Source organism: Lotus japonicus, chromosome 1 (genome assembly GCF_012489685.1).
Source record: "Lotus japonicus ecotype B-129 chromosome 1, LjGifu_v1.2".
NCBI classification, from domain to species: Eukaryota; Viridiplantae; Streptophyta; class Magnoliopsida; order Fabales; family Fabaceae; genus Lotus; species Lotus japonicus.
The window spans coordinates 67,859,070-67,931,158 of NC_080041.1; the positions used below are offsets into that span (position 1 = coordinate 67,859,070).

At 40.0% G+C, this 72,089-nt stretch overlaps 1 protein-coding gene, 1 non-coding gene and 1 pseudogene across 3 annotated transcripts; 1 reads left to right on the top strand and 2 right to left on the bottom strand.

Annotated features, from left to right (window-relative positions):
* Positions 1-5,918: 5,918 nt before the first annotated feature.
* Positions 5,919-17,948, bottom strand: LOC130741683 (mannan endo-1,4-beta-mannosidase 2-like; annotated as a pseudogene). Its single transcript, XR_009020571.1, has 8 exons — positions 15,937-17,948; positions 15,769-15,850; positions 15,279-15,378; positions 14,821-14,901; positions 14,055-14,232; positions 12,841-12,900; positions 6,789-7,000; positions 5,919-6,523 (listed from the first exon to the last, which is right to left on the bottom strand). The product of XR_009020571.1 is annotated as a mannan endo-1,4-beta-mannosidase 2-like (transcript).
* Positions 17,949-28,416: 10,468 nt separating this feature from the next.
* LOC130734743 (small nucleolar RNA R71) lies at positions 28,417-28,523 on the top strand. Its single transcript, XR_009018089.1, has one exon. It is a non-coding gene; the product is annotated as a small nucleolar RNA R71 (small nucleolar RNA).
* Positions 28,524-39,427: 10,904 nt separating this feature from the next.
* LOC130741714 (protein MKS1-like) lies at positions 39,428-40,648 on the bottom strand. Its single transcript, XM_057594419.1, has one exon. It carries the CDS (start codon positions 40,351-40,353, stop codon positions 39,637-39,639), a length of 717 nt encoding a protein of 238 aa, XP_057450402.1. The 5' UTR covers positions 40,354-40,648; the 3' UTR covers positions 39,428-39,636.
* Positions 40,649-72,089: the final 31,441 nt, after the last annotated feature.

Below are 72,089 nucleotides of genomic sequence, written 5' to 3' on the forward strand. Positions count from 1 at the left end.
TTGCGACAAAATCCTCTAAACCAGCGGCCTGAAGAGTCTCTGCATACTCCTCCGCAGCTGGCACGGTTCAAGGGGCCGCTCACCGATCCATCCACGTTGAACTTACTCCAGGCCTGCGGTGGGGGGTCCCAACCAATGAGCGTAGAGGTGTACGAGGGGGAGACAGGGAGAATCAAACCAGTGAGCCCGTTGCCGGTGTGAGTGGGAGAGGAAAGATAATTGGTCATGGCCAGGACACTGGTGGTGTTGAACGGTTGGTTCTGAAAAACAGAGTCATTCCTGTTCTTCCAGATACTCCAGAGAAGGTTCCCAAAGAACTTAGCCCAAGTGGAGCCAAGAGAGGAGGAGGAGGAATTGGGGGTAGAATTAGCCCAAATCCATTCCTCGAGGTCCTCTTGGAAGAAACATGAGTTACTGTTCCTGAAATTGAGCCAGAGGGGCTTGATAATTCTGCAATCCCGAAATAGGTGGAGCCTCGGTTCAGGTAGATCGTTGCAGAGGGGGCAGGTGGGGGAGCCTGCGGCGTGGTGGAGCCATCGTCTGTGATTAATGGAGATACCATTCCTGAGGATCTTCCAGAGAAAGCAGCGAACCCGGTAAGGTCCATTTCCTTTCCACAGGAGGTTCCAATTGCCGGGGCGATGGTGACCTCCAGGGGGCTCAACTAGGTAAGAGTAAGCGGAGCTTGTTGAGAAGGTACCATCAAAATTTTGTATAGAAGTTTGTCAATGATACACGTGGTAGACAAACATATACATAAATTTATGTCACAATTAAAATTTTATTTATCATAAGTTATGGTAGATTAAATATGGTAGATTAAATGAGAAAAAAAGGATGAGGCTTGATCATTGACTTTATGGAGAAGTAATGGTCCATATTGAGTAAGGCATTTAATAAGTTTTTATTTTGTTTCAGTTTTTTTTCTTTTTCCCTTTGGTTATGAATTTTTGGAACCACACTCTTGGTGAGTCTTTGGCCGTCACCACTCCTAAGTCAAAATTACAAGAGCAATTTACTATATAAAATTAATCATTGAGTTCCTTCATGAACATTGAGATGGGGTATAGTACTTAAGATGCAAGGAACGTGATGCGATATTTCTAGAGAGAAGTGAGAGTGTAACCGCTTAGAGAGAGAAAGTAACTGAATTTCAAGCTTGTTATTGCATAAATGAGCTAAGAGTCCCTTACAATTGGTATCCCTCCCCTATTTATAGTTGGGGGAGTTGGGCCTAGCGCCTCTAAATCATCTTAATGAGCCAGTTGGGCCTCTGGGACAAGGGCCCAAGTCCCTAATGTAATTCCCGCCTTAAGTCAGCGCCCCTGGGCGAGGGACCCGGGGGTCTCGCCAGTCCACAAGTCCACAAGACACCGAGCTCGAAGCATGAGAGCTAAGTGTGTCTTTAAACAAAAAAGGTAAGGCGATGGGCATAAGTAGCTAGCTAATGCCAAACATAAGGCGCGGGAATGAAGAACAATTGTCAACATGGCTTGGTAATTTTAAAGCTTTAAAAATTTAAAATTCTGAGCGCCTCGTCACGTTTCCCCGGCGACTTGAGTCCACAAGCGAGCTTGTGACGATGAGGCTGGATTTGCTCGCCCCGTCGTGGCCCACGCACGTGTCCCATACCTTGAGACCCCGATGCGCTCAGGGTCTACGCCACGTGGCGGCCTAGGTCTGCAGAATCTCAACTGCTCCCCTGAAACGTCTCCTCGAATCCTCGAAAGCCTGTCAGTTTTAGATACTGGACCAATCATCTTTAACCGTTCGCAATTCCCACGTACTGAATCATTTCCACTTCCCGAAATCCTGCAACTACAATCATTCCTCCGCTGTTATGGGGCACGATCTCCCACCAATGTTCCGCATTTTTCCCAACAACTGCCCTTAACCATTACCCATTGCCTATAAAGACGTTGCTTCCCCTACCTCCTAATCCTTTCACGACACACGCGTCTTCCTCAGCAAGTCTCTGCTTTCATAACTTCCCACGCGCTGCCCTTCCTTCCGGCGGACCTCCATAACGTTTAAAATAACCCTGACTCCTTATACCCATTTCATGATGTCGCCGAAACGCCGTACCAGAAACTCTAATCGTGACGTCACCGTTGCCACCCCTTTACAGTGTGTTCCTCCCGCTGATATGCCTTCCCCCGGGGGAGCTCCACTTGAGGAAAAGGACATTGTTGCAGACGAGCTGAATTGCAATAGGGAACAAATTCAAAACACTTATGATGAATTTGTGAAATTGTTAACTATAGAACAAAAAAGGAGTATATGATCAAGTTCTGGAATTAATTTTCAATGGTAATGAAGGATTCTTTTTTCTATATGGCTTTGGGGGGACAGGAAGTATACCCTACCTATGATATGTGTGTGTTAGAAGTTGACCCTTGCTTGTTTGCTTGTTTGTTGTTTGGGGCGCTTAACGCCTAGACAACAAGCATGCGTGTGATTACTCAGGAGGAGACCCTACACCTGCTCGACATGGATGACGATGCAACTTGGGATATTGATCACGATCGGAGACGTTATATTTATACCGACCGTGTCCGGAGATGGAGGCGCACACGTCAGAGGAGATCCCTCATCCTCACTTGCTATCACATGATTCTCAGGATGCCATATCCTCCACCTCGACTTGTACTACCCGTCGTAGCTGACATCGATTGGATCACCGATGAGGCTCCCATCCAGGATTCGCCCGCCTCAGTAGGGAACTACCTGGTTCACGCTACGAGGGAGGCTCTTGCGGCGCGAGGACTATGAGTCAAGTATTGGGTGTGATAAGTGTGTATGTACTGTGGGTCAGATCGAGTGTTTTGTTCCTAGGGCTCGAAGCCAACTTAAAGCCATCATTGTATGTCGATGAGCTTAAGCAAGGTTGAGAGCATTAGTTTCCCTTCTTTTGAAATTATTATGTAATAAAAAGCTTTTCCGTTTAATAAAATGAGGTTTATTCATCATTTACTTTACTGTTGTTTAAAAGTTTTTGTTCTTGCCAAAATTTACACACATTTTTTGAAAAAAGTTACTAAAGTGACCCTCGAGAAATCGGGAACGTTACATTAACAATGGCCAGATACATAAATATTGGAAGATACACAAGACAATACTGACTTGAGATTAAAAAAAAAAACATCATGGTCAATTAAGGGCTAGATGACGTCCTTATTTTGCTACGAAGGTTATAAATAATTGTATTGTACATATTCAATTGTCAATGATAGTTAAACATCGAATTTTTTAACGAAAAAAAAATTTCTTAACACTTTTTAAAAAACTCTTGTCCGGCATATATCATGACAAATTAATAGAACCAGCAACATTTTTATTAATTTCAAGATGTAAGTATTTTTTGGTACATCGAAAAGATAAATTACACCACCAGAGATTGATCCCTGAACCTTCTCCTCCCAACCCATCTATCCCCCAGCTCTTACCAATTGAACTATTCCACAAGGACTTCAATATGTAAGTATTATCATGTAAAACATTCTTCCTCGTGGAAGTTTTTTATTATGTAATTAGAACACACACAAAATATATATATATATTTTCTAATCTTTGTAGAAATATTTTCACTCTCGAATTTTATATTTTTATTAATTTTAACTTAAAAGTACTTTTTTTTTGTAAAATGTTACTCCCCATTGGAGTTGTCTATTCTGTAATTAAAATATAAAACAATACATACTAATACTAATGTATATTAAAAATTTGTCGGTCGTAGATCATATTTTATACTTTTATATATTTTTTATCCTAAAAGGATATATATTATTTAAAACTATTGAAATTTATTAAAATTTAATTTTTATTAATTTTTACTTGAAAGAATTTTGATGTAAATGTTCATTCCCGTGAGAGCTTTTTACATTGTAATTTAAAAATAAATAAATGTAGAACATATATGTCAAAATTTTCTAATATTAAAAATAGTAATGTTAAATAAATGTGGAACATATATATAGAGTACACACATCTCACGCTCTCCTCCATACTGTGAGTCTACAACACCAAATAAATCAGCATAGCACCAATTGTCCCAAATGAGCACACCAATACGCGAATAGCCATTATTCCTGAATTCTATCACATTGCTGAGCACCAAATATCACCATATCCGCATCAGAACCAAACACAAATATCAAGTAGTAAATGACTTTAATTATCATATATAGACCTTAATTTCTTTAACAAGCCAAAGTTGTATTGAATAGAAATTAAAGTAGTGTGAACCTGTGGTGTGACGTTGCTTCCATAAATTTTAGTTGTGTCAATAATTGTATATACGTGCCATTCTTTTTTATTAAAGCTCTATTTGCATCTCTAATAGATAATTCATTGACTCATTTCGGCAAATGATAGCATAATGGAGAAATTGATAATGACAGGAGTTCTTAGTCTACTTGGCAAGTTTAAAAGATTCAACTAATGGCCAAGTACATTGATAAATAGGCTTTCTTTGTTATCAAGTCTAGTACACATTATGGAGTGAAGACACTCCCGTTTTTTAAAGTACTCTTATCACTACTGTTAAAAACAAAGTGATAGAAAGTGTGAGAAAATGAGAGAAACATATACAAAGGCATCTTCGTAATTCATTTATTTAATAGTGTGTGTACAATGACTCAGTGAAAGTGAATGGACTTCTATTTCTAAGTACTAAACTTTCTAAAGACCCAAAACCCACCAACTAAACGTCAGAAAGAATTAGCCCGTATCAGCAATGCTTCATAAGTAAGGATTGAAAAGTAAAAAAAAAAGGGAAAGTGTGATGGAGAGAATCATGTGCAAAGTTTACGAGATGAAAGTGAAAATGCTAAGAATAGGATACAAAAGAGAGGGATGAGATTAATGAGGTTGACGAAGTCATTTTAATTTGTTTCTTGCAATTGCAAGAGAATGTGCTTATTTGTAATTCACTATTTTGTCAAAAGAGAGGAAAATAAGAAGTAAGCTAAATCAGTAATTAAACGTATACATGAAGTAAGCTGCTTGGGTTTTTTTTTTGGTAAGCAAATTTAATTGTATATATAGACCCAAGATGTACAAGAGAACCAAACGAAAACGAAGCAAAACGAAGGTGAGGTCGTACCTGATGTCTGCAACTACTTGACTTTGTCCCTTGATGACCCTTTGTAGTTTGAAATTTTGACCAGTACGCTTATCGTGATCTCTGACCGCAAATTCTACAATCTGCCTCACGTAGGGGTCGTTGATATTCTTAATGGGGACCAACCGCCAGACATCGCTACTGCAGAGGCTATCAGAACAAGGAGGAGCAAAGCAACATACTCTAATTTCATGGAAAACGTGACAGAGCTCATAGCTGGGCAAAAGGGGAAGAATTAGAAAATCGTGACGTGAGACAGGAGGAGAAGGTCCTTAGAAGCCAGAGGATTATTTTCAAGAATGGTGAGAAGGATGCAGGGAGGGTACTAGAACTTGCTCAATTAAGAGCTTGGAATTGGTTGAGGGCCAAATCAAGTAAGTTCCGCTTCTCCATGTATGAGTGGCAAGTCAACCCAAGCTTCTCTTGGCTGCTTGTGAGTAAATTTAGCAGACTGGTTGCTAGCTCAAGTTGTAAGAGTTAGAAAACGTAAGGGTTAGATGAGATGAACGGTGAAGAGTTTAGGGTTTGTAGAGGAGGAACTAATTTACTAAATATTACTAACAACTAACATTTTCCTAAAAAAAAAATTAAACATGGATTATGTGCATTTCCCAGTAATCAAGGTTTGTTTGACAATTGATATTTCCTGGCAATAAGGTGCACTGAAGTTCAGTGACACATTCACGTATAGAAGTGGATGATCAACAAAATTTGTAATGATTTGTTCATTTTCTGCATATAATTAGTTGGGCCAGTTGGATTTGATTATTTCAATTTGCTTATCAGTATGATGATATAGTTTAAATAATACTTTATTTATAAGAAATCTCTTGTACATGGTTACCACACTAGTGTATTAGTATGTACTCAACTTTAAAGTAATTATTTCACTGCAACATTGTACAAAAATCCATGGTGTAACTCGGTAACTCCATAAACCAAGGAAGCATCTTTTATCTAAATTTCTATTATATTATAATATTTGTTTTCCATTGCCTTCTTAACAAACGTGTTTGAATTTTACATCCTGTTGAGGCCATCCCTTAACTTTGGCCAATCTGCATGACTGTTGAAGTAACAGTGAATAAGTTGATGAATTTTCCCCTGGCACCATCCCATATTCATCAGAAAACTCATTGATTCCATCAACCAAGAATTGCCAAATCAGAGTACCTGCTCCAGATTTGTTTCTTTTGGCAGATTTGTAAATTATGTCTAGAATAGTTTTGTGTGTCTGCTCTCGGTCAGACGCGGAAAAGTTGTGGACTCTTTGTGACAATCCATATTCAGAGAACAAGACAGGTTTATTCAATACTTTATCACCATTTTCAATGTGGGAAAGCATCCACTCGGAGACAAATTTGAAATTTCAGTTGATCTTCAAATTCTTGCTTGTAAGACCTATTCAAATAATAATCATCAGAAAATTTTGGATCTGTGCTTCCAAATGCAGATCATAAGACATGTAAAATGGAATTATAATATAAATCTCAAGATTTCTTGCTGCACTAGTTGATCGGTGAAGACAAACATAAAAAACTAATCAGAAGAAAACTATGGAACTTCCTTCTGCAGATTGTGTTCTGTGGCACTTCTCAAATTTAGTTCTTGTTTCTTATGATTATGAGCAAATCTAAAACAGATAAAGTATTCATGCAATGCTTACCATTGGTCACCATAGATATGAACAGAGGTGAAATCAATATTTGAGATTTTGGAATTCCGAATAAAATCAGACCCAACTTGGGATGCCCAATATCCAGGGTTGACAGTCGAACTTTTCGGGTCATGAGGACCATAGACACCTTCAAGCCCAACAGTCACCAGATGGTTCTTGTCAATCAATTTGACAAAAGCTGACATTTCTTCTATCCACTCCTGCAATTCTATGGCAATTGAGTAAAGTGTATACTCAGATATCTAAATAAAATGTGAACAATAACTGCTCTTATTTCCCCCTATCTTTCCTATGAATTTACATTAAAAAAAAAGCAATTTTAATTGAGTTGAAAGGTTTCAACATTGTACTTATTTTTATCTATATATTTTTCAACATGGAGTCAAAAAATGTTGTGAGAAACAATTGCTAAAATTAGATATTGAATCCTTCAAATCAAAACCAGCTACACACTAGTGAAAAATGTGCAGCATTCTGTGGTTTAGAGCAAATAGACAGAACAAATTCGTTTGAGATCATGATTTCCAAGACAGAAATTTGAACTTTTCAATCTCCTCATGAATGCTAATTTCTATAACCCGTAGCCAAAAAGGAAGCAGCAAATGATTAATCTAGTTTTTTAAATTGTTATTGATATTGCTAACATATTTTTTCATGAACATTTGAAGTAGTGAAGTTAAAGCAGGCAAAGGAGTTACTTGTAGAGTGTCACCAGAAGGATCAGACATGCACCGAGGTTTCATTAATCAATTCCCAACCAAAAATGGTGGGGTCTGATAGAAACCCAAATCCTATGATGGGCCTTGGCGGGCCCAAGGCTTGGAAAGTCTACACGAGGAGGAAGGGAAAAGATGCTGCATAATGCTGAGCTGTAGTTAGTTAGTATAAGGGGAATATTGGAATGTTTTGGAGGGGACTGATGATTGTTATCTTTCTGTTAGAGGAGAGAGAGTAAGATCTCTTTTGGGGAGAGAGCCATTAGTGCTCCTCTTTGGGATTGTTAGAGTTTTCTAGCAATATTTCTATCTTTCATTCTGTAATCGTTTTCTGTCATCAATACAATCATTTCCAGCAATATTTCATCTTATTATTCTTGCAATCCATTCTGTTACCGCATCAATTGGTCCGACCTACCGGATCATTCCATTCCACGAGAACCAGTGTTGGTAGATGCCACCGAAGATGACTGATCGTATGGAAGCTCTGGAAAACCAAATGGGTACAGTGACCACGACGCTTCAAGAACTTGCTCTTCAACTGCAACAACAGAGTCTGTTGTTGACTGAACTGAGCAAGCAGATGGGAAAGAGAGTGGTTCACGAGGGTGAAGCATCATCTGGGGATTCCAGTCCCGGAGAATCGCGCCTCGCCGGGAAGAAGGTGAAGCTGCCAGTGTTTGAAGGAGATGATCCAGTTGCTTGGATCACTCGAGCTGAGATTTATTTTGATGTACAGGGCACACCTGATGAGTTGAAGGTGAAACTGGCTCGCTTGAGCATGGAAGGATCGACGATCCATTGGTTCAATCTGTTGATGGAGACGAAAGACGAGCTATCCTGGGAAAAACTGAAACGAGCTTTGATTGCGCGTTATGGAGGCCGGCGCTTGGAGAATCCCTTTGAGGAACTATCGACGCTGAGGCAGAACGGTAGCGTTGAGGAGTTTGTGGAGGCTTTCGAGCTGTTATCCTCACAAGTGGGGAGGTTACCAGAGGATCAATACCTGGGCTATTTTATGAGTGGACTCAAGCCACCGATTCGACGACGGGTGCGAACACTGAATCCGAGTACTCGTATGGAGATGATGCAGATCGCGAAGGATGTGGAGGAAGAGTTGAGGGAAGAAGAAGAAGAAGATGATGGTAAACGGGTTGTTAGGAAAAACGGGTTGGAGCGATCGGGTCAAATGAATTGGGCCGGCCCAACCGCCAATAGAAGCGGGTTTTCAAGTAGAGACACAACCCGATTCGTGAAATCAAGTGGGTCAAGTCTGAATCGATCTTCTAGCTCGTATGGGTCGAACGCGCAACCAGCTTCGTCGTTGTCGTCGACGGCGAGGAAAACTGACGGCGACCATCGCACCGGCAACTCTGATCGGTGGAGAGGGGTCAGAAGCTTTCAAGCGGATGAGATAGAGAATCGGAGAGCGAAGGGACTATGCTTTAAGTGTGGGGGAAAATATCATCCCACGCTGCACAAGTGTCCTGAGCGAGCACTGCGAGTATTAATTCTGGGTGAAGGAGAAACCATGGGTGAGGATGGTGAGATAGTGATGCTGGAAGGAGAACTTGAAGAGAGTGAAGAAGAAGAACCAGTGGAATGCAAGCTCATGGGTGTTCTGGGTTGTATGGGGGAGTACCAAACCATGAAACTCGCAGCGCAAGTCGATGGTGTGGCTTTACTTATCTTCATTGACTGTGGAGCGAGTCACAATTTTATTTCCCCCAAGATTACCAAGGCTCTGGGACTAGAGATTACCCCTATCTCCTCAAGGGGAATCAAGTTGGGGGATGGCCACAGGGTGACTACTACAGGATTTTGTAGAGGAATTAAGGCTCAGTTAGGGAAGATTGAGATAGTCATTGATGCCTTGGTCTTAGACTTAGGGGGTTTGGACTTGGTGTTGGGAATTTCCTGGCTCAGTACACTAGGGAAAGTGGTGATGGATTGGAAACTTCTGACAATGCAATTTGTCCATGGGGAAGAGATGGTGACCCTGCAAGGAATGAAGGGAAATGATAGCAACCAAAGTAACCTTCACTCCTTCCTAAAGGATACTCAAGGCAGAGAGAATTTGGAGGGGTGGTGGCCTCAATTACAATCAGCAGAAATCACCAGGAAAGTGGCTGATATACCACTGCAACTCAGGGCAGTAATTGAAGAGTTCCCAGAAGTTTTCAGGAAGAAGATTCAATTACCTCCTGAAAGAAGCAAGGTCCACCAAATTACTCTGAGTCCAGAACATGGTCCAATCAATGTGAGGCCATATAGATACCCACATCATCAGAAAGAGGAGATAAAAAAACAAGTGGCAGAGCTAATGGAAGCAGGGGTCATCAGGCCTAGTATGAGCGCATTTTCCAGCCCTGTCATCTTGGTGAAGAAAAAAGACAATACTTGGAGGATGTGTGTGGACTACAGAGCATTGAACAAAGCTACGGTACCAGATAAGTATCCAATCCCTATAGTAGATGAATTATTAGATGAGTTAAATGGTGCAAGCATGTTCTCAAAACTTGATTTAAAATCAGGTTATCATCAGATTAGGGTACATGAAGATGACATTCCTAAAACTGCTTTTAGAACTCACAATGGTCATTATGAGTATTTGGTCATGCCATTTGGCTTAATGAATGCTCCAGCTACTTTTCAAGCTATCATGAATGACATTTTCAGACCTTACCTTAGAAAGTTTGTGTTAGTTTTCTTTGATGACATTTTGATTTATAGTAGAAATCTGTTAGAACACAAGGAGCATTTGCATCTAGTCTAAACTGTGCTGCTGGGAAATTGTTTTGTTGCCAATCAAGCCAAATGCAAATTTGGCTGTGCACAGATAGACTATCTTGGGGACATTATCTCAGGGAAGGGAGTAGCAGTGGATCCTGAGAAGGTCCAATGCATTATAGATTGGCCTGAGCCTAAAAATGTCAAAGGGGTGAGAGGTTTTTTGGGTCTCACTGGATACTACAGAAAATTCATTAAGGACTATGGAAAAATTGCAAAACCTCTAACTGAGCTCACCAAGAAAGACAATTTTTCTTGGAATCCAGAAGCACTAAAAGCTTTCCAACAGCTCAAGCAGGTTATGACAAGTTCCCCAGTCTTGGCTCTGCCCAATTTTGCCAAGCCCTTTGAAGTAGAGTGTGATGCAGCAGGGAGAGGGATAGGGGCTGTGTTAATGCAGCAAAGGCAACCAATTGCTTCTTTCAGCAAAGCTCTATCGAATGGCAACCTTGCAAAGTCTGTTTATTAAAAAGAACTTATGGCCCTGGTTTTATGCATCCAGCATTGGAGGCATTACTTGTTAGGAAGAGCATTCACTGTCTACACTGACCACAAGAGCTTGAAACACTTCCTTCAACAGAAAGTCTCTTCTCCAGACCAGCAATGTTGGTTAGCCAAGCTCTTAGGCTATCAATTTGAGGTAAAGTATAAGCCAGGGCTGGAGAATAAGGCTGCAGATGCCTTGTCCAGGTGCTATGATGAGGGTGAATTCCACACTCTGGTGTCTTTTCCTTTGTGGAAAGATAGGAAGAAAATTCAGGAGGAGATTGCTAGTGATCCCTACATTCAGAACCTCACTCAGGAAGTCCTGAAATCTCCACAATCTAAGCCAGGGTTTACTGTCCAACAGGGAATTCTATTATACCAAGACAGATTGGTCTTAGCACCTACATCCCCATCAATTCCTTGGCTGTTACAGGAATTCCATGCTTCTCTTTCAGGGGGACACTCGGGGTTTTTGAGGACCTATAGGAGGTTAGCTGACTCTTTATATTGGCCAGGAATGCAGAAAAGGGTTAGGGATTTTGTCAGGGAATGTGATGTGTGCCAACGACAAAAATACAGTGCAGTGTCACCAGGGGGTTTGCTACAGCCTCTACCTATTCCCAATGCGGTGTGGGAAGACTTATCTTTAGATTTCATCACTGGTTTACCAAAATCAAAAGGGTATGAAGCTGTCTTAGTGGTAGTAGACAGGTTATCTAAATACAGCCATTTTATTCTGTTGAAACATCCTTATTCTGCAAAATCCATTGCTGAGGTTTTTGCCAAAGAGATTGTAAGGCTACATGGGATTCCTAACTCAGTTATCAGTGACAGAGACCCTATATTTGTGAGTCACTTATGGTCGGAGTTGTTCAAACTGCAGGGGACTAGATTGAAGATGAGTTCTTCTTATCATCCAGAAACTGATGGCCAAACAGAGGTCATTAATAGGTGTCTTGAGAGCTATTTGAGATGCTTTGCTTCTGATCATCCCAAAACCTGGTCCCATTGGGTTCCTTGGGCTGAATTCTGGTACAACTCCACTTTCCACAGTTCCATTGGACAAACACCTTTTGAGGTAGTATATGGTAGGAAGGCCCCTCCTGTGGTTAAGTTCCTCACCAATGAAACCAAAGTGGCTGCTGTTGCTGTAGAGTTGAGTGAGAGGGATGAAGCACTAAGGCAGCTCAGGGCACATTTGAAGAGAGCTCAGGAACAAATGGCTAGCTATGCAAATAAGAAGAGAAGGGATTTGAGTTTCATGGTAGGAGAATGGGTATTTCTCAAGCTCAGGCCCCATAGACAACACTCTGTGATTAAGAGAATTAATCAAAAGCTTGCTGCCAGGTTCTATGGTCCTTTTCAGATAGAAGCCAAAGTGGGTGCTGTGGCCTATAGACTGAAGCTCCCAGCAGAGTCAAAGATCCATCCAGTTTTTCATGTGTCAGTGCTTAAAAAAGCCATTGGTAACTATCAAGTCCAAGGGGAACTACCTACAGATCTGGGCATAGAGGAATCTGATGATGTATACCCTGAATCAATCCTTGGGATCAGGACTGTTAGGCATGGAGACAGAGAGGTTCAGCAAAGCTTGATCAAATGGAAGCACAAATCTCTAGAAGAAGTCACTTGGGAAGATAATGAGACTCTTGCAGGCCAATTCCCTGAGTTCTGCCTTGAGGACAAGGCTGTTCTTAAGGGGGAAGGAGTTGATAGAAACCCAAATCCTATGATGGGCCTTGGCGGGCCCAAGGCTTGGAAAGTCTACACGAGGAGGAAGGGAAAAGATGCTGCATAATGCTGAGCTGTAGTTAGTTAGTATAAGGGGAATATTGGAATGTTTTGGAGGGGACTGATGATTGTTATCTTTCTGTTAGAGGAGAGAGAGTAAGATCTCTTTTGGGGAGAGAGCCATTAGTGCTCCTCTTTGGGATTGTTAGAGTTTTCTAGCAATATTTCTATCTTTCATTCTGTAATCGTTTTCTGTCATCAATACAATCATTTCCAGCAATATTTCATCTTATTATTCTTGCAATCCATTCTGTTACCGCATCAGGGTCCTTTCTATATTCAATTCCAGTGATAGTATTTTTCCTTGTCAAGATAGTCTGCACAAAAATTCAGGTAAAACTATTAATTTATCTAAGAACATCTTGGTTTGCAAACATTTTAGCTAAAATTGAATGGACAGTACAGATATGCGTTAGACATACAACTTAGCATGTAAATGAAGATGTAATTTTGACCCACATATTAAGTCATGAATCATAGGCGAGCAGAAAGCAGTGAGACCAAAAAATAAAAAGGATACAAGGCAGGAAAAAGGAAAGAAAGTTCTGCATTAGTCATATCATTATTTGCTTCCCACAAAGGTTGTACTGCTGCAGTGATGATTCAGTCCCAAATTTACTCCTTCATAGGGTGGGAAAACTAGATGGTTAATTACTAAATGGTGGAACATTTTGTCAGTAAGATGCCATTGCCAGCCTCAAGTTCCAAATGCTTGTCAACATGATTTAATTTTCCGGGGGCGAGGGGTGGGGGTGGTGGAATAAAGTGATTAAAATGCATCTCAAATTTTAAATAAAATGGTCTGGCCAGCAGAAACAAATATGCAAACTACTTGTCATGCTGTATACAACTCGTAAGATAAATCATAGAAAAGTTAGGCGCTTATAAAAAAGAAAAGAAAAGTTAGGCCTACAAAGTTTAGGAATCGTAAGGAACATAGCAGTCCAAAAGTATCATCACTAAACTTGCTAGGTGGAAATTTAAGGTATTTGCTTCTGCTAAAAGATGTCAATGGAAAGAATATGGCCTACTTACCAACTCTTGCCCTTAATAACTTTCTATCGAATATAAATTTATAAAATCCGACTATTAATTCATATGATATTAATATGGTAATCATTTGCGCAAAATTTCAAATAAATCAATAATTCAAAGGTATGGAATCTTATAGTCAACATTTCCTCATATTTTAAGAAGTATATTATATATTAAAATAGAGTTGTCTAATAAAGTATGAACTGATTTTAATTTTTTTTACAATTTTGCACATTTGATCCACTTAATAAGAAGTTTTAATTCAACAAATAGATCTGTCGAATTCATATTTCCTAGAAAGTTGTGTGGTATGTATGTTGGTCCATGTGTGTGTAAAATGAAAACAATGTTGAATAGCACATGACAATGCTTCTGTGACCATAGATGGGGGTATAGGGCAAAGAGAAAGAGGGGAAAGAAAGAAAGATAGTCATACCTTGATGTAATTCTTGAAATAACTACGGATTGATGGATCAAAGAAGAAAGAATCATCAGACGAGCTTAGCCCATTTGACATACTGAGGCTTCCCACCTAATCCTTCCAAGTTATTTACTAAGCTAAGGAGTAGCCTAATTCCTTGTTGCCCTGCTTCTGCTATGACATAATCCAAGGCCTGCCACCAGTCACCAACAAATCTCAGCATGCTTTCCATACATCAAAAAATAGTCCTAAGCAGTAGACAACTTACTCATTTCATGAGCAAAAAGAAATATCAATACAACAAAAACATTTTTCATTCAATCCAGACATAATGGAAAGACAGATTCATCAAGACAACCGGAATAAACTTTTAAAAGACTATTGAAAAGTGCCGCATGAGAATTTACAAAAATAAACCACTCATTGCTTCTATTAGAAACCTTTTTAACAAGTCACTATAAAACTGATTTTTGTGAGAAGTCAGAAACACGAAGCCATTTTAGGGCAACTGTACAACTCATAGATTGATTAAGGACGGTGAAAGGGGAAATAGGAATAACACAAGACCGATGTTTTGCTTGTTGAATCATCTAGCTAATGAACACAATATGGTCTAGCTAATGAACACAATATGATCAAATCTGACCTAGTTCATTTCAGTTAAATACTATATAAATACTATTGATTTATTACCTAGAAAGAAGGAAGAGAACAATTGAGATAAAAATGGTTGTTTATCCTTTTTCATGGAATCATCAACCTGGGATTACTTTTTACTTACCACTTTTGTCCTGAATCACTCAAAGAAGTTGCAATTCCAGCAGCACGAAGCAGGCCAGAAGTTTTGAGACTTTCAACAACACTACCCATAGGTTTAGTTAGTGGTGTTTGTTTGATATCAGAGACAAATATATACCCATTCAATAAAATATCTCCAAAAGGTCAAATAAATTTGAGTTAGTGGTGTTTGTTTGATATCAAGAAGGAAAAGTGAAACTGACAAAAGTGTTAAAAGCATTCTCTATGTGCAATCAACAGAAATCCCTTCCTTATATCAGGAAGAGTAAAATAGCTCCATCCACAAAGGAACAAAATTGGAAGCAAATACATATTCATTCTGCAGCAGGGTTTTCAAAACTTGAACCTCCTAGAAGTATCAAAGAGACAGTCAGAAAAACTGCAGAAGGTTATGATAGTTTTCCATATTGATAAATTTACACAAGTAGCACTTGAAAATACCTCAGATGTGTTATCCCTGAGCTAGTAATCAAGACATTGAGTCATGTTTGAGTTCCAGAAGACAGAGTTCATTGTCTTCTTTCTAAGATCATTTCCTTGACTGTCCACAAACTAACTAACAAATCAGTACTACTAACAGCAAACAATAAGGTAATTAAAAATGACTCAATGTCAAACCATTTGAGCATCTCCAATATATTGACCTGAAACCAGTAATATTGAATTATTAACTTTGCTTACACAAAGAAAATTACAAAATACAAACACACCCACATTGAAAAATGGCTTTTTTAAGCTAGAAAATGGCTTTCTTATCATAAACACAAACATCCCACCAATTAGTTTACAGTTGTAACAATTCACAAGATAACAGGATTAGAAGCAAACCATGAATAATGAAAGCAGTAGCCCACATAATCAGGGACTCAGTATAGAGGGAAAAAAATGGAGAAAAACCTTAATTGGATGAGAAAAGGGGGAAATTGAGTACCTGAATGAAATCTTCCAGTGAGGTTCATCAGAGCATTGGGGGCATGATCTTCCTCTTTTTACTGAACATATACATTTCCAACCTGAGGAAAAAGCAACAAACATCACAAAAATTAGGGTTACATAAGCCAAATTGACACAAATATTCAAGCTCTGGATCTGGCCATACTTGCTGAGCTCCTGAAAGAGATCTTCATAAAAATTGTTGAAGTGGTCCTGGAGCTTGTCGGGGTCGAGAGGCTGAGGCTGGTGCTGAGGGTTGAGTGAGAACAGCAAGCAATGACAGTGTAACATCAATAGTAAGTTTCAGATATCGACTATATAAAAAATTTCTTTCTTGAAAGAAGAGTCCAATAGCCTTGTAAGTTGTAAGTACATATTCATATTTATGAACAATCATGTGGTCAAAATTGAAGTATATATATCCAGCATGGTAGAAAGAGGAAAAGTTGGATTAATGTCCTAAAATCTGATCCCATATCAGTTCATGCATTTATTTAAGATCTCATCAAGATATAATCTTCCAAATAGGTATATACAAATCTAGCAGGAAATAAGTGTTATCTAGTGAACACAGCTTGGGCTATACTAGCGCTTGTTGAAGGGCTTCATCAATTCCCTCTGACTTAGATACCACATCAACATTCCACATTAGAGTATATTTAAATTGAATCAATTTATAAAAGAGAATGGAGAAAACACCCCAAGAAAAAGGTGATGCTTCCTATAAACCTCTGAAGTTATACCATCTTTAATCATTTCAAGAATATGAAAAGGGATATTATGCAAACCAGGCATGTTATCATGTTTCTAGATTCCAAGCATTCTTCGGATGGGGCATGCTTCTTGATATTCATCTTAAATTCAGCAGAAACATGAAGAAAAAGAGAAGTATTCAGTCAGTCATTTCTCCTATAAAATTATGGCCTATTTGAATGATCTGTACAAGAAAAATTGCTCATTTTACACATTCTGTCAGACATATGAAATGCAAGATGACTTCACCCTCTTAAAGACCACAAAGCATATATCCTATATTCAGATTACCGGCTTTAATAAAGTATTCCAGATTTAATCAGTACAAGCATAGGAGAAATTTACAAGAATGATTTGGAAAATCAGTTTTCAAGAACTAGGTAGATGTCATCATTTCCATTGACTAGTAAATCACAAACCAACGTTAATAACATGAATATTCATTTAATCATGTGTTAGACAGGTAAAATGCTTAGAAGCAAGTACTCAGTTATATCTTCAATCAGTTTCTAGTCATTAAATAATGTGAAGCCTGCAAGTGAGGTTCGAATAAAACATAGCACTATCCCATCACTTCTTACATTCAGCACTAATACTTTCAATCATGCAATCCTGACGAAGATTAAAACTATCCAAGAGAAATTTCAGAGCCAAAGATTTCTAAATTCCATGAAATGCTTGGGAAAGCAATCAGCAATTCTAACAGCAAAGATTGTAAGGAACTATGAAGCTAAATTAGGAAACACCAACAAAGAGGGAAATGATACTGCCCTGATTCATGATGATAAAGGTTATCGCACTACTTTGTTCAGCCTTTTGCTCTCTTCTCCCCTTCTTTTTCACATACACAGGCTAGCTCTGAAATTTTGACCTGCCAATAAGTAATGTCTCGCTGCACTTCATGGAGCAATTGGTAAGCGGTAAGCCAAATCATCCGCTACTTCCTCTTGATCTGTCATGTTTCTTCTTTGGCTCGCATGGTCACAGTGAAGAGAATGATAACATTAGTTTCAGAAGAAAAACTAATAGTGTTAAAAGGAACAGATTCATAAATCAGCATATAAAAGTAGGAAGGTCTTCGTTGCTGGGACGGGTTCAAACTGGACTGAAGGGAGGAGGAATGAAAGACTCCGATCTTACTGGGGATTCATCACTGGCTAGGGCTTTCGAATCAACCAAAAAGCTCTGCGTCGAACTTCAGCCCCTTCGAGTTGGCCACGGGGCAACAGCCTCTGACGCCCCACACCATTGCGGCAGGAGGAGGCTTGCCCTCAACAATTATTAAGTACATTCAAATGACTGTGACAAATCGTTTCATAAATCTAAGACTTTGAACAAAAATCATGTTTGCTGTATGTTATATGGAGATTTGAGAAATTGGCAATGTTTGGAGGTGATAAAAATATCATTTTAATTCTGTAAATCAGCTCTAAAAATGGTCCTATTTTAGGCTATTTTATGTACATATTTAAGTTTTCGTGAATTCCTTCATATTACACATCACATGGATTTCTTTACCAACCTTTTCTTTCTCATATTGAGATGGCATATGGTACATGTATCACCAATGCTTCATGCTGGATTTCAAACAAAGATGTTAAATCTAACCACTATAATGAAAGTGGATTGAACTTGTAGCTGGCTCTTTTGGTTGCTTTATTAAGCTTAAAAGGAGTGGAGAATAGTGTAAGATCAAGATTTGGTCATGTGGTACAACTCTATGTTTTGATGATAACAAGTATTTATTTGTGGATGAACAACTATGATACTCTAATGTTTGTCTTGAGTGTTTTGACAAACAGGTTCTGATTCTGACACCAGAAGATATATTCGTCAGAAGTTCTGAAGATCTGAAGATCAGAGGATCTGAAGATCAGAGGATCAGAGGATCAGAAGATCTGAGGATCAGAAGATCTGAAGACCAGAAGCTCTGAGGGACCAGAGGCTCTAAAGGTTCAGAAGCTCTGAAGGTCCAGAAGCAGAAGTTACGAAGGTCAGAGGATCCAAGCATCCCTCTGACTCTGATCACCAAGCTTCACAAGTTCCAACACGAAGCATAACTCTGATCAGAAGTCAATGGTTAAAGGCAAATGTCTCTATCGAGAAGTACAAGAGCAGTGTACTATTCTGAAATGCCTACCTACCAAGGTTCAGCCACAGCAGGTTCTGGAAGTTCCAGAAATGCCCTCCAACGATCATATTCTCTCAACAGAAATATCCTTTGCACCTTGGACTATAAAAGGCTGAAGAAAAGAAGAAAGAAAAAGCAAGAGAGAAATCAAGAGCTGCAATACAAGAAAAGATTCAAGCCTCTACTTTCTTCATCTATTCTTATTTGGTTTACACTCAGCTTATTTAGAAGCAAACCTTTGTAAACACCAACCTCAAACAGTTGTTTGATTTTCCTTAAGGGACCGGGTAGGTCAGTATCCTTAAGAAGACTAAGAGAGTGAATCTTAGTGGTGATTCCTTTAGGAGATCAAGGTTGATCGGATCCTAGAGAAGACTAAGAGAGTGAATCTTAGTGATAGCTAAGTCAGTGTATTGTTAGTCACTTGTAGGTTTCAAGTGCAGTTGTAACAATTATCTGATTAGTGGATTGCCTTCATTCTAAGAAGGAAGAAATCACCTTAACGGGTGGACTGGATTAGCTTGAGGGATTTATCAAGTGAACCAGGATAAAATACTTGTGTGCTTCTCTCTTCTCTCTATCTTTATCCGCTGCACCATCTATCGTAGAGAAACCGAAAAGATTTACTTTAAATTTTAAGGGGAAAGTTTTTATATTGAAAACGCTATTCAACCCCCCCCCCTTCTAGTCGTTTTTCACACCTTCAATTGGTATCAGAGCGCAAGTTCTGATTACCACACTTAACAGTGTTCAGTAGATCCGGGCCAGTGTGAAAAACTCATGGATTCCACTACTACTACAAGCAAATATCAATACAGTGCAAGACCACCTATCTTTGATGGTCAGAGATTTGATTTTTGGAAAGATAGAATCAAAAGCTTCTTTCTTGGCTTTGATCCTGATCTTTGGGATTTTGTTGTTGATGGCTACACCCCTCCTGTTGATGAACATGGTGTAAAGATCCCAAGGGAGAAGATGAGTGAAGATCAAAAGAAGGAGTTCAGAAATCATCACCGATCAAGAGCTATTCTGCAAAGTGCCATTTCATATGAAGAATATGTGAAAATTACTGATCGTGATTCCGCTAAGTGTATCCTTGATTCCTTAAAGATGACACATGAAGGAAACAAAAAGGTGAAAGAGACAAAGGCGTTGTCTCTGATCAAGCAGTATGAATCCTTCCAAATGGAACCTGACGAATCCATTGAGGATATGTTTTCCAGATTTCAGTTGCTCGTAGCTGGAATAAGACCTCTCAACAAAAGCTACACTACAAAAGATCATGTTATAAGGGTCATCAGAAGTCTTCCTGAAAGCTGGATGCCTTTAGTGACTTCAATAGAGCTTACAAGAGATGTTGAGCATATGAGTTTAGAAGAACTCATCAGCATACTGAAATGCCATGAGCTGAAGCGCTCTGAGAAGGCTAAATCTGAGAAGTCAAAGGCTCTCCAAGCTGAAGCAGAAGAATCTGAAGAAGCATCAGAAGATTCTGATGAAGATGAGCTGACTCTGATATCCAGAAAGCTCAACTGCATCTGGAAGCACAGGCAGAGCAAATTCAAAGGCTCATCAAAGGACAAAAAGTCAAAGAAGCATGTCAAGACCAAGAAGAGTCTGATGGTGACTTTTGATGAATCAGAGTCAGAGGATGTTGACTCTGATGGTGAAGTTCAAGGACTCATGGCTATTGTCAAAGACAAAGGAGCAGAGTCAAAGGAAGCTGTTGACTCTGACTCAGAATCAGAAGGAGATCCAGACTCTGACGATGAAAATGAGGTATTTGATTCTTTCTCAACTTCTGAACTTAAAGATGCTTTGTCTGAAATTATGGATAAATATAACTCTCTCTTGACTAAGCATAAAAGGTTGAAAAAGAATTTCTCTGCTGCCTCTGAAACTTCTGTTGAACATGAGAAAATCATATCTGATTTGAAAAATGATAACCATGCTTTGGTTAATTCTAACTCTGTGCTTAAGAATCAAATTGCTAAGTTAGAAGAAGTTATTGCCTGCGATGCCTCTGATAGTAAGCATGAATCTAAGTATGAAAAATCTTTTCAAAGATTCCTGGCTAAAAGCGTAGATAGAAGCTTGATGGCTTCATTGATCTATGGCGTGAGCAGAAATGGAATGCGTGGCATTGGGTATTCTAAACCAATTAGAAATGAGCCCTCTGTGCCTAAAGCTAAATCTTTGTATGAATGCTTTGTTCCCTCTGGTACCATATTGCCTGACCCTGTACCTGCTGAAGCTGCTAAACCTCCTCTTAAGAAAGGAACTTTCTCTATGACTAAATATCATGCAAAAATTCCTTTACATTATCCTGTTGAAAGACCCAAAGTTGTCAGAACTTCTGGGCTAACTAACAAGAAAGGACCCAGAAAGTGGGTACCTAGGGATAAGATTATATATGTTGCAGATATCTTCAATAGGTCCATCGAAACTCCAACCATGGAACCTGGACAGTGGATGCAGGCAACACATGACGAGAGAAAGGCATATGTCCCAAGATCCAAAACTTGAACCTGAAGGTGAAGTTAATCTTGGAGGCATCAGTAGAGTAAGATTTGGTCAAGTCAAAGCCAGCTGAAAAAGCTTGCAGAGATGAGCATGACTGTTTCAGATAGAAACAAAGACTCAGAACTTGTCAAACCAGAAGCAACAACATCAGAAGATGCTACTACAACTTCTGACTTGCGTCATCAGAAGAAGAGTAGTTTCATAGCTTGTCATTCTGAAGCATCTGAAGATGGAATTTTTTCAGAATGGAGATGTCACCAGAACCTCTGGACTTTGACACTTCTGCTCTCATCAGAAGATACACTAATCAGCAGCCAAGTATCCCTTGGTGTTCCTTCTGAGGGGGAGTATTTCGTCTTTTGCTTTTACTATTTTTTCCCACCTTCATTCTTTTTGCTTATGACAAAAAGGGGGAGAACTTATAGTATCTTGACAACTCCTATATTATTTAGCTCAGAATCTAGATATTACTAACGTTGATATTAAGTATTAGATTCAGGGGGAGCTTAGCTCAGAATCAAGCACAAGTCTTGGATTCAGAAGGAGCAAGAAAAACTATACACATCAGGATAAGTTTTAACTCTGATACCTTATACTCTGAGTGTATTCAGTTTATTTGTTTAGAGTTGTTCATCAAAATACATGGTTTTGTCATCATCAAAAAGGGGGAGATTGTAAGATCAAGATTTGGTCATGTGGTACAACTCTATGTTTTGATGATAACAAGTATTTATTTGTGGATGAACAACTATGATACTCTAATGTTTGTCTTGAGTGTTTTGACAAACAGGTTCTGATTCTGACACCAGAAGATATATTCGTCAGAAGTTCTGAAGATCTGAAGATCAGAGGATCTGAAGATCAGAGGATCAGAGGATCAGAAGATCTGAGGATCAGAAGATCTGAAGACCAGAAGCTCTGAGGGACCAGAGGCTCTGAAGGTTCAGAAGCTCTGAAGGTCCAGAAGCAGAAGTTACGAAGGTCAGAGGATCCAAGCATCCCTCTGACTCTGATCACCAAGCTTCACAAGTTCCAACACGAAGCATAACTCTGATCAGAAGTCAATGGTTAAAGGCAAATGTCTCTATCGAGAAGTACAAGAGCAGTGTACTATTCTGAAATGCCTACCTACCAAGGTTCAGCCACAGCAGGTTCTGGAAGTTCCAGAAATGCCCTCCAACGGTCATATTCTCTCAACAGAAATATCCTTTGCACCTTGGACTATAAAAGGCTGAAGAAAAGAAGAAAGAAAAAGCAAGAGAGAAATCAAGAGCTGCAATACAAGAAAAGATTCAAGCCTCTACTTTCTTCATCTATTCTTATTTGGTTTACACTCAGCTTATTTAGAAGCAAACCTTTGTAAACACCAACCTCAAACAGTTGTTTGATTTTCCTTAAGGGACCGGGTAGGTCAGTATCCTTAAGAAGACTAAGAGAGTGAATCTTAGTGGTGATTCCTTTAGGAGATCAAGGTTGATCGGATCCTAGAGAAGACTAAGAGAGTGAATCTTAGTGATAGCTAAGTCAGTGTATTGTTAGTCACTTGTAGGTTTCAAGTGCAGTTGTAACAATTATCTGATTAGTGGATTGCCTTCATTCTAAGAAGGAAGAAATCACCTTAACGGGTGGACTGGATTAGCTTGAGGGATTTATCAAGTGAACCAGGATAAAATACTTGTGTGCTTCTCTCTTCTCTCTATCTTTATCCGCTGCACCATCTATCGTAGAGAAACCGAAAAGATTTACTTTAAATTTTAAGGGGAAAGTTTTTATATTGAAAACGCTATTCAACCCCCCCTTCTAGTCGTTTTTCACACCTTCAAATAGAAAAGGATTGGAGTGTAGAGGCTCAGTTTCGTGGATGGTTATGAGACAGAAGTGCAATAGGAAAATTTAAGGAGAACTTTTATGTAGATGGGGATGTCATTAAGAATGTCACTGAGCAATGCCCATGACAATCAAAATGGTACTCCTGACAACCTGAGGTACTCCCTATCGTCGTCTTATGCTTTCATGCACCATTGCTTCCTTTTAATAAATGTTAACAACTTTGGCATGATTCATTTTTATAAGTATTGATGTATTGGAATGTGGGATGATTTTAAAATAGTGCTGCTCTTGACAGTCCTTAAGAGGGTTCTGATTTCAAAAAAAAAAAAACATAGTGCTTGGAGTTTAACAAGAAAAGTGTTACATGAAGCATCAATTTTCTTACAAATGTTTATGTCATTCCTGCATCAATCATCACAACCTTGTGTGATTAATTACAAGTATATATTGAACAATAGAATCATCTCAAGACAAACAAAACCCAATTCAAATTTTCAGAAAAACAAATCATTACCAAAGGGCACATAACTATCAAGGATAATAAGATCTCAATTTCTATCCTAACTAAATATATAACCAGACGTGAAATGAGTAGCAACATTAGACATTTGGAAATGCCAAAATGAAGCAAGATTCTGCTTACAAAGTCCGAAGGCATAAAAAAATAGACTTTTCACCTTTGTTCATGAATAACGCATAGAATCAATTGAATAGGCTTCCCTGATGTCCAAACCCAGTGAAAGAAACTATCAAACTAAATACATCTGAATAGGCACAATCTAAAAATAGATTAAATCTCGTGAGTTTTAAACCTAAAATTGGAAAGAAATGGCAGCAAATAAGAAAGAGATACAAACCTTGACACCTGAGACGCAGCAGAAGGTGCACTCCCTGAGGTGCTGTGAAAGCTGCGCGGAAATAGAGCTCAATTGGCGAAGAACTATGGATCGGCAGCGGATGGTATCAGAGCCCGGGAGCGATGGAACTTGAAGGACTTCAGGAGAAGGAGAGGGAGCAGGAGAGAGAGGAAGAGAGGGACGAGAGTACTGGGGTAAGTGGAAATCTATTGCCACAGGTCCTAAAAAAAAAAACATTATCTTATTTTGCCACGCGTCTGTTTATAACCGTGGTAACTTAACTGTTGCCACTGTTCCGCCTATAACCATTGCAATTGAGGCGTGGCAAAATGTCATTTCTGTAGTAGTGAAGTGAGAAAGCATAACTACGGGCAAAAACATGCGAGTATAGGGAAGTAATAGACCCTAAAACAAAAAGCTAACTAAACAATGCATGATAAAAAAATAAATCTACAAATATAAAATATGCTAAAGATGCATGACATAAACTAAGGGCAGAAGTACCTTATCAAAATCACTCAATGGGGTCATGATCACCCCTTCCACCACCATAATCCGGATCCACACCGACGTCATGCATTACGCTCAAATCAATCATCCCTTACTCCAATGTGTTGAAATCCATTGGGCCATTGTACCTGGGATCCGACGTGCTACCACCCCTGCAAAAGAGATCAAGATCCCTATGAAGGCGATCATGTCTCATAAACATCCGCCCGAAGGTGGCCTCCATCCAAACCGGTGGAGGGTCAGCACAGGGTGGAGTCACCACCTCATTTACCTCAACATTATCCTCTTCTTCAACTGCTAGCTCCTCATGATCCTCTTCTTCCTCTTCCTCTTGAGGCATCCTCGCCATCCAATCTTTGTAAAGCTGGTTCATTCTTTCCTTGTCAAGTAGAGGCGTAACAGTCAACCTCTTCTCCAACACATACAGTTGCCTCCCAGCTTTGTCTCTGACATTGTTGATCATGGCGGTAATCGAGTGAGGATAGACGGGTCGAGGCTTATCTTTACTCTTGTTGTAGTGGGAATAAATCCTGTAAGAAATTATCCTCGCCACATCTATAGGATGACCTCTGATGATGCAGTAGATAGCAATCAACACCACCTCTCTCACTTCAACTTGTGAGGGGGAGTCCTGCAAAAATTCAGCTCAAACTCTGGCCAGCGGTGTCATATCCTTCCTCCGCACAAAAGGGATTCCACCATGTTCATCATCTTCCCAATTTCGTCCAGGCCTAACAAGCACAAATCTAATTACTTCAAGAACTTCCGGTGGCTTGTCATGAAGTAGCTCATGTAATGTGGCCTTTTCAGGGAAGACGTCCTTCTCGTGATCTTCCGTGAAGAGACAAAGGTGCTTCCGGATGTCTGAAGGCCGGTACCGAATCACATCCCCCCCTAAACCATGATAAATAAATCGGGGGATTGGGCTTGATCTCCTGGTCGTCACAGTAAGTGTTCGCGTAGAACTCTCTAACCATGACCTCGCAAGCTAAAGGAGTGGGGTTAACCCACTTTCCCCAATTTCTTGTCTCCATAGCCTCTTGCATACCCATGACGTCTCTCCTTCCCTCCTTATAGAGAACTCTCCGCTTCTTCACACACTCTTTGTGTGCTAGAAAAGCTCGGTAAAACTCTTCCTTTGTAGATGATAGGAAACGGGAGCGGTCAAAGTTTCGGGAGGTGGAGGACGAAGTTGTGGCCTTTGTGTTGTTCGTTGCTCTTTTAGCAGGCATCTGCACAATCTTAGCACAATCACAAGCCACAACAAACGTTAGAAAAGTTAGTTAAAAACTAAATAGAAACCAAAAAGGGAAAACTATTTTACAAAATAAAAACTAAACTACCTAAGAGCACCCAACAAGACTTCTTGTGATTTTGGAAAAAAGAGAAAGATAACCACAAGAGAATTTGCTCAAAATAGACTAGAAGAGCTCATTGAGGCATTCTAACAAACACCTAGAAGGCAAAAGCAAAACTACAGTAAACCACAAAATCCTAAACTACCCAACTCAAAATTTCTCACACCCTTACTAAATTAGCACAAACTACCCACAATAAGCATATGCAACCCCAACCCAACTTGCACAAGCATCAAATCTCCCACCCAAACCCCATAGAAGCATGCATTGCAATACCCATGAACATAGATGAAAGGAAGTAAAAAATGGAACTTACCTTGAATTGGGAGTGAGTGTGAAGATGAACTTGATGCAATGCAAAGCTTGGAAGGAAAAGGGAGAGCTAAAGTGTGTGCAAATGAGAAGTGGGAAGTAGAAATGGGGTATAGAGAGAGTGGGGTACAGTTTTTATGAGAGAAAGGGGAGTTAGGGAGTGGGAAAATGAAGAGTTGGGGGTTTTAAAACCCAAAATCTTGCCAAAACACGTGACAGGGGCGCTCAAGCGCTTGAACGGGGCGCTCAAGCGCTTTGACCAGATACAAAAACATAAACTTTTGGGGTATTGGCGCCAGGGTGCCCAAGTAGGGCGCCTGAGCGCCTCACCCAGCCTTTTTTCATCATTTTTTTTTGCTTTGTTTTTAACAACTAAATTGAAATAACCAAAAGATAAAGAAATAAAAGAAAGAAAGAAAAAGAATGAGTTGTCTCCCATTTAGCCGTAGGTTATAGTTCTAGGTGGACTCTCCTTCATTTGGTGTTAGGAAGGAAATTCCTTAACAAAATCTTTGAAGTAAATCCTCCCAAGAGGCAATATCCTTTTGTTCATAAAACCAAGCCCTAGCTCCATTTGTCAAGGAATAAAGGAAGAGTTTAATTTTCAACTCATCATCAGTCACTCCGCCTTCTTGACAAGAGAGCTAGCATGGGTAAATATGACCATGTGAGCATGGAGATTCTCGTACTTTGACCCTTATACTTGTTTCCAATAACAAGCTTGATGAGAGCCGGATGAAACTCAACATCTTTTTCTTTAACCTTGAGGGTCTCTTCCGGAACCTTGGGAAAACCCTTGATCACATCACAAACAAAGTCATCAAAATGGTTAGTCTCTAACATGAGATTACTGAAAACAAAAAATCTTACATTGTCCTTACCATGAGCTGACCCTTATCAACATCAATCTTAGCTCTACCAGTAGCTAAGAAGGGTCGACCAAGAATGAGAGGAATCTTCTCATCCTCTTCCATGTCAAGCACAACAAAATCCACAGGGAACACATACTCTTCCACCCTTACCATCACATCTTCCACAATCTCATATGGTGTTTTTAGGGATCGGTCCGCCATTTGCAAGGAGAGCATAGTTGGGGTCACCTCTCCTAAATTCAGCCTCTCAAACATGGAGATCGACATCAAGTTGATGCTCGCTCCTAAATTACAGAAGGCCTCCACTTCCGATAAACGCTCGATCACTACCAGAATGGTGAAACTTCCGGGATCTCTACTTTTTCTTGGCATTTTTCTTTGTAAAATAGCACTACATTCTTTAGTCAACATCATTGTTTCATCAACCTCCTTCAAACTTCTTCTCTTGCTCAAGATGTCCTTCATAACCTTAGCATAAATAGGCATTTGTTCCAAAGCATCGAAAAGAGGAATATTGATATGGAGTTTCTTGAAAACATCCAAAAACTTGGAAAACTTCTTGTCCATGTATTTCTTGACCAATGCTTTAGGGAATAGAACCTTGCTAGTTTCAGGAGTAGGATCAACCACCACTCTAGCTTTGATAGGCACAACAACCTCCCCCTTAACTATCTCCTCACTTTTTTCTCTCTCTGTTTTTTTCTTCAACTTATTCATCACTCTCCCACTTCTACTGGTCACAACGGAGGCATTTTCTTGCTTGGGGTTAGGGATAGTATCGGAAGGAAATTTACCTTGAGGCCTCTCCACTATTTGCTTGGCCAGCTGGCCAAATTGGTTCTCCAAATTCTTGATAGCCGCCGCTTGGTTCTTGTAATTATTTTCAGTTCGGTTGATGAAAGTCTCAACTAGCTCCTCCAAGCAATTCTTACTACCACCACCATCAACTCCACCTCGCTCTTGTTGTTGTCTTGAGGTTTGGCCTTAGACACCTTGATTAGGAAATTGTCTTTGAAAGTTACCTCCTTGTCCATTGTTGCTTTGCCTCCAAGAGAAGTTCGGGTGGTTTCTCCATCCAGGGTTATAAGTATTAGAGAAGGAGTCATTTCGAACTAGACCCATGGCCTTGACTTCTTCTTCTGGTATAGTATCGGTACAACTTTCACTATCATGAGGCCCTCCACAAGTCACACACTCCACTTTGGCTACTCTAGCACCGACCACATTGGTCGCCTTCATTTGGCTCTGAATTTCAGCCATTTTCTTGGAGAGTTGCTTGTTGGAGGCAATGATTTGATCATAAGCTTCGACTTCAAGCACTTCTCTTCGAGCTTGGCATTCATTATTAGAGTTCATGGCTCTCACAGCCATCTTTTAAATCAATTCATACCCAACTTTGGAAGAAGGGCAGTGAACTCTCCATTTGAAGCCGCATCCAAACCAAACCTCGAAGAGTATTGGAGACCATCATAGAACTTTGCCACTTGCTCAGGTTGGGTGAGGTTGTGTTGAGGACACTTCCTCAAGAGCTTCTTGAAACGCTCCCAAGCTTCATAAAGGTTCTCATCAACGGATTGAGCAAATGTCATGATATCATTCTTAAGCTTTCTCAAGAGGGCTCTTGGAAAAAATCTTGTGGTGAACTTCTCTGCTAGATCCTCCCAAGATTCAGCAGTGTCCCTCAATGAGAATGGAAACAAACTTAAGCGGATTGTGTCCGCTGAGACATTTTGAACTCTATAAGTGTTGCAATTGCGGATAAACCGCTCCATGTGTGCATGAGGATCTTCAAGAGCACCTCCACCATACTTATTTTGGCTCACCAAGTTTATGAAGGTCGGCCTCAGCTCAAAGTTTCCCATGCCATCGGGGAAAACTATGTTGCCGAGATAATCGTAGCTCATGGCAGCGGAGGTGAGGTTTCTAAGAGAACGATTGGCATTCTCTGCCTCTTGCTCTTGAAGTATTTGAGCAATAGCCTCTTGCACTCTTTCCTCGATGTAGGCTTACAATTCCTCCTCCGTCATTTGGACAACCATGGCGGCAATCTCAGCAGCTCTTTGCTAAGCTCGACGATGGTGAAGAGTACGTTCAGGCTTCGGATCAAACAACAATGGATCCGTATCAAGCCTACCTTGCATAAACTGAAATCACAAAAACAAGGAAAAAGTTACTAACACCTATTCAATGCAATGTTTAGCAAAGCAAAAATACACACTACAAACTCTTAACTTAAACTGTAGACCACAAACAATCCCCAGCAACGACACCAAAAACTTGTTGGTTCATCTGCAAGTGTACAGATACCTCCGGGTTTTATAATATCGAACCACAAAGATTGTGAGTGAGAATTGTGGGTTTAAGCTCTTAGCTTGTGAGTTTCGAAAGCAATAAAATTCTGAAATTGAGTTTAGTTGTTGGTGACAGAGAAATTGTGATGCAGCGGAAGTCGTACTAGGATTGCAAGCGCAAATCCTAAAAATAGGGTTTCTGGAATCCACCATAAAAGAAGAGAAAACTCTTGAATTTTATTATTAATCAAAAAGCTGCAATAGGCCATGTCTTATAAGTGCTTAAATAGGAAAAGAAAATATCCTAACAGAAAAATAAATAATATCCTAAAAGATCCTAATTAAAAATAAAAGATCATAATCTGAAAATAAGATCCTAATTCTAAAATAACAAAATAACAAATTCTAATAAATTAATCCTAAATGTATTTAAAAATACTAAAAATAATAAATCCCTAATTAATCTACTCCTGCATCAGACTCCTCTTCTTGTGAAGAAATCGACCCCGAGTTCTAACGTAAAAAAGGATACCTCTATCCGGAACTCATGAACGACATTAAGAATGCTAGGGTCGAATACCCAAGTCTGTGTAGAACTATTTGATGCCCGCATAAATGCGTCATAACCAAGTGCCTCCGATGTCTTTACATTCTCCTCTTCTTCCAAAGAACTTGACCACAAGTTCTCTTTTAAATAAAAGGCTTCAATATGCAAACCAACCAAATGAACAACACCATTACTACAACTCCGAACTATTTTTTTATCATCTCCTTCAACAAATATCTCATGAGCACCATCACTATCTTTAATCAATCCTAACCTCCCCAGTTTCTCCAAAATAACTTTGGGGGCTTTTGCATTATAGGGGATAACTGTGCTTTCTACTCTTGTAGGAAGCGGAGTTGCAGATTTGAATGTAAGAAGCTCTGATGACTTCATGTGGCCAAAGTTTTCATCTTTTGTAACATCAACTTCCCTTGGTTTCTGCGCAGATGGTACCAAATCATCCACCAACATTTTTGGCTCATCTTCCATGTCAACAATAGAGGATGGCGCAAATGAAATTTGAGAATCTGGTTCCGAAGAAGTTGCGTACATAGGTCTTGCAGATGGACATGAATTTGAAGTAGGTTTTGGTAGGGGTTGTGGCAAGGAAATTGGATCTGCAGTCGGTGATATGTTGGGGTAACAATTGATAAGGTTGGATGTAGCAGGTTCGGGGTGTAGAGTTTCGGTGGTTTTAGAGGTTGGGTACTGAACTTGGTAATAAGGATGAGATACCGATAGTGAATGTAAGGATTGAGAAAGTAAGTATATAGATGAATGATTGTTGTCGTTGTCGCACAGAAACCTATGTGGTTTCCTTCTCCTGTCTCGTCGCCGGTTACCGTTGTTGGTATTGTTGATATGCGTCGTTATAGCCGCCGTGAACGTCTCCATCTGTTGTGTCATAGAAGTTAGGGCCGCAGTTAGGGCCGCGGTAAGAGCCGCGGTAACATCCTTCAAGTCTGCTTTGGTCATTGGTTGATCTTCCATGATTGATCAAGCAAAGAAAAGAGACAGGAGAAAGCCTGCTCTGATGTCACTTGATGCAGCGGAAGTCGTACTAGGGTTGCAAGCGCAAATCCTAAAAATAGGGTTTATGGAATCCACCAGAAAAGAAGAGAAAACTCTTGAATTTTATTATTAATCAAAAAGCTGCAATAGGCTATGCCTTACAAGTGCTTAAATAGGAAAAGAAAATATCCAAACAGAAAAATAAATAATATCCTAAAAGATCCTAATTAAAAATAAAAGATCATAATCTGAAAATAAGATCCTAATTCTAAAATAACAAAATAATAAATCCTAATAAATTTATCCTAACTTAATTTAAAATAGAATATATCCTAAATGTATTTTAAAATACTAAAAATAATAAATCCCTAATTAATCTGCTCCTGCATCAAATTGCAAAAGAGCAATAGTGAAAATGTTGAAATTATCAATTGATGAGAATGCCTTGGGTTATGATCATCTAATCCACCCAAGTCTACATATCCTATGCATGTGAAACCTTGATTCATTCCTTGTTGCTCTAGCCTTTATAACTACTTATTGATTCCTCACATAAGTAATTCTCTCAAACTAGCCCAATTCCTTGTGTACTTAATCATTCATTTGAGGTTTATAGGATACAAATTCAAGCCAATAAAACTCAACCCTTCCTCTATTCCTAGTAGCTAGAATAGAATGATCAATCTCAATTCATGTCCCTAAACTACAACAAACTTCCGTTATGATTATAGTCTAACATATAGCAAGTGTGCACTCAAGCTAAGCATGCATATTAGAATTGAAATACAAGGTAAAATCAAGAACTCATGCATAGAGATAGGATTTAGCAACTAAAGTTTCATAAAATCACTTAAAACCAAAGCTATAAGAAGACTAGTCACTCATGGCTAGTGAATCCATACAATGAAAAGTAAAAGAAACCTGAAAAGTACAAGTTGGAACCCTCTCACAAGCCCCAAAGATCCTCCTCAGCTCTCAAACTTAGCCAAAATGTGTCAAAAATGTCCAGTCTCCCAATGAAAATGACCAAAGCTTTATTTATAGGCAAAATACACGAGTCTGGGCGCTCAAGCATTGGCAAAGCATGCTTGAGCACCAATTAAAAAAAATAATACAAAGCATTAACTTTTCAGGCCACAGGGCGCCTAGGCGCTCTCCAAGCATGGCTAGGCGCCCTCCAAGCATGGCTAGGCGCCAATTCCTTCTTTAAAAAGAGAAACTTTGCTCGATTTGGTGCTCAGTCGCCCATCAAGCATGCTCAGGCGCCCAACACACGCTGGAAAGCCTCTTGATCTTCTTCTTAGCTCCTCTTTAAGTCGCCCTTCAATTCTCCAAGCCTGTTTACCTTCTTCCTTCAACAGTTTCAGACCTAGTTGCTTGAGAACAAAGCTTGGAAAAATATCAAGGAACTCAAGAGTTTATTAGAACAATGGACCCTCAATTCAAGTGTAAAAGACATGCAACTCCTAAACTTACTTAAAATGCAAGAAAGGTCCTTATAAAACTACAAAATTACAGAAACAAAGCAAAAACACAAATAAAGATAAAAATGCATGAGAATGCATGAAACACTACATGAGACTCAACAAAAAGACTCAAAACTAACAAAGAAACGACCCTAAAAACACTACTAAACTAGGGTCATCAGAAGTATATTGGACTTAGGGTGTTATCGCATTGAAACTCTGATGTTCGAATTAAACATTACTTTATGGTATATTATATGTTTGAACATCCGTCGTCACTTACAGGTGCTTGCCTTATCAGGTCCGGATGTATGAGTTGGGCAGGAGTTTGCATATCAGGTTTTGGAAATGCTTTGGAAAGAAAAACAAAACAAAATATACTCTTATTTGTAAATTCTTATGGAAAATCATTTCATTTTATTTAATAGGTTACTATTTGTGACCCCCGAAAGTCGTGATGTTACACTGTCCCCTTCCGCTTCATCTCAGGCTTGTACTTGTCACCCATCTCGCACCCCAATATAGCCAACTGTCTACTTTTACTCCCACGACCCTTGCTCCCGCAATCAAACCTTTTTATAATACTCACAAAGCCTAATTGTTTTCCTACATTCCGAACCCAATCTAGGAGCTCATCCCGAGTAGCAAAAACCTACACATTCACACATATAGGTATCACATATAAATCCAACACATTTCGCATATACTCATGAGTGAAGGTATATGAAAATACCCTCTTTGTGGTAAATTGCTCAGGGTAGTCCGCGAAAATTGGCACATCATCTCCAACATTTACATTGGCTAACTGTCTTTCTTCCACCTTTCTCCATTCACCTTTTCTCCAGGCATGTCCAATTCATATGATTTAGCTAGGGAGACTCATTCTGAAATGAATCAGATACACAAACAAATAGTAAGTAAGTGATGTAAAGAGCAAACAATTTACTGTTTCTGTAACAGTCTAGAACTGCAAATAATCGCACTATGAACGTGCGTCTCCGTCGCACGCTTATAGTGCGACATAAACACTGTTGCAAGGTGCGATAATATTATAACAATAACATAATCAACATAATCGCGCAGTTACAAACTGCGTTGTAGACGCGCTTAAAGAGTGCGTCTACAACACACACATCGCAATGCGTTTGTAACACACTTGAAAAGTGTGAAAGATCAAGATCGAGAAATAGTGCAGAGTAACTTTACAAGTGACGGCGAGAAGTCAGGGAAGGCCGAGGCAGGCGACCGGTGATGACGAAGACGGTGGTGGTTGCTGACGGCGACGACGACAACGATGGCGTTGGTGGTGGTCGGCGATAGGAGCAGGGGAGAGGTTGATAGAGGTTTCTATAATGGGTAATGGGTAGAGTTGGGCGAATAAGCCCGCGCACGCGGGCCGGCCCGCTGAACCCACAATCCGCACGGGTTGTAGCCCGCCGATTGTTGGCCCGTTTAAAAGCGGGCCTACGCGGTTTCGCGGGCTGGACCGCTTACCAAAAAACAAAAAGAAATATGTACTTGAAATATTATATTTATGGCCCAGCAGATAAAGAAAAAATATAGACTCCAAATATGTACTTAATGTTTGGATTTGTCAGACTTCTTTTATATTATTTGAATTTATAGTTATCCTATGCAAGAAGTTAAGAATGGATTTGAGTTTATTAATTATTAATTTATTATGTATCAACAAAGTTAGTACACTTTGGAAAAAAAAATCAACTATTTTTTCATTTAGTCATTTTTGATGAAAAAAAATTATTTTTAATTTAGTTTTAAATTACATTGTTTTTTATAATTTTTAAATATGTGTTGTGGCTCGCGGGTCAGCCTGATTATCCGCGGGGTGGGGGCTGACCGACGTAATAGAGACTCGTTTAAATGCGGGCCTACCCGGTGCGGGCCTACACGGTACAGGCATGCGCGGTGCGGGCCTACTCGGTACGGGCTGGACCGCTACCCAACTTTAGTAATGGGCATGGGTATGGAAGTTGAAGAAGAATGTAGTTGGGGGAGGGTTGGGGGGTTTGAAGAAGACAAGAGAAAGAAGGTGAGGAGGGAGGAGGGGTATTTTAATTTTTATTTATTAAGGTCATTTTCGACAATTCGCACTTTTTTGGGGTGTAAATAAATGTGGGGAGTCTGAATAACAATACTCTTTATTTTATCATAGTGAAGTTATTCTCGCTGCTCCTCAGTCGTGGATGTAGGCAAATGGCTGAACCATGTTAAATTCTCGATCGATGTGATTTTTTTCTAATATTTTTTCTCTATCGGACTTCCACCTTTAACAGAACTCAATATATATTTTTTTATCCTTTTTTAAATGGTTGACATCTTAATTTGGATAATATAATTGATCTAAGGATAATATTTTTTCAGGCTCACCAAACATTAAATTAGACCTAAAACAAATTTTAAAATGAGACCTTATTACCTAAATGAGGCCCGGAGCAAACTTTAATTTTGGGGGCCTTTTTTACTTAGTAAAAAATATTTTTTTGAGACCTAAAGCCCTTACTTGGATAACTTTATACCCTTAGGCCGGTCCTGTATTTTCTTTATATCAATATTTTAAAATTTGGCAGCAGAAAGAATCCCAGGATTTTATAATCAATTCATTACCACTCTGTCCTAGACTCCCAGTTGATAATTCAACATCTGAAAACTAAAAGAAACGTACAAGAACAAGTGAAGAAGTTCACCACATGCAATTTAAAACAACAAAAACACTTGAACTCATCCAGCCTGTTTCTAATTGATGCCAACCAAAATCCAACATCTGCTTTTCTTATTTACATTCTTCTTTCAAGCACTAGTGATTAATAAAACGTATTAAGCCAACTTCTCATCTTTGATGGGGTTTGTTTTACTTAATGAACTTTTTTTTTGTTTTTTAATCCTTAACTACTCCCTCATCGCTGTCAATTAATTATAAAATACACAAATGTAAACAAATTTCGATTGAGTTTTATGCTAAACTTTTGACTTTGCGGCTCCAAATCTAGATAGTGCATGTACAGGTCTCGTCTGGGGTGAGGGAAATAGACTGTTCTTCTCTTGTCGTTCCTACCTTGAAAGTGCTTACTAAAAAGACAATTTTTCCTTTCTGGAAGCTGAATAAAATACCTTGACTTTCCTATATAAAGACAAATCCTAAATGAAAAATGATTTTTAGAAACCGAAGGCAACCCCAAAAGGACATACGCATTTTAGCGCGGTTTATTGATCTATGCAAAATGCAGAGCGTAAAAAAAAAGTTTAATCTAATTGATTTTTCCGATTTTAAAATCCTATCTCCGCCCCTGAAATATACTACCCAACCAAGGCAATAAGCATTTAAAAATTACCCAGCCTCAGCTCTACCCAACTTGTAGCTAATTCGCAGCTGCCATAAGATTCTTTCCAACCCCAACCACATACCGCGGGTACAGACTTCACCGCACGAACAGAGCCACCAACCCATAACCTCAACCAAGAAACACCAGCATCTAGACAATTTTTTTGCCATCAACTTTTTTTTATTACCATTTACAATAATAATAAGAACTCCTTAATTTATAGATTAAACAATTCATAGTTTTACGATTTCAAGTTTCAATTCCACATAAACAAAAGAAATGTTTCTATATTGAAGATAACATGTGACGGGATTTGGATCATCTACGGCCGATTCACCTCCAGTACGTGTAAATCACCATTTGTATTTTTATATTAGCTATATACTTTTTCACATAATCAAATGATCTCAACCATTTAAAATGCAAATCGTTGGTTGATATCATGGTGTAGAGAGACTGCATGCAGGGAATTGGACCATGTGACGTGACTGATAATCTCAAGGAACTACGTACAAGTGAATTAAAATATGATTATTTTCTTTTTTTTCCTTTTTATAAGAATTTTGATAGAACTATACTACAAAAGCTAATCAGTGTAATTTGAGAACCCAATGCATTATAAATTTCATATTAGAATCTCATCTTTTCAATATGAGATTCATGGTGCCATACGATACCTTGTATCAGAATTGATCACTCCACTAATGTATAATGTAATGTACCTTCTTCTAGTACGAAACCCTAGTACACAAATACACAATGCAACTCCCTTCTTTAACACAATGCTAACAAGTTTTAGCCCCCCTCCAAATGGATTACCCCTCCCCGTCGGAGGTTTTTACATCCTCTAATAGGATCTCTGTTCTAATTTGTTCTTTATATGATCCCTTCATTCTTCCTCTATTGAGAGTTGGCCCTGTTACATCTTTCTCCTCCATTTCTAGCTTCTCCTTTTAGATTCCTTTAATTTGTTTTTGCGCCTTTTCTTAACCTCCCTTTACCTCACACTCCCATGATCCCTTTCCCTTCTCTACTCCCTCATATTGTCGTTTCACCAAACTTGTAAGTGACTTTGTTTTGGCATGATTAAGCCGCTTGTTCTCATATTGGCATATCCTTGCAATAGTAGCTTTGACGAAGCCGGCTAGGCAAAAAAAATGGCGGTAAAGAATTTCCTAATGAATTTTTTCTAGTAAGGTTTTAATGAGACGTCACTTACTTTAGTGTTGTTTTGGGTGGATTGGCTTTGTGTGGTTTGCCCTGTTTAATAGGGTTGTACTCATGTACTTTTTCCATTCAATAATATATTTTGGCTTTCAAAAAAAAAAGTGAAGGAATTTATTTAAGAAGTATCCTAGTGAATGGTTTGGTGTTTGTGTCAATGTCAATGAGGTGGATATGTGGGCTTTGTACTTTTTTCTCTCTTCTAATTATGCTTATTATGGTTTGTGAGAAAACATGCTATATAATCTTAAGAACTCAAAATGTGTCTATTTATATATTTATTTATTTATTTTAAAAAAGAATATTGAAAAGCATCACACTTTCCTTTTTATTTTATGGCTTAAATATGTTTTTGATCCCTCTAAAATAGGGGTACTTTGGCTAAGACCTCTACATTTTTTTTGGAATACACCCTTATTGTGAAAATAATATGGAGGGATAAGCTCGTACCATAAGCTTTCGTCCAATTGCTGCTGAATCTGCTAACGGAAGCTGACATGTCAACTATAAATATCAAACGAGGCAGCCAAGATGGAAATTGAAAATGTAAAATTAAATAAAAAACCCTAAATTCCCAATTCCAAAATCAAAATCTTGCAAGATTGTTTTTCATTCCCATCATCTTCATCTATAAATGTTCTCCATCATCTTCTTCATCAGTCCAAAATCATGCAGAAACTAATTTCTAAACATCTTCATCTCTCCAAAATCAAATACCCATCTTCACTTCCAACAACCCCAACCTTATTTTTCCTCTTTCGATTCCTCTCATCTTTCTCTTTTCCAAGAACAAATCTCCACCTTCAATCTTTCCGTCATGGTGGTTGATGGCATGCCGATCTTCTGCGGCGGCGGTGCATGGAGTTGCCATGGCAAGGAGCGACAGATGTTGTAGGTGGCTATGGAGAGAGGTCGTGAGAGAGGGAGAATGAGTAAGGGGAGATCGAAGATGGTGGCACAGTCTCGATTAGAAGTTAGAACATCGATCTAGCAGTTCTTCTTCTTCTTCAACCACAACAATTTGTGGGTTATATTCCATGGATCTGTATCGGGTGGGCACGAGAGAGAAGAAGAAGGATCATGTGTCGGAGAATGGGTTTGATTTTTCAGATAATTGATTTGCTTTTGGATTTGGTTTTCTCATGAATTTGTTTTTTGAGGGATTTGATTTTTTGGGTTTTCTTTGGGGGTTTTGATTTTCTGGGTTGATGGATGTGAAGGAAAGAATGATGAGGATGGATCTGGAGACTACTATTGTTGCAGGGGAAGAATAGAGAGAATGAAGGAGAAAGGGGCAAGAGGTAAGTTTTTGTTCAATGTTTGCAATAAATTAAAAAGTTGGACTTGTAACACTAAGAAATCGTGTAGCCTAGTGGTGAGGTATGTGTGATTTATGGTACAGGCACATGTTTATCCCTCCATATTATTTTTTTAAAGGGACTAAAAACATATTTAAGCCTTATTTTATTTAGGGCGTATTTAGGTAAACAACTTAGTTAAGCGGTACGACAAAGAACGTTCATTGGCATAAGCGTTTATTCATACATTAGTTTGAGAAACTTATTACAATAAACTGAAAATAGGTTATAGATGAGCATAAAGTCTAATTCATAAGTTAATCTGAACAACTTATACATATAAGCTCAAAGCAGTTTATAGAAAGTAAGTCATAAACTATTTACATAAACTCTCCAAAATATAAGCAGTTATAAATTAAAATAAGTTATTTAAAACAAGGCCTTCCTCGCGCACTAGGCAAAACATATATTAAACTCAAGATATTCCTCCAATGTAGGAGAGACTATAATCAAAGTAAACTGAGTCACATTGAGGGGATCTACTCAAAGATATTCATCCAATGTAGGAGAGACTATAATAAAAAGTTACACTATAATCAAAGTAAACTGAGTCACATTGAGGGGATCTACTCAACAGCCAAAACTCTCCCAATAATGTTTTTTTTTTCTATTTATAAGACTAAAACTTAAAATCCAACTTAAATACAACCAAATTATTTGCGAGCAGTTAGACCAACCCTCATTGGTATTATTCTTTCTTCACAAGTTTATATTTTGGTTTACTCTCTTTAGGGTGTGTTAACAATGAATTCTCTGGTAACACTTCTTTTTCCAAGCCCCACAAATTGCATATCATATAATGATGCACCGAACTAGGCCGGCCACACATATATTAAAACCAACATGTTGCAGTATACAAAATGAGGGCTTTAAAGTAGTTGGGTAGATGCTTTCAATTAATGACCAAATTAGCCACATGTGAGTCTGGTCAGACAATAAAAAGAGTTGACGTATAGGAATAATATTTGGTTGATCGACGATGGAACTACACTTAGATCTAGTGAGGTACAGGGATAGAAGATGGAAAAAAATAGAAATATAATAGATAATGCGATAATGTGTTGTATATGAATAGAAGAGAGAAATAAGAAGTGAATAAGAGATATAAAATACAGCCGAAAGTTTCTCAAATATGAATGAAAAATACTAGATATATAATGACAAAAAAATATAATGCCGTTTTAGCTAACTAAATACTAATTAAATGCAATGTGTAATACATGACAACGAATTATGTCACTATGAATGTCATAAAGAAATTTGAGGCCAAAAATAAATCCAACAAAGAAGTTTCGAATTCCAGCTGGCTAACCAGTAACCACCACCAAAATAGTATACATTTTGTCAACTCCTTTTTTATGTCGTCTGAAACTACAAAATAACTCAACAAGAGTAATCATTCAAAACCACCCTATCTATTTCTTCCAGGTCAATTGTGTATGTTTGTGAATCAAATGAAATAATAGTGTAATTAATTACTTATTAATCTAAGAAGTAGTTGAACAAGTCTATAGATTGAGTGTGAGGTGAAACAAAGTTTGAAGGGCTAGGCAAGATGAAACCACCACCACCACCCTCCATGAAATTTCTGTGAAAGGCAGGGCTCAGATCCTGAAAGAAGCTAGCCATGCCTGGGTCCGAAGACGCTGCGGGCGGGGAGAAGAAGCTTGCAGGAATGGGAGACAGGGAAGCCGGTCCCGGAGACAAAATCCCTTGAAACATGCCTTGTCTCTCCAACACCACACCATGATTCATCAACTGTACACCTCCAAGTCCCACATCACTCATGTCAGCATCTGTTGTTGTGACCTGCTTCTTTCCCATGGGAGACATGGCCTTCTCCATGGTAGCATACCGTGCCGCCGGTGATACCATTCCAGTGTTGCCTTGGAATGGATCATTGGCCGGCGGCACCTGGGTGAATGAGGAAGAGGAAGAAGAAGACGATGCGGTGGACCCGGTGAGGCGCTGAACAAGGTTCATGAAGTCATTGGGTGTGGTGTGGATTACCTTTGGGGAGACGGTGTAGATTATGATGGGTTGTCGCGGCGGCCGTTGCGGTGGCTGTGAGGCTTGTGGAGCCAAAGGTGGTTTTTTGATCTTGTGAGAGTCTTTGTTTATTCTAAGAGGCGTTGGACGAGGACCTTGGAGTTCTCTTCTTGGTGATCTTCCCATTGGAATGTCTGCTGGGAATTCCATGTTGATGCTAACAATGATAGAAATAGAATTTTGATGATTAGAAAGAGAGGGTTTGAAGAGTAATATAGAGAGGAGTTGCTACTCAATTGAAGGAGGATGAAAAAGGAGTAGATAAGAAGATAGCATATGATTATTATTCTAAATTGGGGATCATATATTAAGGGGTGTGACATGAAACAAGTGAAGGGATCTGGTCAATGATGAAGATTGGATTATTTTAAGGTGAAATACTTTTTGGTAGTAAAATTTGGCTTCTTGTAAGGTAAAGGTGGATGATGATACCTGCGGCCGGTTTCGTGATGTTGTTGTTGTCTGAACGCGTCTGTACTGTGGACTTGGAAAGGGTCTTATGATTATATATGATATATATATGATGTCATTGTAATATTTTTCATGGTAGAATGAGCAAGTAAGCGCGCTTGCACTTAATTATGTGAAAGCCCAGGTGCAAGTGGATTGACAAGTTTGACACACTTGCTATGTGTCATTAAATGAGTCTAAAAATAGTGTGGTTATGCACTGAATCTAAGCAACTAGGCCGTCCTCTACTACTAGAATTCCCTTTTCGTGTGCATGTATATTTGGGTTAATTGATTTTCAATTAATGATTGTACTATAATTTCTTTTAAAGCAAAAGTTTTATTAAATGAAATGGTTGATTAGACAAACAGAACTAAAAAAAGTAAGCATAATCCTCTCTAATATTACACACGAATACCTAAATCAAATTCCTCTGGTACGCCCGAAGATAACTTTAGAAATTCAACACCTAAAAACACCTAACCCACAAAAATCGCAGGAAAACCCCCAAGCGACATTGACGACGTCCAAACCCGGATCAAGTACTAAACGACCAATAATGAGAATGAGCAACTGTCGGGGACCAAGATGTGGTAAAGAAAAGCCACAAAACCCAACAAAAACAGAGCTCGCTATTGGAGAGGATGCGAATCAACACAGAACATCAATCGGAAAGCGAAGCATAAAAATCTAAAGGGAACAACATCAGACAACGACCCCGAATAGCACACGGCCGACCTGAAACTTCACCACCTCCACCGTCGACCTCGAGCAGCACTCCGGAAGCCCAGAACCTTAGCGCCCAAAACAAAACTGTGTTAACGAAACGCCACATTGGCTACACCCTGCCTTCGGCCATAACTCCACCTTGCAACACCTCACGAATAGAGCAGGAAGGATCATCAAGTCTGCTGCCGACATAAAGTTGCAAAAAGGCGGAGGAGAATAAACTACATTCAGCACTTCGAAGGCACCAATTCGGAACGAAACCCATAAACATGGTGCAGGAAGCATCAAGTCACAACAAGAAGAGAGGATGCGTCGATGAAGAAAGGAAGACATAGACCAACAAAACCAAGAAGACCGCTGCCACACGTCCAGAACAAGCCGCCAAGAACAACCGCTGCAGCACACCGCAAGCCCAGATCCGCCACCGACGATCCAAAACTGCATACTAAAATCCAGAACAAGAGCGCCCAAACTTGAAAACGAGAACCAACCTAGGAAAAAAGAGCATCATCCTGCCAAATAAATCCCTGGTTCAAACAAACGAAGTTGTCATTGTAGAGAGGACATCAGAGCCTGAGGACATCAGAACACCACAGAAACTGCCAACATAGCCAAAATCGGAGTGAGATCCGTACAGCAAAAACCTCGCCTGTGACGAACTACATTGCAAACACATCAGACGGTGAAACCACGATGCAGATCGAAAGAGTAATCTGCAACATCAAAGACTCTCTCCTTGTCCCTCTCACTCTCTTGCTCAGTTGAAATTGGAGCAGCGTTGTGAACAGCAGGAGAGTAGACAACACGAAAGAGCCATATCACTCTTTTAAAGGGAGACCAGAACTAGAGGTGGTGCAGACCACCACATCAAGGGAAACACGGCCAGATCTGGAGGTGAACAACGACGGAGGCTGGAAATGCTGAACGGAACACCAGGAGCTAAAATGGAGCAAACATGACATGAGGAAGAAAAAGGTGCAAGTGGCGCGACGGCCACCCAGGTAAGCTTGCTTCGAAGGGAGGGTTTGGAGGGTTTAGATAATTTAGGGTTGTTGGCGGCTATGATTATACATATAACTATCAATGTCTATTAGTCGGTTTTGGTTGGTTTCAGGAGTTAATAATCGCATCTGGTGGAAACTGAAGTCTATGTATTTCAACTCGCCTCTGCCTCTGCCTGATTGTGTGTTTTTAGTTTGTTCAACTATGGGGTTATGTCAGTTGCAGGTAAATCAGGTGGGTAGACACAGGTCATGTATGAAAGGAGGAGAAAGAAATAGATTAATATAGTGAAAAGTACATATTCAAAATGGTTTCCAACAATCACATAAAAAATGGGTCACTGAGAAGTATATGACGACTGGAATTGTGGAGGGTCTTTCTGGCTTCCGCCTTCTTTTGTTGCTCAGTTCACCGATGAGAGTTGAGACCTCAGATGCATGTGTTAAGCATAAAACTAGCGAGCGAACCATACTTTGAATATCGCGTGGAGAGAGGCCAGTCGCTAGATTAAGACCAATAAACTGGCATAGACCCCAAGCATCCTTGAGTTATGACAGTTGACAGAGGCAATGCAAATCGGGTAGTCGATGATGTTCTTCCGCAGAAGTCAGGCAACTAACAATTTGACATTCATGTTAATTTCTTTGATTAACTAACATTAATTCGTAGGAAATGTTTTTTAGTTGGTGCTCTAGAATCGTTGGTGACCATGAATAAGATACTTTTGCAACAAAGCTTTAATATGTTCACACTTTAAATTTTATATACTTTTATTTCTATCTCTCTGTCATGTTATATCATCCTTTTTACACCTCAGTGAGCAACCTAGGGAGGTGGCCAATGAAGCTTCAATGGAAAGAAGAACCAGAGCTCTTGCGATGTGGATGGTTGGGATAATGCTAGAATTTGCTGCCCACCACCCTAGTTTCCTATTTCTCTTCAAGCTCCAATGATGTTTTGCTTTATCTTCACAAACTGCAAGGTTTAATGAACAAACGACATCCAACAATGTGCAGTAAATGAGCCATCTACCTCATGCACAGACAACGAAAGTTGGATAGGATCCATCGTGATGAGAACACCCTAAGGGAAAACGTGTTTCTGTGTGTGTGTGTGTGTGTGTGTGAGAGAGAGAGAGAAAGATAGAGAGAGAAAGAGAGATAGGGAGAGAGGGAAAGAGAGGAGATGAACAAATGGAGCAATGAATGAAAGGGTGAATAGAAGATGGTAATTGGGAGGAGGCAATGGATGGAGGCATTAGACATACCCCTTTAACTAGAGAAGGTGAGGCTGAGGGATATGGACACGGAGTGTGATTGTGACGACACCAAGAATGATGAAGGTTTCTTTTAGGATTCTCTTGGTTGACATATTTTTTTACTGGCCTAGGCCATCCAAAAAACACATTCCTATTTTAGTATGTGAAATTTTGATAATTTTATTTCCTAATCTGCACCCGACTACCAACAACTTCCACACTTTAGCGACGTCACCCTTTCCCTCCTCTCTCAAGTGGCGCCACCCTCATCCTTTCCCCTTAACTCCTTCTTCGCCATCCTCACCCTCCCTGTAATCCTCTTCTTCTACTTCCTCCCTCTGGTGACTCCACTTTTACCCTCACCCTATACCTTGGCCCATCCCTTCTCGTCTGCCATCCTCATCCTCAACCTCTTTCGCCTCCCTCTATCAACCAAAAAGATATGCCTCCCACCTTCTTCCGCCTCTTGATCCCAATGCCGCAAGTGTATGATCAATCTATATTCATGACTCAACCTAAATGTGTATCTCTAATATATGTTTCTATGATAGACAAATCACGAGTAGATGTGTATTTGTAAAATACTTTTAATTTATTACTAGTATTTTAGATCTCGTGAAAGATGATGACCCGATGTTTATTCTATCCTTGTCGAGTCCTTCTTGTTTCTTTCTTTTACCTTTTTAGTCCTTTATTGAGTTATTAGTCAAGTTAAGTCCCTTTTTAGTTCATAAATGCATTTGCATTAGTTTAGTTTTTTTTAATCTATTTACTTAATCTTTTTATTAGTTTCTATTAGTTTTAGTTTGGGGTTAATTCTTTTGGTCAAACTTCAACTGAAACTTTGTGAGATTATGAGTGTTGATGAGCTTTTGGGGGTTTTTGTTTGCTGGATTGAATGGGGGATTGACGAAATATTCATTAATGAGATATATTCAGGAGTTACATGGTTGTTCTCATAGAGTTCTTGAGATGCTTTTCAGGTTTGATAGACTCTTGATGGCTAATGATGATGGTTGAAGGCAAAGTAATGAACAATGATAATTGTTAAAAAGGAGGTTACAAAGCTGCTGAAGACCACGCATGTGCGCCCCTCAGGCCACGCACATGCGTGGTGGTTCTGTATGAGGAAGGGGCTGGAACGTGAAGACCACGCATGTGCGCCCCTCAGGCCACGCACATGCGTGGTGGTTCTGTATGAGGAAGGGGCTGGAACGTGAAGACCACGCATGTGCGCCGTTATGGCCACGCACATGCGTGGTAAACAGACTTAAAAGCTGAAAATTGACAGATTGGCCACGCATGTGCGTGGTGGAGACCCCGCACATGCGTGGATTACCGCTGGAAACTCTATAAATAGGGATTTTGTTATTTCTTTTAGGTATCTTGGTATTTTCTGACCAAAACTTAAGTTCTAGTTTCTTGGAGCTTGTGGGAGGCTTCTTGGCACTCTTGATTCAGGTTTTTGCTCTTTTAATTTGCATTATGAATTTCATAGCCATGCTTGGCTAGTTTCTCTTTGTATTTTGGGTGAAGTGAACCTTAGTTCTGATTATGGTTTAGACTTCTCATTTTCTTATATGAATAAAGTTTCTTTTCCATGTATCTTTTCCCTGAATCAATATTCTCTTGAGTGCTCACAAGTGTTTTGCTTTCTTCTTGCACAACGGAAGTTGGTGAGGATGAAGGGACTTGGGATTAGATTGATTTGTTTGCTATCACTTAGGAATAAGGGTAGAAACTTATTGTGTTGGCCTGAACTTATAAACTTCATTCTTCAATTGAATTGACTAGGCACTAAGGAATTAGGTTTGGCAAATGAAATTGAATGTTTTACTTGATTAAGGAATTAACAAGTAGAGGTAGAGGCTATAACATAATGGATAAGGATTCTGAACTTCATATAAGAATTTGATTTGAGAACCATAATTGGACTAAGTGGAGCTTTGCCCATGGTACTTCTTTTCTGAATTATTATTCTAAGCTTTTACTCACAAGTGTTTTCACACAATCAAGCTTCAAACATATATTGCTTTTCCCCTTTTCAATTCTGAACACTAAAATCCTTGAACAATTTAATAAACAACTATCTCTGTGGTTCGATATCTTTATATTACTTCGGGCAATCCGTGCACTTGCGGAATTGCTATTAAGTTTTTGGCGCCGTTGCCGGGGATAGTTGAGTTTTATCAAACATTCTTGGATTGTTTTTGTTTAGAATCTTTGTTACTTGCTTGCTTGAATCTCTGTTGAGTGAATAGGTGCTATTAACTGTTTGTTAGTTTATGCGAGGTTCAGTTGATCCTAAGTCATTACTATTTGATCCAGAGATTGACCGTACTTTCCATCGCAGACTTGCACAACAGAGGAGACGTACGCAGGCTATTAACATGGCCGCTGAAGAAACACCAGCTGAGATGGAAGCAAGGCTTCGTGCTGAGATCACTGCTCAAGTTGCTGCCCAAACTGAAAGAGATAGGCAACTTCAAGCAGAGCAGGAGGCTCAAAGGTCCTTGAGGGACATTACTGCACCTCGTGTGGACTACAACTTTGAGGGGAGCATTGTTGTACCTCAAGATGCTCCTCCAGACTTCCAAATCCCACCACACTTCATCACTTTGGTCAGTCAACACCAGTTTGGTGGGAGCGCAAATGAAGATGTTCATGGATACTTGGAGCGCTTTACCAGACATTGCTCCACACTGAGAAGGAATGTCAACCTGGACACTATCAGGTTAATTTTGTTTCCTTTTTCTCTCAGAGACACTGCTGAAGAATGGTTGAGAACACAACCATTGAGGAGTATTACTTCTTGGGATGATTTAGCTGAAAAATTTACAACTAAGTTCTTTCCCTACAACCGCATAAGGAAGTTGAAGCAAGAGATCAATTTCTTCATCCAGCTGGACTCCGAGAATCTCTATGAGACATGGGAGAGATTCAAAAGACTTCTGATGAAATGCCCAGGCCACAACATCTCCACTGCTGATCAAGTGGAGAAGTTCTATGCAGCTCTCAATGACTACACTAGAGACAAATTGGACACAGCTGCAAGCGGAGCCTTTGATGCTCTAGCAACCCAACCAGCACTTGACATCATAAACAAGTTGGTTGCTAGAGTTGCACATTCAAACAATGATAAGCAGAACCGGAAGGGAGTTTATGAGGTTGAGACTCTTGATGCAGTTCTTGCATCCAACAAAAAGCTTGCACAAAAGGTGGATGCCATGGTGAAGAGGCTCGAAGTTGGGCAAAGGAACGCTGAGGATGCTGAATTTGATGAAGAGGTTAAGGCCATGGGGAATTATCAAAATGATCCCTACTCCAACACTTGTAATCCAGGTTGGAGAAATCATCCTAACTTCTCTTGGAGGGACCAAAACAACTCAGGAGATGCTGGTGGTTCAAAGCAATTTCCAAATTAGAGGCAATACCAGCTGAATCAAAGGCCTCCACCACCTCAAAATCAGGGGAATGGTAAGAAGAGTTTGGAGGAGATTGTCGCTGATTTGACTCTTACTAATCAGAGTTTCATGAATGAGACCAGGGGTTTCATGAATGAAACTAGAACCAGCTTCAAGAATCATGAGTCCTCCATAAAAAATTTGGAGACTCAAGTTGGCCAAATTGCCAAGGCCATTGCTGAAAGTTTCCCAGGTACGTTCCCCAGTGACACTCTCATTAATCCTAAGGACTCCAAATCTGAAAATTGTTCTGCTGTCACTCTTAGGAGTGGCAAAACTTTGAATGAAATTGAGGAGTTAGTTGAAAAGAAGAGTGTTGAACTTGAGAAAGTGGTTGAGAAAGAAAAAGAGGGAACAAAAAGTGAGGAAGCTGTAAAAAACAAAGAGAGTAAGGATTCTTTTCCTGAGAAAATAACTTGCAAGGTACCATTTCCTAAGGCTTTAGTGAAGAAAAATCTGTAAAAACAATTTTCAAAGTTCTTAGAAATTTTTAAAAAGTTGCAAATCAATATTCATTTTTCTGAAGCCTTAGAGCAAATGCCAACCTATGCAAAGTTCATGAAGGATATTGTATCTGGGAGGAAGAGATTGAGTGAGGTGAACGAAACAATTATGATGACAGAGGAGTCTAGTGCAATTGTCCAGAGAAAACTCCCCCAAAAGTTGAAAGATCTTGGGAGTTTTACCATTCCTGTTGACATTGAAGGTTTGCCTGGGGCTAAGGCCTTATGTGACTTGGGGGCTAGCATCAATCTGATGCCGCTCTCCATGTTTAAAAAGTTGAATATGGGTGAGGCCACTCCTACCTTGATGTCTATGCAATTGGCGGACAGGTCCATTAAGCACCCATATGGGATTGCTGAAGATGTTTTGGTAAGGATGGACAAATTTATCTTTCCTGTTGATTTTGTGATTCTGGACATTGAAGAGGACTCTAGAGTTCCTCTAATTTTGGGGAGACCTTTCTTGGCAACTGGTAATGCAAAAATCAATGTTGCCAAGGGTCTTTTGTCCTTGAAAGTTGGTGATGAAAAGGTAAAGTTTTCTGTTTTTAGAACATTGAAGCATCCTAACTGTGAGGATGTGTTTAGCTGTGAAGTGATTGATGAATCTGTTTGTGAAGAGTTTGCTAAGATTTCAGGAAAGGCGGCCTCAGAAGTAAAAAAGGACAACTATGAGATGAATCCAACTCTCATAAAGCTTGTAGGCGAGCACAAATATGGAGGTTCAGCCACAGAGAATTTTCATGCTCATATGGTGCGGTTTCATCAGTTCAGTAGCACGGTAAGGATAAAAGATGTGTCCGATGATGCCTTTAGGCTGAGGTTGTTCCCATACACCTTGAAGGATGAAGCTAAGATTAGGTTTCAATCTCAACCTCAAGGAAGTATTGTTACTTGGGAAGACCTTGTGGAAAAGTTTGGTGCAAAATTCCTACCTTGCTCATGCAAAAGTTTGAGAAAGTGTGATTCTAATCCTTCTTAGCTGAAAAGGAGGGAAGTCTATCAAAGACTTTAAAATTGAGCTTCTTGGGAGACAACCCAAGTCCAGGTTTGCTTTTCTTGAATTTTAGTTTGCTTTAGTTTTGTGTTCCTCTATATAAAAAAAAAACATTTTCTTTTTAGGTAGTTAGTGCATCGAGTATTTTGCATGTTTTGCTTTTTACCTTCGAGTCAGTATGAATATCCTTGGGTTTCTTGCTGCTATGCTGAACTTGCTTAAGTGGTTTCACCCTTGAATTAGCTGCTTCTTATTGAAAGTTGTTGATACTTCCATGTTTTTATCTTGTGGTCTTTGAACATGCTATTGTGATTGGAAGGTGAGGTAGCTTGATCTTACTTGCTTGAGTTCATAAGAAAGGGTGTTTCACTTCAACACCCTATTGTTTTTGTGGAGTACTGAGTGTCTCAAAGTTTATTCCTAACATGCTTGCACATACTTAGCTCTGTTTTGAAATACATGTTGGTTGTTGCTTAGCGCTTGAATCTTTGAAGAGACTTGGTAGGAAATTCTTTCTGGCCTCAGAACTTTGCTGAAATTGCATTTTTTTCCCTAGTTGCCCAAGTTGAGCCTTATAATTGAATAATTTTTCTTGCCCCCCAAACTATGGTGAATTGTGTTGTTGGTGAGTGTCTTATGGTTTTGTTTGAGCAGGTAAAATTATAAAAGGACTTCCTTCCTAACAAAGAAAAGAAAGAAAAAAAGCTAGCTGAATTGTCAAAAGAAGGGCAAGTGCCTTGACAATTGAAAAACAAAAGAAAAAGAAAATAAAATAAAAAGAAGGAAGGAATCCCAAAGTCTAAACATTCTGCTCAGGTTGTGTTGAATAAAGAAGTCACTCACCCCAACATGTTTTGAGAGCCCCTTGTGCTACCCTTTTTCTTGGTTTCCCTACCTTTACCCTAGCCAAAGTTACAATCATTTTCAGTCTCTCTCTGATTCTTGCTACTTTGCAACTAGCTTTGATTTGATTGATTACCAGGGCTGAAGTTTTGTGCATGTATGTTAGAGCACCAAAATGTGAGGAAAGTGCTTGACATGTGAGGAAGTTGATGAGCTCTTGTTTGGAAGTCTTGCTTACTCTTGCTCACTTCTCATCTTTAGTAGTGTGCATTTGACCTTTCTTTTGTTTTGTGACGTATCTTGTTTTGAAAAGCTTAAGCAGCTGAAGAAGGGGTGATTTATTCTGTGCTTGAGGACAAGCTACCTTGAGTTTACGCTTGAGGACAAGCTGCCGTTGAGTATAGTGGTGTGATGACCCGATGTTTATTCTATCTTTGTCGAGTCCTTCTTGTTTCTTTCTTTTACCTTTTTAGTCCTTTATTGAGTTATTAGTCAAGTTAAGTCCCTTTTTAGTTCATAAATGCATTTGCATTAGTTTAGTTTTTTTTAATCTATTTACTTAATCTTTTTATTAGTTTCTATTAGTTTTAGTTTGGGGTTAATTCTTTTGGTCAGACTTAAACTGAAACTTTGTGAGATTATGAGTGTTGATGAGCTTTTGGGGGTTTTTGTTTGCTGGATTGAATGGGGGATTGATGAAATATTCATTAATGAGATATATTCAGGAGTTACATGGTTGTTCTCATAGAGTTCTTGAGATGCTTTTCAGGTTTGATAGACTCTTGATGGCTAATGATGATGGTTGAAGGCAAAGTAATGAGCAATGATAATTGTTAAAAATGAGGTTACAAAGCTGCTGAAGACCACGCATGTGCGCCCCTCAGGCCACGCACATGCGTGGTGGTTCTGTATGAGGAAGGGGCTGGAACGTGAAGACCACGCATGTGCGCCCCTCAGGCCACGCACATGCGTGGTGGTTCTGTATGAGGAAGGGGCTGGAACGTGAAGACCACGCATGTGCGCCCCTCAGGCCACGCACATGCGTGGTGGTTCTGTATGAGGAAGGGGCTGGAACGTGAAGACCACGCATGTGCGCCGTTATGGCCACGCACATGCGTGGTAAACAGACTTAAAAGCTGAAAATTGACAGATTGGCCACGCATGTGCGTGGTGGAGACCCCGCACATGCGTGGATTACCGCTGGAAACTCTATAAATAGGGATTTTGTTATTTCTTTTAGGTATCTTGGTATTTTCTGAGCAAAACTTAAGTTCTAGTTTCTTGGAGCTTGTAGGAGGCTTCTTGGCACTCTTGATTCAGGTTTTTGCTCTTTTAATTTGCATTTTGAATTTCATAGCCATGCTTGGCTAGTTTCTCTTTGTATTTTGGGTGAAGTGAACCTTAGTTCTGATTATGGTTTAGACTTCTCATTTTCTTATATGAATAAAGTTTCTTTTCCATGTATCTTTTCCCTGAATCAATATTCTCTTGAGTGCACACAAGTGTTTTGCTTTCTTCTTTCACAACGGAAGTTGGTGAGGATTAAGGGACTTGGGATTAGATTGATTTGTTTGCTATCACTTAGGAATAAGGGTAGAAACTTATTGTGTTGGCCTAAACTTATAAACTTCATTCTTCAATTGAATTGACTAGGCACTAAGGAATTAGGTTTGGCAAATGAAATTGAATGTTTTACTTGATTAAGGAATTAACAAGTAGAGGTAGAGGCTATAACATAATGGATAAGGATTCTGAACTTCATATAAGAATTTGATTTGAGAACCATAATTGGACTAAGTGGAGCTTTGCCCATGGTACTTCTTTTCTGAATTATTATTCTAAGCTTTTACTCACAAGTGTTTTCACACAATCAAACTTCAAACATATATTGCTTTTCCCCTTTTCAATTCTGAGCACTAAAATCCTTGAACAATTTGATAAACAACTATCTCTGTGGTTCGATATCTTTATATTACTTCGGGCAATCCGTGCACTTGTGGAATTGCTATCAAAAGACACCGAGAAATGATATCTTAGATTAACTGTAGAGTTATGGGTTAACCTAAAAGGCAATGAGGATTGAATAACACAAGCAGAAGAAACCGCTTCTACTTTTGAGAAAAATATTTTGAAGATTGAAAGTTATTCATAAGGTTAAAGTTAAAATTGTTAAAAAGGATAAAACTGTTGCTTCGTGTGATTTAACAAAATAATATTTGTAATAAGACAATCAAATGATTAATGTAATATTATGATGATTATTTTTGTTTTTCGCAAATGTCTTCTAACTATTATACATATGTTTGAATTGGTTTCACCCTAATAACACCAAATTCATATTCGGATTTATAATTACCCAATTCCATACTTTGTTTGCTTTTCATTTGTTTCTCGAGATGAATTGTTTGGACACTCAAATATATATATAAATATTTTCTATTTTTATCTGAGTAATATGCATCTTCATTGAAGGCTTTGAATTCATAAGTGTAACTTGGACACTTAATCACTGTATTTTCTCTATTCGTTATCTATATTTCTCTATCTGTTATATAAGAAACGAGAAATGGCAGCGATAATAGGGAAATCACATTGATCGGGTGTGTAAGACCCAAGTTTTAAAGCTTTGGATAAGTGAATAAAATAAAAGAGTTTATTTAATTAAGATAAATTTGTGAAGGAAAAAGGTTCAGGAAAAGTCCAAGAATTTATCGAAACACCGATAAGAGTTATCGCACGACTAACATACGCCTAATCCTAGGTCAAAGGTATTAGTGAATAGTTAATTTACACTTTAGGACACGATGGAGACTAATTCCAAAAATCTTCAGAGAAATGTTAGAATTTCTCTTTTTCGTCCTTAAACAAGTGGTTCGACGCGGAAACCTGGAAAGTACGAACGTCAAATTCCAATTCTCGGAAGTTTGCCGTAACGGAATCCCTGATAGTTCGAGAAACCTAAGATCGACAGACGATGAAGACTTTTTCTATTCGGAGCTTCAAATGAAGATTCCACCCGCGTTCTCCTATTTCTATTGTTATTTCTAATCTTTCTTCAGAAGGAAGTTTTCTCGTCCGACGATCACTGCAAAAAGTAGTTTTTCGGGATAAACCGACTTACACCGACTCATGCCGACTTTGGATCATTTGGTTTAATTCCAAGAATCCTACTTTGAGTTCTGGAATTCTGTCGCCAGAACCTATCTTAGAATTCGCAGAGGAACGCGCAGGAAAAATCGGAATCGCGAAAAAATCATTTTTCCGCATTTTCCAAAACCTATAAATAGCTCAAAAATTAGTTTTTTTGCAAAAAAAAAAATCACCCATTCCCTCCCCCAAAACCGTGAGCAGCTAGAGAGAAAGAGAGGATCCGGATTTTCGCGAATCTTTGCCCGTTTTCTTCACCGATCGCTGCTAATCGAAGACCTTGAGGTAGGTAAACTATATCTCACTTCTGATCGTCAGATCTGTCGACTTTTTCTATGTTTTTCTGAGCTCAAAGTTTGGAGCTTTTTGTAAAATTGTCCAAATAGCTTGATTTCTCTGTCTAAACATCTTCCCTACGTGCCCAAGAGCACTTCTGTCGGATTAGTTTTTCCGTAATGTCGCCGGAATTCCGTCGGGATCAATTTTTGCATCAAATACCCATTTTTGAGTAAAGTCGCAACCTTTAAGCTGAAATCTATCGACTTGGCTTAGTGCTAGTAGGATTAATCGTCATAAACGTCGTTGTTGACGTCCCCATCCAATTTGTTTTTCAAAAATCCAGTTTTGAAATTCTGAGTTTAAAATAATGACCAAACTACCCCTATATCAGTTTTCGATCCGAAAATTTTTCCGAGCTTAGAACCGTCTTAGTTACGGTGTATGTTAACCTAGGAACCAAGTTTGATCGAAGAAAAATCGACCCTCCCAATTAAGGAAAGTGGCCGAGAGCTATACCAAGGGGGGAAGGAAATCCGACTTTTTCGAAAACTTGTCTTAACGCGTTAGATTGTCGTACCGCGGAGTTTGTAATGTACCGTGTAATCCTAGGACTTATCGTTTGCTGAGTTTCTGATTCATCGTGTTAATTTCCGTGATTTTTGCTTAAGGTTCTGTTGAGGAGGTTCCTGGAGATCAAGGCGAGGAACGTGAAAGAGTTTGTGAGGAAAACGCTGGAGGAGCTACAGGTGAGGGCTACTCTCTGAATTACTAGATAATGCTTTAGGTGTCGATGAAATTCGACTTGATTTATGTGTTATGCACCTAATTGCTAAATGTCTGAAATGATTTCTGAGGCTTCGGTCGAACTTGTTGAGTACTTGATGCCATGATATTGTGTGCTAAATGATTCACATGCTATGTGCTACATGGTTAACTTAGGATGTGTTGGAATATGCTGTTTATGCCTATTAGTTGAGCTGTTTCATTGATGCTATTCCACTCGTGCCTATGTTTCTGGAAAGTGAGGATTACGGGCAAGTCATGCCGAATTTTTATGAGATTTTGAGAGAGTTTGAAAGGACGAACGAAGTTCGGACCTTGTTATATTTTAATGGATCGAGACCTTCTCAGAAATTAATTGGGATTATGGGATCCCTGAAACTCATAGGAAGTATCATAAGACTAAACGAAATCTATTTTCTCAAAGAAAATTCATAAGACATTAATCAATCTCTAAACCCCTTGAACAATGATAACAACTTTAGATAAGAGCTTAGAGCGTGAATATTAGTCTTGAAGATATGAGAAGTGTCGTCGAGTCCAAGTTTTGAGGAACTTACAAGTTTTGAGTATGTTGATACTCTTTTGCTCGATGAGCAGGTTAATGTTTGGCTATCTAAAGTTTAGCCGGAAACTATGAGTTTCCAAGTACAATCGTACTCTTTCGCTCGATGAGCAGTTTATTGTTTGGCTATCTAAAGTTTAGCCGGGAACTTTAAGTTCCAAGTACTTCGGTACCTTTTCGCTCGATGAGCAGTTTATTGATTGACTATCTAAAGTTTAGCCGGGAACCATGAGTTCCAAAGTACATTCTTCTTCTTTTGATTAATTCATTTTGTCGCAGAATCGACATTTGCCTTAAGGTATTCTTTTTAGAAACTTTAAGTTATTTAGAACACGTGGCGACGTGTCGGGTGAGGTCGGAGACGTTGTTTGGCTAATCACTTGCATTCATGCACTCATTTTGAGGTTAATACACGGCGTGATACCGGACCTCGGTGGATTCCAAAATGGTCATAAGACCCGGATTTCCATATTTAGGACACTACGGTGGTCCTTAGTAGCAGACGGAATGGCAGACCTACGGGGTTCACTGCTGATCTGACTACTTTTGTGTGGTGTAAGAGGCGCCCGAGCGGAATGGTCCCACTTTGGCCGGTGTTAGGGCTGACTCGATGGTGTCCATCCTTCTTCCGGAATGCATTTTGTTACCCAGCATTGCATTTCATGCAACATACATGCTGACTTAGTTGCTGAGTGTGATTGGTACCTGTTTATCCTATTTGAGGCATGCTACCTGTTATTATGATCTTTTATATTCATTGTGAAATATGCAACCTTAGGATGTTATTCCTAAACTTATAAGCCTGAGAGGCTAAATAATTATTATCCTATATATCTGGTTTTATTATTTATATAATTCTTTGGAGTTGACCCTCGCGTCTTCTGTGTGTGTTTGGGCGGACTACGCCATTGTCAGTTGAGTATGGCGGACTGGTACGAGACGGTCGTCCCTTCGGGGGGGACCAGGTTTGAGATGTTGGACCAAGACACCCCGGGCTCATGGGTGGTCGACCCCGCCGGCCACCGAGCTATCTATTCGGGGCGAATAATGGAGGATCGCATTGACCGGATACCAAGCCTGACGCACGGAGTTTGGAGGCACTACACTGTCAGCTTCAACTTGCCACCGGGTGTACACTGCGGGACTGGGCGGCAGCTGTTGATTTGGGATAGGGTGCAGAACCCGCGCGACCAGCTGTGGAGACCGATGCAGTCATCGACATGGTCGTCTTGGATTCAGATTCAGACGACGATCTTGGGGATGCATAGTTGGGATTAGTGTAGGAGAAGCGTCTTGGCTCTGATGTTCAGTCTTTCGTTTTGGGCAGGGTAGGTCCCCGACCTTTAGCTTTTCTTGTGGTTCTCTTTACGGAAATCACAGAGAGTTGGTTGGACTAGGGGGTCTTGTTTTAGGCCATCTGGGCTGACTTATTCTCATTTTGAGGGTTTGTGTTGTGGACACTTAATCCTTTCTTTTGAAATGTACATTTTGCCTTCGGGCGTTACTCTCTTTTGCTGTCCGTCATTGGAGGTTTACTCGTGACGTGGTTTACTACTTACAGCGGGGGCTGTAACTATTATTGTATATTAGTTTTGTTATCTTCTGTTGTCAAGCTCTATTTCTTTCAGTTTTAATTTTGTATTATCGAGAAAAAAAAATATTCACGTTTTTCCGCATTAAGTATTTCTTTTGGTTACGAAAGTGACGCCACCGAAATCGGGGTGTTACATTGTGGTATCAGAGCTTGTCGAGTCTTTCGGGAGTCTTTGGGGAATAAGTCTTCTGTGCTAGGTTGTGTGACTCTGCAAAGAGTAAAAATTGATTGTCTGCCAAGCGATTTGTCGCTTAGAATTGATTGAAGTTATTGCTTAATCATATTGTATAGTATGTTAGATGCTATCCGATGATGAGTACTAACTGTTTGTTGACTAAGCATAGGATGGTGAGCCCTGACCGTATGGCGAAGGCAATAGCTACCATGATTGAGGCAATGATGAATCAGGCTACTGAGGATGCTTACAGACGCGCTGAGGAGGCGGCACGTGAGCAACCTCAACCGCTAATCGAGGCGTCCCAGTACCAGCAAAGTGGGTTGGATCGAGCTGGAACTGGAGGACCAGTGAGGTCAGGTTCTCAGGAGTACCGTCAGTTGGGGCCGTATCAGCATCCGAAGGGGAGGGGTTTTACCCCAAGATCTTTTAAGTCTTCGACTACTGCCACTCCAGGGGCAAGAAGCCAATCAGCACACCCAGAGGTGACATGTTTCAGGTGTGGAAAGAACGGGCACTATGCTAATGCATGTCTGGGCCAAGGGCCTCGATGTTTCAATTGCAACCAGATAGGGCATTTGGCCGTGAACTGTAAGACGTTTCAGGCGGGACCGTCTGACAACAGGATGAAAGGCAAGTTTCCTGCCATAGCTAGAAGGGCAGAGAAACAAGTGTCATGTTACAGATGTGGGGAGACTGGGCATTTTGCTAGCAGGTGCTCAGCGACTGGACCAAGGTGTTTTAATTGCCACCGAGTGGGACACCTAGCCGTGGTTTGCAAGAAACCCAAGGTTGAACCATCTGTTAACACTGCAAGGGGAAAGCACCCTGCTGCTAGAGGAAAAGTATACACCATGGATGGTGAAGAGGCTGAGGGAGCTGACGAATTAGTCAAAGGAGAGCGCAAGAACGATGGTAACCTTCTAACTATTCTTTCTCATTCTAGTATAATACGCTCCATTACTCTCGTAGCACATGTAACGCACCTATTTTACTTATATTGTTTAAGCTTTGGCCTTATAGTTATTACGCCTAATAATACTTTATTTGACCATTGCTCGTGTTTAAACTATAGAAGTTACACGAGGTTCAGAATAACACGTTAAGCCTAGAAAGTAGTCTTGCACCGATGCGTTTAACAAGAAGCTAGAAGCTGAAGGATGAATCTCAGGGAGATTCCGTATGGATAGTATATGTATGATGTCGAGAGTGTGTAGTTCCGTAGCGGCATCATTGAGGATTTAATATCAAGATCTCTGTGACTACTGGATGTTAGGAACTCATCGACTGTTCCAGTGGGTTTTTCTAAATCTTCACCTTCGATGTATTAGGCCTGATCAACTTAATATTGAGGGGGTGATATTCGGAATCAGAACTGGCAATGGACTTTGATAGATGGATTGGTAAGATTAATTTGATTGGATCGAGGATTAGTGGAGTCGGGAAGTAAAGTTTTTGTTAAGTAATTAATTTCCTTTGGGGAGGAGTTATAGTTTAAGAAATGGATATTCATTTAAGAAGTATTGAAGAATTAAAGGACATTTGAGGTCCAAACGTGGTGAAAGTTTAGGTTTTAAGTCTATGAATTCTTGTCTTAAGTGCGTAGGACTCAAGGTTTGTTGGGTTTTGATCGAGAGACTAAGTATCGGATTGATGGGAGGACGATCTAGTTACGGAAATAAAGAGTTAGTATTAAGATAAATACTTGAGGTTGTTATATGTGGACAAATTTCTTAGAGTCTAAGAGTGAATGGAACTTTGTTATGGATTCCGATATTGCATGTTGGGGTTAGCAAGTGAATTTCACTAAGTTAAGTGAGGATTTAAGGGTTAAGATTGACCTTGGGAGGTGAAAATCATGTTCGAATCAGAGATTTAGTGGTGTTGGCATTAATGATTGTAGTTAAACCTCCGAATGTTGAGGGATCGGATGATAAAATGACTAGTTAAGTTTCCTGAGGTACAGCTATGGTTTGATCTTCTAGGGAATAAGTTCGGATTTGGGGGAAGTGTTAAGGATTTTAGGTAATTGTAAAGTGGGTTGTGAATATGTGAAGGTTGGTTTTATGGTTCGAGTAAGGGAAGTCTCGAAAAAGGGGAGATGACAATGATGGATTGTAAGATATTAAGATGATGATTAGCTTATAAGTTGCTGATGAATGGAGGTTAAAAGGGACTGGGTCTAGCGATGCACAAGGTATTAAGACTCACGTCGAGTTTTACTTTGAGTAATGACTAAGTAGAAGATAGATTTCATGGTGCGAATGAGGATAGTTACGAAGTTGGAATCGACGTTAATGGACTAGTAGATTCCAAGGGAATAGTTCGTCTATGAGTTATAGAGCGATCGAGTTAAGTTTTGAATCATGAGTGGAGATCACGAGGACAGGTTGAACATTCACTCTGGAATGCCAGAGGTGTACTGAGTTTAAGCAGAATTTTTGGACGAACAAAAGTAAAGGATCAAGTGGTTAAGGTTGTGCAATTGCGCGTAGCGTCAACCAATGTTATTTCCAACATAGAACCGACACGAGTGGTCGAGCAGGACGACATAGAGCTTAAAGTACTTGTTTGACCAGAAGGAGTTGAACATGGGACAACGACGCTGGATGGAATTTCTCAAGGATTACGATTTTACCTTACAATACCATCCTGGAAAGGCTAATGTCGTTGCTGATGCATTGAGCAGGAAGATGCATATCTCATCAATGATGGTTAAGGAGCTGCAACTGCTGGAACAATTTTGAGATTTGAGCTTAGATGTGAGAGCATCTGAGGGAGAACTGAAGTTTGGGATGATCAAGATCACCAATGGATTGATGGAAGAAATCCGAGACCAACAGTTACAAGATGAATTTTTACTCGGAAAATAAGAATTTAGTAATTCAGGGTAAGGACCCGGAATTCAAGGTAGGGAGTGACAATATCCTGCGATGCAAGGATAGAGTGTGCGTACCTAACAACCCTGACTTAAGGAGGTTGATTATGGACGAAGGTCACAAAAGCAAGTTGAGCATTCACCCTGGAATGAAAAAGATGTATCAGGACTTGAAGGTGAATTTTTTGTGGCCAGGAATGAAGAGACAAGTGGCAGAGTATGTAGCTGCATGTTTAACCTGTCAGAAGGCGAAGGTGGAACATCAGAAATCTTCAGGTATGCTACAGAGCTTGGATGTACCTCAATGGAAATGGGATAGCATATCGATGGATTTTGTCGTGGCGTTGCCAAGAACTCAAAAAGGATATGATTCGATTTGGGTAATCGTGGACCGATTGACTAAGTCGGCTCATTTCATACCTGTGAGAACTACGTACAACGTGGAGAAGCTATCAGAGATATATAAAGCTGAGATTGTGCGACTTCATGGTGTGCCAACAAGCATTGTTTCCGATCGAGACCCGAAGCTTACTTCACATATGTGGAAAGCTCTTCATGAGGCTTTGGGGACGAGGCTGAGATTAAGTTCTGCTTATCACCCACAGACTGATGGACAGACTGAGAGAACTATCCAATCATTGGAGGATTTGCTACGAGCTTGCGTGTTAGACAACAAGGGCAGTTGGGATACCCTATTGCCACTGATTGAGTTCACATACAACAACAATTTTCATTCGACCATAGGCATGGCACCGTATGAGGCTTTGTATGGCCGCAAGTGTAGAACGCCTTTATGTTGGTATCAAGATGGAGAGAATTTGTTAGTAGGACCGGAACTTCTGCAACAGACAACTGAGAAGATCCAACAGATCAGAGAGAAGATGAAGGCTTCTCAGAGTAGACAGAAGAGTTATGCAGATCAAAGGCGCAGAACCTTAGAATTTGAAGAAGGAGACCATGTGTTTCTGCGAGTTACTCAGATTACAGGAGTTGGTCGAGCAATCGAGTCAAGAAAGCTTACGCCAAAGTTCATTGGACCTTATCAGATTACTCGTCGTGTAGGACCGATAGCTTATCAGATCGCACTACCGCCTTTCCTATCAAACATTCACGGTGTATTCCATGTGTCACAACTGAGGAAGTATATTGCTGATCCGACACATGTCATCGAGTTGGATGACATTGAGTTGAAGGATAACTTGTCTTTCGAGACACCGCCAATCAGCATTGGTGACACAAGGATAAAGCAGTTGAGGGGAAAAGAGATCGAGTTAGTGAAGGTTATCTGGAACAAGGACACCGGTGATGCGACGTGGGAGCTGAAGGAAAAGATCAAGGAACAGTATCCAGAACTTTTTACTGAACCATAAGTTTCGAGGTCGAAACTTTCTTTTTGGAGGGTAGTAATGTAAGGCCCAAGTTTTAAAGCTTTGGATAAGTGAATAAAATAAAAGAGTTTATTTGATTAAGATAAATTTGTGAAGGAAAAAGGTTCAGGAAAAGTCCAAGAATTTATCGAAACACCGATAAGAGTTATCGCACGACTAACATACGCCTAATCCTAGGTCAAAGGTATTAGTGAATAGTTAATTTACACTTTAGGACACGATGGAAACTAATTCCAAAAATCTTCAGAGAAATGTTAGAATTTCTCTTTTTCGTCCTTAAACAAGTGGTTCGACGCGGAAACCTGGAAAGTACGAACGTCAAATTCCAATTCTCGGAAGTTTGCCGTAACGGAATCCCTGATAGTTCGAGAAACCTAAGATCGACAGACGATGAAGACTTTTTCTATTCGGAGCTTCAAATGAAGATTCCACCCGCGTTCTCCTATTTCTATTGTTATTTCTAATCTTTCTTCAGAAGGAAGTTTTCTCGTCCGACGATCACTGCAAAAAGTAGTTTTTCGGGATAAACCGACTTACACCGACTCATGCCGACTTTGGATCATTTGGTTTAATTCCAAGAATCCTACTTTGAGTTCTGGAATTCTGTCGCCAGAACCTATCTTAGAATTCGCAGAGGAACGCGCAGGAAAAATCGGAATCGCGAAAAAATCATTTTTCCGCATTTTCCAAAACCTATAAATAGCTCAAAAATTAGTTTTTTTGCAAAAAAAAAAATCACCCATTCCCTCCCCCAAAACCGTGAGCAGCTAGAGAGAAAGAAAGGATCCGGATTTTCGCGAATCTTTGCCCGTTTTCTTCACCGATCGCTGCTAATCGAAGACCTTGAGGTAGGTAAACTATATCTCACTTCTGATCGTCAGATCTGTCGACTTTTTCTATGTTTTTCTGAGCTCAAAGTTTGGAGCTTTTTGTAAAATTGTCCAAATAGCTTGATTTCTCTGTCTAAACATCTTCCCTACGTGCCCAAGAGCACTTCTGTCGGATTAGTTTTTCCGTAATGTCGCCGGAATTCCGTCGGGATCAATTTTTGCATCAAATACCCATTTTTGAGTAAAGTCGCAACCTTTAAGCTGAAATCTATCGACTTGGCTTAGTGCTAGTAGGATTAATCGTCATAAACGTCGTTGTTGACGTCCCCATCCAATTTGTTTTTCAAAAATCCAGTTTTGAAATTCTGAGTTTAAAATAATGACCAAACTACCCCTATATCAGTTTTCGATCCGAAAATTTTTCCGAGCTTAGAACCGTCTTAGTTACGGTGTATGTTAACCTAGGAACCAAGTTTGATCGAAGAAAAATCGACCCTCCCAATTAAGGAAAGTGGCCGAGAGCTATACCAAGGGGGGAAGGAAATCCGACTTTTTCGAAAACTTGTCTTAACGCGTTAGATTGTCGTACCGCGGAGTTTGTAATGTACCGTGTAATCCTAGGACTTATCGTTTGCTGAGTTTCTGATTCATCGTGTTAATTTCCGTGATTTTTGCTTAAGGTTCTGTTGAGGAGGTTCCTGGAGATCAAGGCGAGGAACGTGAAGGAGTTTGTGAGGAAAACGCTGGAGGAGCTACAGGTGAGGGCTACTCTCTGAATTACTAGATAATGCTTTAGGTGTCGATGAAATTCGACTTGATTTATGTGTTATGCACCTAATTGCTAAATGTCTGATATGATTTTTGAGGCTTCGGCCGAACTTGTTGAGTACTTGATGCCATGATATTGTGTGCTAAATGATTCACATGCTATGTGCTACATGGTTAACGTAGGATGTGTTGGAATATGTTGTTTATGCCTATTGGTTGAGCTGTTTCATTGATGCTATTCCACTCGTGCCTATATTTCTTGAAAGTGAGGATTACGGGCAAGTCATGCCGAATTTTTATGAGATTTTGAGAGAGTTTGAAAGGACGAACGAAGTTCGGACCTTGTTATATTTTAATGGATCGAGACCTTCTCAGAAATTAATTGGGATTATGGGATCCCTGAAACTCATAGGAAGTATCATAAGACTAAACGAAATCTATTTTCTCAAAGAAAATTCATAAGACATTAATCAATCTCTAAACCCCTTGAACAATGATAACAACTTTAGATAAGAGCTTAGAGCTTGAATATTAGTCTTGAAGATATGAGAAGTGTCGTCGAGTCCAAGTTTTGAGGAACTTACAAGTTTTGAGTATGTTGATACTCTTTTGCTCGATGAGCAGGTTAATGTTTGGCTATCTAAAGTTTAGCCGGAAACTATGAGTTTCCAAGTACAATCGTACTCTTTCGCTCGATGAGCAGTTTATTGTTTGGCTATCTAAAGTTTAGCCGGGAACTTTAAGTTCCAAGTACTTCGGTACCTTTTCGCTCGATGAGCAGTTTATTGATTGACTATCTAAAGTTTAGCCGGGAACCATGAGTTCCAAAGTACATTCTTCTTCTTTTGATTAATTCATTTTGTCGCAGAATCGACATTTGCCTTAAGGTATTCTTTTTAGAAACTTTAAGTTATTTAGAACACGTGGCGACGTGTCGGGTGAGGTCGGAGACGTTGTTTGGCTAATCACTTGCATTCATGCACTCATTTTGAGGTTAATACACGGCGTGATACCGGACCTCGGTGGATTCCAAAATGGTCATAAGACCCGGATTTCCATATTTAGGACACTACGGTGGTCCTTAGTAGCAGACGGAATGGCAGACCTACGGGTTCACTGCTGATCTGACTACTTTTGTGTGGTGTAAGAGGCGCCCGAGCGGAATGGTCCCACTTTGGCCGGTGTTAGGGCTGACTCGATGGTGTCCATCCTTCTTCCGGAATGCATTTTGTTACCCAGCATTGCATTTCATGCAACATACATGCTGACTTAGTTGCTGAGTGTGATTGGTACCTGTTTATCCTATTTGAGGCATGCTACCTGTTATTATGATCTTTTATATTCATTGTGAAATATGCAACCTTAGGATGTTATTCCTAAACTTATAAGCCTGAGAGGCTAAATAATTATTATCCTATATATCTGGTTTTATTATTTATATAATTCTTTGGAGTTGACCCTCGCGTCTTCTGTGTGTGTTTGGGCGGACTACGCCATTGTCAGTTGAGTATGGCGGACTGGTACGAGACGGTCGTCCCTTCGGGGGGGACCAGGTTTGAGATGTTGGACCAAGACACCCCGGGCTCATGGGTGGTCGACCCCGCCGGCCACCGAGCTATCTATTCGGGGCGAATAATGGAGGATCGCATTGACCGGATACCAAGCCTGACGCACGGAGTTTGGAGGCACTACACTGTCAGCTTCAACTTGCCACCGGGTGTACACTGCGGGACTGGGCGGCAGCTGTTGATTTGGGATAGGGTGCAGAACCCGCGCGACCAGCTGTGGAGACCGATGCAGTCATCGACATGGTCGTCTTGGATTCAGATTCAGACGACGATCTTGGGGATGCATAGTTGGGATTAGTGTAGGAGAAGCGTCTTGGCTCTGATGTTCAGTCTTTCGTTTTGGGCAGGGTAGGTCCCCGACCTTTAGCTTTTCTTGTGGTTCTCTTTACGGAAATCACAGAGAGTTGGTTGGACTAGGGGGTCTTGTTTTAGGCCATCTGGGCTGACTTATTCTCATTTTGAGGGTTTGTGTTGTGGACACTTAATCCTTTCTTTTGAAATGTACATTTTGCCTTCGGGCGTTACTCTCTTTTGCTGTCCGTCATTGGAGGTTTACTCGTGACGTGGTTTACTACTTACAGCGGGGGCTGTAACTATTATTGTATATTAGTTTTGTTATCTTCTGTTGTCAAGCTCTATTTCTTTCAGTTTTAATTTTGTATTATCGAGAAAAAAAAATATTCACGTTTTTCCGCATTAAGTATTTCTTTTGGTTACGAAAGTGACGCCACCGAAATCGGGGTGTTACATTGTGGTATCAGAGCTTGTCGAGTCTTTCGGGAGTCTTTGGGGAATAAGTCTTCTGTGCTAGGTTGTGTGACTCTGCAAAGAGTAAAAATTGATTGTCTGCCAAGCGATTTGTCGCTTAGAATTGATTGAAGTTATTGCTTAATCATATTGTATAGTATGTTAGATGCTATCCGATGATGAGTACTAACTGTTTGTTGACTAAGCATAGGATGGTGAGCCCTGACCGTATGGCGAAGGCAATAGCTACCATGATTGAGGCAATGATGAATCAGGCTACTGAGGATGCTTACAGACGCGCTGAGGAGGCGGCACGTGAGCAACCTCAACCGCTAATCGAGGCGTCCCAGTACCAGCAAAGTGGGTTGGATCGAGCTGGAACTGGAGGACCAGTGAGGTCAGGTTCTCAGGAGTACCGTCAGTTGGGGCCGTATCAGCATCCGAAGGGGAGGGGTTTTACCCCAAGATCTTTTAAGTCTTCGACTACTGCCACTCCAGGGGCAAGAAGCCAATCAGCACACCCAGAGGTGACATGTTTCAGGTGTGGAAAGAACGGGCACTATGCTAATGCATGTCTGGGCCAAGGGCCTCGATGTTTCAATTGCAACCAGATAGGGCATTTGGCCGTGAACTGTAAGACGTTTCAGGCGGGACCGTCTGACAACAGGATGAAAGGCAAGTTTCCTGCCATAGCTAGAAGGGCAGAGAAACAAGTGTCATGTTACAGATGTGGGGAGACTGGGCATTTTGCTAGCAGGTGCTCAGCGACTGGACCAAGGTGTTTTAATTGCCACCGAGTGGGACACCTAGCCGTGGTTTGCAAGAAACCCAAGGTTGAACCATCTGTTAACACTGCAAGGGGAAAGCACCCTGCTGCTAGAGGAAAAGTATACACCATGGATGGTGAAGAGGCTGAGGGAGCTGACGAATTAGTCAAAGGAGAGCGCAAGAACGATGGTAACCTTCTAACTATTCTTTCTCATTCTAGTATAATACGCTCCATTACTCTCGTAGCACATGTAACGCACCTATTTTACTTATATTGTTTAAGCTTTGGCCTTATAGTTATTACGCCTAATAATACTTTATTTGACCATTGCTCGTGTTTAAACTATAGAAGTTACACGAGGTTCAGAATAACACGTTAAGCCTAGAAAGTAGTCTTGCACCGATGCGTTTAACAAGAAGCTAGAAGCTGAAGGATGAATCTCAGGGAGATTCCGTATGGATAGTATATGTATGATGTCGAGAGTGTGTAGTTCCGTAGCGGCATCATTGAGGATTTAATATCAAGATCTCTGTGACTACTGGATGTTAGGAACTCATCGACTGTTCCAGTGGGTTTTTCTAAATCTTCACCTTCGATGTATTAGGCCTGATCAACTTAATATTGAGGGGGTGATATTCGGAATCAGAACTGGCAATGGACTTTGATAGATGGATTGGTAAGATTAATTTGATTGGATCGAGGATTAGTGGAGTCGGGAAGTAAAGTTTTTGTTAAGTAATTAATTTCCTTTGGGGAGGAGTTATAGTTTAAGAAATGGATATTCATTTAAGAAGTATTGAAGAATTAAAGGACATTTGAGGTCCAAACGTGGTGAAAGTTTAGGTTTTAAGTCTATGAATTCTTGTCTTAAGTGCGTAGGACTCAAGGTTTGTTGGGTTTTGATCGAGAGACTAAGTATCGGATTGATGGGAGGACGATCTAGTTACGGAAATAAAGAGTTAGTATTAAGATAAATACTTGAGGTTGTTATATGTGGACAAATTTCTTAGAGTCTAAGAGTGAATGGAACTTTGTTATGGATTCCGATATTGCATGTTGGGGTTAGCAAGTGAATTTCACGAAGTTAAGTGAGGATTTAAGGGTTAAGATTGACCTTGGGAGGTGAAAATCATGTTCGAATCAGAGATTTAGTGGTGTTGGCATTAATGATTGTAGTTAAACCTCCGAATGTTGAGGGATCGGATGATAAAATGACTAGTTAAGTTTCCTGAGGTACAGCTATGGTTTGATCTTCTAGGGAATAAGTTCGGATTTGGGGGAAGTGTTAAGGATTTTAGGTAATTGTAAAGTGGGTTGTGAATATGTGAAGGTTGGTTTTATGGTTCGAGTAAGGGAAGTCTCGAAAAAGGGGAGATGACAATGATGGATTGTAAGATATTAAGATGATGATTAGCTTATAAGTTGCTGATGAATGGAGGTTAAAAGGGACTGGGTCTAGCGATGCACAAGGTATTAAGACTCACGTCGAGTTTTACTTTGAGTAATGACTAAGTAGAAGATAGATTTCATGGTGCGAATGAGGATAGTTACGAAGTTGGAATCGACGTTAATGGACTAGTAGATTCCAAGGGAATAGTTCGTCTATGAGTTATAGAGCGATCGAGTTAAGTTTTGAATCATGAGTGGAGATCACGAGGACAGGTTGAACATTCACTCTGGAATGCCAGAGGTGTACTGAGTTTAAGCAGAATTTTTGGACGAACAAAAGTAAAGGATCAAGTGGTTAAGGTTGTGCAATTGCGCGTAGCGTCAACCAATGTTATTTCCAACATAGAACCGACACGAGTGGTCGAGCAGGACGACATAGAGCTTAAAGTACTTGTTTGACCAGAAGGAGTTGAACATGGGACAACGACGCTGGATGGAATTTCTCAAGGATTACGATTTTACCTTACAATACCATCCTGGAAAGGCTAATGTCGTTGCTGATGCATTGAGCAGGAAGATGCATATCTCATCAATGATGGTTAAGGAGCTGCAACTGCTGGAACAATTTTGAGATTTGAGCTTAGATGTGAGAGCATCTGAGGGAGAACTGAAGTTTGGGATGATCAAGATCACCAATGGATTGATGGAAGAAATCCGAGACCAACAGTTACAAGATGAATTTTTACTCGGAAAATAAGAATTTAGTAATTCAGGGTAAGGACCCGGAATTCAAGGTAGGGAGTGACAATATCCTGCGATGCAAGGATAGAGTGTGCGTACCTAACAACCCTGACTTAAGGAGGTTGATTATGGACGAAGGTCACAAAAGCAAGTTGAGCATTCACCCTGGAATGAAAAAGATGTATCAGGACTTGAAGGTGAATTTTTTGTGGCCAGGAATGAAGAGACAAGTGGCAGAGTATGTAGCTGCATGTTTAACCTGTCAGAAGGCGAAGGTGGAACATCAGAAATCTTCAGGTATGCTACAGAGCTTGGATGTACCTCAATGGAAATGGGATAGCATATCGATGGATTTTGTCGTGGCGTTGCCAAGAACTCAAAAAGGATATGATTCGATTTGGGTAATCGTGGACCGATTGACTAAGTCGGCTCATTTCATACCTGTGAGAACTACGTACAACGTGGAGAAGCTATCAGAGATATATAAAGCTGAGATTGTGCGACTTCATGGTGTGCCAACAAGCATTGTTTCCGATCGAGACCCGAAGCTTACTTCACATATGTGGAAAGCTCTTCATGAGGCTTTGGGGACGAGGCTGAGATTAAGTTCTGCTTATCACCCACAGACTGATGGACAGACTGAGAGAACTATCCAATCATTGGAGGATTTGCTACGAGCTTGCGTGTTAGACAACAAGGGCAGTTGGGATACCCTATTGCCACTGATTGAGTTCACATACAACAACAATTTTCATTCGACCATAGGCATGGCACCGTATGAGGCTTTGTATGGCCGCAAGTGTAGAACGCCTTTATGTTGGTATCAAGATGGAGAGAATTTGTTAGTAGGACCGGAACTTCTGCAACAGACAACTGAGAAGATCCAACAGATCAGAGAGAAGATGAAGGCTTCTCAGAGTAGACAGAAGAGTTATGCAGATCAAAGGCGCAGAACCTTAGAATTTGAAGAAGGAGACCATGTGTTTCTGCGAGTTACTCAGATTACAGGAGTTGGTCGAGCAATCGAGTCAAGAAAGCTTACGCCAAAGTTCATTGGACCTTATCAGATTACTCGTCGTGTAGGACCGATAGCTTATCAGATCGCACTACCGCCTTTCCTATCAAACATTCACGGTGTATTCCATGTGTCACAATTGAGGAAGTATATTGCTGATCCGACACATGTCATCGAGTTGGATGACATTGAGTTGAAGGATAACTTGTCTTTCGAGACACCGCCAATCAGCATTGGTGACACAAGGATAAAGCAGTTGAGGGGAAAAGAGATCGAGTTAGTGAAGGTTATCTGGAACAAGGACACCGGTGATGCGACGTGGGAGCTGAAGGAAAAGATCAAGGAACAGTATCCAGAAATTTTTACTGAACCATAAGTTTCGAGGTCGAAACTTTCTTTTTGGAGGGTAGTAATGTAAGGCCCAAGTTTTAAAGCTTTGGATAAGTGAATAAAATAAAAGAGTTTATTTGATTAAGATAAATTTGTGAAGGAAAAAGGTTCAGGAAAAGTCCAAGAATTTATCGAAACACCGATAAGAGTTATCGCACGACTAACATACGCCTAATCCTAGGTCAAAGGTATTAGTGAATAGTTAATTTACACTTTAGGACACGATGGAAACTAATTCCAAAAATCTTCAGAGAAATGTTAGAATTTCTCTTTTTCGTCCTTAAACAAGTGGTTCGACGCGGAAACCTGGAAAGTACGAACGTCAAATTCCAATTCTCGGAAGTTTGCCGTAACGGAATCCCTGATAGTTCGAGAAACCTAAGATCGACAGACGATGAAGACTTTTTCTATTCGGAGCTTCAAATGAAGATTCCACCCGCGTTCTCCTATTTCTATTGTTATTTCTAATCTTTCTTCAGAAGGAAGTTTTCTCGTCCGACGATCACTGCAAAAAGTAGTTTTTCGGGATAAACCGACTTACACCGACTCATGCCGACTTTGGATCATTTGGTTTAATTCCAAGAATCCTACTTTGAGTTCTGGAATTCTGTCGCCAGAACCTATCTTAGAATTCGCAGAGGAACGCGCAGGAAAAATCGGAATCGCGAAAAAATCATTTTTCCGCATTTTCCAAAACCTATAAATAGCTCAAAAATTAGTTTTTTTGCAAAAAAAAAAATCACCCATTCCCTCCCCCAAAACCGTGAGCAGCTAGAGAGAAAGAAAGGATCCGGATTTTCGCGAATCTTTGCCCGTTTTCTTCACCGATCGCTGCTAATCGAAGACCTTGAGGTAGGTAAACTATATCTCACTTCTGATCGTCAGATCTGTCGACTTTTTCTATGTTTTTCTGAGCTCAAAGTTTGGAGCTTTTTGTAAAATTGTCCAAATAGCTTGATTTCTCTGTCTAAACATCTTCCCTACGTGCCCAAGAGCACTTCTGTCGGATTAGTTTTTCCGTAATGTCGCCGGAATTCCGTCGGGATCAATTTTTGCATCAAATACCCATTTTTGAGTAAAGTCGCAACCTTTAAGCTGAAATCTATCGACTTGGCTTAGTGCTAGTAGGATTAATCGTCATAAACGTCGTTGTTGACGTCCCCATCCAATTTGTTTTTCAAAAATCCAGTTTTGAAATTCTGAGTTTAAAATAATGACCAAACTACCCCTATATCAGTTTTCGATCCGAAAATTTTTCCGAGCTTAGAACCGTCTTAGTTACGGTGTATGTTAACCTAGGAACCAAGTTTGATCGAAGAAAAATCGACCCTCCCAATTAAGGAAAGTGGCCGAGAGCTATACCAAGGGGGGAAGGAAATCCGACTTTTTCGAAAACTTGTCTTAACGCGTTAGATTGTCGTACCGCGGAGTTTGTAATGTACCGTGTAATCCTAGGACTTATCGTTTGCTGAGTTTCTGATTCATCGTGTTAATTTCCGTGATTTTTGCTTAAGGTTCTGTTGAGGAGGTTCCTGGAGATCAAGGCGAGGAACGTGAAGGAGTTTGTGAGGAAAACGCTGGAGGAGCTACAGGTGAGGGCTACTCTCTGAATTACTAGATAATGCTTTAGGTGTCGATGAAATTCGACTTGATTTATGTGTTATGCACCTAATTGCTAAATGTCTGATATGATTTTTGAGGCTTCGGCCGAACTTGTTGAGTACTTGATGCCATGATATTGTGTGCTAAATGATTCACATGCTATGTGCTACATGGTTAACGTAGGATGTGTTGGAATATGCTGTTTATGCCTATTGGTTGAGCTGTTTCATTGATGCTATTCCACTCGTGCCTATATTTCTTGAAAGTGAGGATTACGGGCAAGTCATGCCGAATTTTTATGAGATTTTGAGAGAGTTTGAAAGGACGAACGAAGTTCGGACCTTGTTATATTTTAATGGATCGAGACCTTCTCAGAAATTAATTGGGATTATGGGATCCCTGAAACTCATAGGAAGTATCATAAGACTAAACGAAATCTATTTTCTCAAAGAAAATTCATAAGACATTAATCAATCTCTAAACCCCTTGAACAATGATAACAACTTTAGATAAGAGCTTAGAGCTTGAATATTAGTCTTGAAGATATGAGAAGTGTCGTCGAGTCCAAGTTTTGAGGAACTTACAAGTTTTGAGTATGTTGATACTCTTTTGCTCGATGAGCAGGTTAATGTTTGGCTATCTAAAGTTTAGCCGGAAACTATGAGTTTCCAAGTACAATCGTACTCTTTCGCTCGATGAGCAGTTTATTGTTTGGCTATCTAAAGTTTAGCCGGGAACTTTAAGTTCCAAGTACTTCGGTACCTTTTCGCTCGATGAGCAGTTTATTGATTGACTATCTAAAGTTTAGCCGGGAACCATGAGTTCCAAAGTACATTCTTCTTCTTTTGATTAATTCATTTTGTCGCAGAATCGACATTTGCCTTAAGGTATTCTTTTTAGAAACTTTAAGTTATTTAGAACACGTGGCGACGTGTCGGGTGAGGTCGGAGACGTTGTTTGGCTAATCACTTGCATTCATGCACTCATTTTGAGGTTAATACACGGCGTGATACCGGACCTCGGTGGATTCCAAAATGGTCATAAGACCCGGATTTCCATATTTAGGACACTACGGTGGTCCTTAGTAGCAGACGGAATGGCAGACCTACGGGTTCACTGCTGATCTGACTACTTTTGTGTGGTGTAAGAGGCGCCCGAGCGGAATGGTCCCACTTTGGCCGGTGTTAGGGCTGACTCGATGGTGTCCATCCTTCTTCCGGAATGCATTTTGTTACCCAGCATTGCATTTCATGCAACATACATGCTGACTTAGTTGCTGAGTGTGATTGGTACCTGTTTATCCTATTTGAGGCATGCTACCTGTTATTATGATCTTTTATATTCATTGTGAAATATGCAACCTTAGGATGTTATTCCTAAACTTATAAGCCTGAGAGGCTAAATAATTATTATCCTATATATCTGGTTTTATTATTTATATAATTCTTTGGAGTTGACCCTCGCGTCTTCTGTGTGTGTTTGGGCGGACTACGCCATTGTCAGTTGAGTATGGCGGACTGGTACGAGACGGTCGTCCCTTCGGGGGGGACCAGGTTTGAGATGTTGGACCAAGACACCCCGGGCTCATGGGTGGTCGACCCCGCCGGCCACCGAGCTATCTATTCGGGGCGAATAATGGAGGATCGCATTGACCGGATACCAAGCCTGACGCACGGAGTTTGGAGGCACTACACTGTCAGCTTCAACTTGCCACCGGGTGTACACTGCGGGACTGGGCGGCAGCTGTTGATTTGGGATAGGGTGCAGAACCCGCGCGACCAGCTGTGGAGACCGATGCAGTCATCGACATGGTCGTCTTGGATTCAGATTCAGACGACGATCTTGGGGATGCATAGTTGGGATTAGTGTAGGAGAAGCGTCTTGGCTCTGATGTTCAGTCTTTCGTTTTGGGCAGGGTAGGTCCCCGACCTTTAGCTTTTCTTGTGGTTCTCTTTACGGAAATCACAGAGAGTTGGTTGGACTAGGGGGTCTTGTTTTAGGCCATCTGGGCTGAC

Bases quoted from the DNA above. Each gene is read 5' to 3' on its own strand.
- LOC130741714 (XM_057594419.1), bottom strand. From the start codon at position 40,353: ATGGAATTCCCAGCAGACATTCCAATGGGAAGATCACCAAGAAGAGAA.